Here is a 72,089-nt window from a genome sequence, read left to right as displayed (position 1 = left end):
TTTGTATGTTTTTTCACAAGTTTGTGTCCCATCTATACCAACCGTGAATCAACCTCATCACCTGACATATTTATTGTTCTGCAGGTAATAAAAGATTGGTAAGTCATCCTACTATTGCTTTGCCACTTGGGTGCATCTGAAGCGTGTCATTTGAGGTCACAGACCCATTATCCCTGCACAATAGCATGAAGCATATCACCCTGGTGTAGATGTGTTATTAAGGCAGGAAGAAATTTCAGCAAGGGCCAATACCATACAAGTTACAGTGAGAGATGCTGCTTTTTGTTGTTCCTCTTCTATTTTTTTTGTTGTTGTTGTTGAAGGGTGGAAGCTGCAGAAAAGGTTTCAGAGAACTCATCAGCATGAGAAAGGTTTGATAAGATGCTTGACATCTTTCAATCTTAAAAAAAAAAAGGCTTGAGTCTCTATATCTGTGCAAAATTTCCAAAAAAATTAAAATAGCAGCTGTAAAAGAGAACATAATTTCAACAAAACCAACATCATTTGTGGAAATTAAGTGCCTAACCTGACATACTAAAATGGGTGTATTAGTCTAGATCAGGAGCAAAATTTTCCCAAGAATTTACCAAGGTCTGTAAGTTGTGGCACTTCCTGCCCTCGCAGTTTGCAAGGCGGAACATGGTATGGAGGATCTGGCTGGTCTAAATGAGAAAGTTAAACAAACATCAGTGTGGTTCAACAGATCTCAGTAAAATAGTTAAGTAACTCTGACATGGCTTGTATCATTTAGCAACACACTGTTATACACTGAATAACATAAATATAAAGGAAGAATATACTCTTCCTTTGCCTGTCACTAAACCCTCAGATATCCACATGTAAGGATAACAAAACCACAAAGAAACTGCATGGAATATTTATTGCAACTGTAAATCTCCTATTGTAATCTCCTAGAATGATCATAGTATCTAGGAAAAAGTAGGGAAAGGTTCCTTCCACTCGTTCTTCTCTCTCCTGGTTTCCCTAAACCAAAAAAATCTCTAATAAAAGACATTGCTTTTCAGATAAATGAAATACAGACATTTCTTCTAAAATATTTAAATTTTTAGTTCAATAGGGAGCTTTATCCCAGATATCTAATTCTTTCAAAACTCTGGGGAAAGCTGTACTGTCTATTAAAACCCACTAAATTAATTTAAATGTAAAACTCCTGTAAATGAATTGCATGTGCCCTTTTGAGAAGTTTCCTGCTCTGCCACGCTGAGGGCCTGGAGATGTGTGACTTCTACCATCTCAGACTTGAACCTCCTGCAAAAACTCCTGTAAAAGTGGCAGCTGGTAGTGAAAGGGCTGACATCCAGGAGGAGGAAATCAGCATCACCCAAACTGAATTAGCCTAACGAAACATGAGGTCACAATCGCTGGAACTTCTTTTCTGAGATGGACATAGTAATGCCCTGAGCTCCTCCACGTTCCCTCACCCCTAATTGGGGGCGGGCAGTGAATGTTCAAGTTAACCAGCTCCATTCTTCCTTTGGGTTTGGTGGCAGCCCTGCACCCACCATTGTTCGAGGGAAGGGTGCAGGATACAGGCTGCAAGATTGTTACCAGATGTTTCAAGCCACCCACAGAAAGGCTTCAATGGGCTATAAATTTGTGAGGGGAGAGAAAGATTTGCAAAAGAATTGAAGGCAACCATAGGGAGAACCTGGAATAAAAGGAGCTCTGCTGGTGGTAGGGTACCGGTAGATGGACAGGCTGGGGCCTTTCCTGTTGCAATCTGCTCCCTGCTAGCCATGAATTTTAACCACTTGTACACAGAGTGATTGCTTTCCTTGTTTAGACTTCTATTGACACACAGCCACGTAGTCAAACAAAGGTCAGAATTACCGAAATACCATAAACTGCCTACTCACAACCTTTGAAAAAAGGAAGCATCTGGCTTACCAACATGGGTTTTTTTCAAATCCTTGTGCAACGACATTGGGGATTTTCTTTTCTTTCTTCTTTAAATTCCATGCAGTGTTACCTTTCATGAGCGATTATATTTTTCCTTTTATGTAAAGAATATGTTCCACATTTTCTTGTATTTGCTTTAAGTACGAATTACAAAGAACAAGACAATTGTAATCCTAGACAATTTAGGAAAAAAAGACTAAGTCCTGATTTCACCTTTTTTTTTTTTTTTTTTTGACTACTGAATAATAACATTTTTCTACTAAAATTAAACCTGTAGGTTCACAAATGCAAGAAAGGATGAATATTTTTATTTTGTCTCAAACACACCATAGTAATGTTGTACCAGCAAGAGAGCCATGTGTATGTGTGGGCCAGCACAGTTTGCACCAGCAGGACTTGGATGTCTTCCTTCTCCCAAGCCTCAGTTCCTCATGCTACCTAAATTGCCTCCCACTGCAGCCCAGTTTCTCAACTGGTTTATGCTATACACAGCCACTAATTATCCTGTGGTTTCCTATCACATTTATTGGCAGAGAAGATCACTGCTGTCCTTTCCATTGGAGCTGCTTGAAAAGATTGAGGTGTGTTCCTGAGGTTATAGCCAAAGCAGGAATAGCCACACTCGAGTCCAATTTTCCTTAGATTTTCCTTAGGTGATTTATTAAATAAGGACAGAGGCTCCCTGGCTTTTACTCTGATCCATCACTTTTCTGCATATCATATTGTAGAAAATTATTGCAAAGGAATTTGCCACCAGGGTTATCATTCAGTGGTTTTTCATGCAAGAGATGAACCCTAGGTTTTAACCTTTAACTCAAGAATCTTAAAAATTATCTGCAACTAAACTCAAGAAAAATCAGCATGATAGTAAAGCTTAAGAAAGTTCCATTATCTGAACTAAAATTTTAAATATAGTATGATATATATTAAAGGAAATTACACCAAGAGAAAAAGCCCTCCTGGTATAATATTTTCCAGGCGATCAATAAGAGCCATGTATTGTATCACAGAAGTTTGACCAGCATAGTTGCAGAGAAGACCTATGCAGTTCATTATAAAAGCCCTTTGGGGACAGACAGCCTTGTTTCTAAATAGTTACTTATCACCAGAAAAGCAAAAACCTATTATCATGGTATCTGACATTAGGGCCTAAGCAAATGCATTACTGAATATACCTTAAAACACCTGACTTTTAACTAAGGAAGTGCAAATTAGAGATATTTGTTTAATATAGAGCAAAGAACACAGATTGTTCACTTCATATGAGGTCTCACCCTGAAGCTGCCACACAAGATGACATGATTGCACGACAGACCACAAATGTCACGCAAACAAGCAGCGCCCTTTGGCCATAACACATATAATATGATCAGAAGGTTCATAGCCAAGATGAACATAACCAGAGATCCCAGTTGTATCAGATAAATATAGGCTCTTTGAATTTCATGGAGCATCAAGTTAGCTGATATTTTCAGTTAGAAAAGCACAGTCAGCACTGGACATGTAAGGTTTACTTCCCTTTTTCAGGGCTAAAAAACCTTTCAGATGTCACTAATCATAAACAGACAAACACACAAACCACTAGACAGGATGTTGAGGACAAGTAATTTATAGTACTTTTAATCTTCAAGCCCAGGGTGTTAAGATTGTGCTTGATGTTCCCTATCCCATTATGTCCCTTCTACAAGCAAACCCAGTGGCTGGCATTGAGTTTTCAAGTTATTTTTAAAACCTGCATTATGTATTTAGGGTAAGATTTTTAAGGACAAGACATTTTGAAGTACATTACATCTGACTCAAGCTAACAATGAATTTCTCCGTGGTCTTACTGGATGAAAAGGAAGTCTTGGGTGAACCTGTTCTCTTTAATCACAGTGAAATAATACTCTCTGATTTTCAGTGCATGTCATTCACAGTTATTTATAGGACAATGCTGGAAGTCAAAACAGTCATCAAGGGTTAGTAGATATTAGACTTAACATCATACGTTTTCATTAATGGGCTTAAATGAACAAGTAAAGAAATACTCCAGTGATTAAGGCTATTAGAAAACTAGTCACTCATATCAGCCACCAAACATGAGTCTCAAATTTCCATTAAAAAAGTATTTTCTGTCTTAATGAATGATTATTTGGTCACAATATGATTTTCTGAAAACAGCTAAATTATGATGCATCACTAAGTACTGATGGCTCAAAAATTTAATTGCCTGTGTCAGATTCTCTTCTTAAAAATCAGGCACTAGGATCCAAGCAGCTAAAACTATTATTTCTACAAATATAGCTAGTTTTAAGCAATATTACAGTCTTTTAAAACCCCATTGCCATCTGCTCTGTCAAAGTAATAAATGAAGAAGTTGGATTTACATGTGGCACTCTGTTAAATGAGGTAAAGTTCAGAACAGACTTTTGCTTCCCAGCAGATGGAGATCTCCCAGCAGGGATGGAAGTCAACAAAGAGGGTAGCAGGGGGTTTCCATAAATTCATGTGATCCCTGGGCAGAACTAAATGGATTAAATAACAAGGACTCTAGGAGTTAAGCTGTATCTTGTTATACTAAGATGTCTCTGCATATTAGGTACACAACAGTTATTCATCCTTTCTTGATAAAGTAGAAAAAACATACTATGCATTTTCTTTGAATTTTGAGCTTGTTTTGCCATGTGTCTTCTTGTGGAACTGCAAAGTGTGAGAGAAACTGTAAATCTCTTCCACACAAGAAGAAGGTATTCAAAAGTCTATATTATCATAGAGAAAGGCAAAAAGTGTGTGTGGATACCATTCAAGGGTTTCACTCTAGTATCCTAAAACTGCTACCATTCATTGTTCATTAACATTTACATCACAGTGTTTATTGTTAGAGGTTGTTTAAAAGGATTTTTAATGTTATTTATCTTCTGTGACTGCAAAAGTGGACAAAATTGCTAAATTTTCCCTTGTTTTGCAGACTTGTATGTATCACCCATATTCATCACATTTGAGGAGTTTAGCAAACAAACAGTAGTGTTTAAAGAATGAAAATGGACATGGGAAAATGATTGTCTGAGTACAATATGTATCTTTAAAGTTATTTTTATGTTTGTGGGCAAAGAAATCGGCACTGAGTTTAAGTTTTTATTTTAGGGTGATGCCTTTTCCTGGTCTTAAAATCAAGAGTTTACCATGGATAAAAGGGAAAAAGGGATTTTACCTTGGTATTTATTTTAAGGGTCCTTAGGTGCACACGTCCAGGTCAAATGCACTGAAATTCACACCACAATGCCCACTCCCAAAAGATCTGGTATAACATTATAGGTCTTACTAATTAGCATATCTATCAAAAATGCCCCAATAAGAGGCTTGAATGAGCCCCCCTCCCCAAGGAGCCTTCCCCTGGATGGTTCTTTCTTAGTTTATAGAATGTGTTCTAGAGAGGGTCTTGGTGTCTGGGGCTTCTAAGATGTTTAGTCTCCTAGCTTAACAAAATAAGTCTAAGAATGTAGGCTAAAAAATATTAAGACTACAAAAAACTATAAGAAGGTATATAAAAGGGGTATAAAAGAAAAGGCAAAAAATCATCATGGCATCAAGGGCCATTGAGCTTGAACAAGAAATTGAATAGCCAGTATTATAATGCATCAAAGTGAACAGATGTGTTTGCCTTTGAATAGTCTTTCATATTTGCTTTTGACAGCATGTTCCAAAATTAGTCTCCTGAATTTTTTATGCTTTGTCTGACATGATTTCTGACATTCCTTGAATGAGCACCTGATCTGGAGAGAGGATTTTGAACTTGAGCTGCTTATTTGTTTTCTTAAATTTACCTTGCCTGAAATCATGCGTTATTTGTATCAGTGATCAAGATGACTGCTTCCTGTATTGTGGAATGGTAAGGCTGTTCCTTTTTCAGTGTTTCATGGCATTGGATTTTCAGTAGATGAAAACCAAAATTTGCCTGCTTATGGTTTCCACAGGTTGTATGAACTGGCTACTTGCAGTGCAGGCTATTCGAGGTGCTGTATTTCACTTAATTCCAACTCAGACAAACACAAGGAAAGAAAGTGTTTGCTCCTGTAGCAGAAGTAGCAGACATTTGTTTAGTCCAAATGTTATTTTAATTAAGCAAAATTATTTGAAATTATACTTGGTATTTATAGAGAGAGGTGTTTAATTTTAGATACAATACAGATATATGCCCATCTACAACAATATATTCACACACGAACTTTGGATGGTTTTAATTAGAGAAATGACTACAGGGGCTGGGTCACCTGGTTGTCTGATTGCTTAAAAACTTTCTTCACTTAGGAATGATGATTGATTTAGAAACATAAAATAATTAATATGACTATTGCAAATCTTAAAATATTATTGTTTACGGACTTTTCTGTTTAACTCTCTTTTGTACTTTATCTGACACTAAACCTCATGAAGGATAATCCCTTTCCCAAGGAGTCAATACGTTTCCAAAAGTCCTTTGTTAAGGTGACAGGCTAGTAATTCTACCCCCATCAGCTCTCTTTTTCCCATATTGCCAACTCTTAGCATGTGAAATAAGTTTAGGGGGAGGATCTCTTTGTCAAAATGAGTTCATTGCAATCTCAACCAAAATTCTGGCACACATTTATTTTCACATCTCCTCTGAAAAGCATATAGCAATTCCAACAGCTGTTAACTTTGAGCTGACTGGCTTTGTGTCTTTTGAGAAGAAAAAAGGAAAGTCCAACAGAAGAGTGTAATGTGATAGAAATAGTCTGCCCAGTCTCTTCAGCAGCAGTAGGACTAATTTCCTGCTGCAGAAACTTTGTAAGAAATTCAGTTCCCAAACAAATTGCTGGTTGATTTACCAGTGAGCACCTACAAACAAGATAATGGTGAGATGGTGGGAGCATCAGGCTGTGAGCTTCAAACCTCTTGCACCTTTTTTTTTCACACTCAGCTGAGCTGTCTTTTATATCTGTCTGCCAGTATTTTAGTGTTACCCTGGTTATGAGTGGATGGGATAGTTTGGGCATAGAAATATGTCTTTCTGCTCCTCTTTTGTTTGCAGTATGTGTATTTCAAAGAATATTTTTGAAAGCATAAACTTTTTTTTAAGAAAACTGCAACAATAGAGATGAGTCTTTCATTTGCTTTCCCTGAATTAAGCATCCATCTTCTATTGTTTTCAAAAATGAAGGATCATGTTCATGACATGTTTACGAGACAATACAAAGGGAAAAGAGAAAATATAACCAAAGTATAAATATCTCTATGCACCTATCTATATATAAAAGTAGAAACTTTTAAAGCAGTCTGTTCCTATTTAAAGAAATACACAAATGGTTCTGTTAACATTTGAATATACTATATCACATTGACTGAAAGGGAAGGAAAAGAAAAGCAACAGAAACTTAGACAACACTTGAGAACTATGATACAGGATTGTGTTGTGCTAGAGGAGGGAATATTGAAGGCAGGCTTGAATCCTGAAGCAATTTTGTGGAAGGTTCCTTGTGAGGACTTCTTCAGAGGGCACAGGGCTGTCTCAGGGCATCTCTATGACTTCAGAGAGAATCTGAGCTGCAAATCTCCACAGGAACCACAGGTGCAAGCTCACATAGCACCGTAATCTCTGCATGCACTTAAGGGAACTCATGTACTGAGGTCTATCCAGTTACTTCTTGGAATGACTTCCTAGTCTGATTGTATTTTGTAGCAATGCCCTGTTTTAATTAGTCTCAGAAGCCCATGCTCAGGTATCACGTGATATTGGTCAGTGACATGAACTAGACTAAAGCATCCACCAATTTGTCAAGTCTTCGGGAGTGCCTGTGGCTGCCAAAAGTGCTAGGAAGCTTAGTTCATGTCTGAGTGTCATAGCATGCACCTCTTCAGTCACCCTTCTGTCTTTTGTAGTTTCTTGGCCCCCACTGCATATCTTCCAAAAGTGCACTACAGCTGGTAAAAAGGGCTGCCATGGGTTACAGCTGATAGTCCTGCTATTTTTATTCTGCAATGTAAAAAAACTTTTACCCTGTCATTTTCCCATCGGAATAACCATTGATATCATAAGTAAGGGTATTTCCAGAACTTCTGCAGTAATTTATTCTCATTTCTTCACTGAAAAACCCCTGATATTTAGCCTTAAAATGATTGAATATCAATAATACAATCTATGTAATTTTCTTCAGAAAATAAGGCATTTAAATTTTAGCACTTCTTTCTCTGGAAAAGGGAGGGTCCCATCTTCAGGAAAAGAAAGTTTTGTTTAAATTTCCACCAAGTTATTTCAAAGTGCATTGGGTTAGACTCACACACGGACTCAGGCAATGGTGAGAAATGCAGATCACACCTCTTAAACATCTTTCCTCTTATTAAGCCCCACTGCCCTGAGTCAAATTAAATTAGATATCTTATACAGAACACATGAACAACACACATTTTCAAAGGAGCCTCGAGATAAAGCTTAGTCATGAGTCTATAGGTTACTCTGAGGTGACAGAGTTTGGGCATTAAGCTAGTGGTTTATATGTTAGGCATCATCAAAGCTTAGGTAAATACATACACAGACAGAGGCAGAGCTTTAAGAAACATAGCAGACAGATACCTGTTCAGACCCTCAATAACCAAGACATAGTGTTAGACCTCTAAATTGGTTGTTGAGTTCTAAAATCTGTCCCAGTCTTTTGACTGAATTAACCTTAAATTGCTTCAAATGTCAAGTGTTGCTTGAAGTGAGGTGAGCTGTTCAAAATTATCTAAATATTTCCATTCTAAGGAGGAAGTGTGCTGTTTCAATAGTATTGCCAGGAGAAAGACTGAAACAGGAAAAAAAAAAAAAAAAGGCAACCCTACATTTTAAAGAAGCAGCTACTCAACCATTTCTTTGGTAGTTTAATTATGATTTCCCTAGGGCCAGGTTTCCCTTTGCATAGTACATATGCAACTAAAACTATTTTGCTTACAAATGCTGTGTGCAATGTGCCAAAGCTACAAAACAAAGGAGTGAATGTGATTGTGAATGAGATCTTCATAAAAGACTTTTTACATTTTAGTTGGCAGATTCCATTCTCAGTACAAATCTGTAAAACAAATTTCAGATGTAACCTACATTATGGTGTCAGGTTAGAAGAAAAATATCTCATCCAAAAGTGTGCAAAGAATTAAAACAACATTTTCCCTTAGCTGGCTACTTATGAAAAAGATGCTGAAATGTAGAATTATCACTTCTTGGGAGAGGCTATTTTTAAATTAGTTTTTAAATCCGTGGTGAAATAAAAGCTAGTTTTACTGTTCCAAAAGACAAATTTCATTTAGAAAAATAAAAACCAGATTTCTCTTTTATTTTGAAGTGTTCCTAAAGTTACTTTCTGAACCATAAAGTACATATTTTAAACTTTAACTTTTTTGCACAGGATTTATCAGTAAAATTTATTTCACTCCATACATTGCAGATCAAGGACAGAATTGATTCAACTGTCCTATATGTATTCATTAATTTTCATCCAGATATTGTTATTTATAGTTAATCTGAATTTTCACACGCATGATAAAGCAGAAGAAAAGCATATAAATATTTTCTTTAACTGAGGTAAACCTTTCATCATGAACTTTCCACTCAGCATGGGTGACCAGAACCTAGGAAATGTGATTGTTTCATCAACATTGACCAAAAATACCCATTTACACAGATGCAAGTTCAGAACAAATCTAGTGAAGGCCATGAACATATTCTGGATTTTCAGCAGCCTAAATGACAGTAGAAGTGTATCCCTGGCTGCCTCTGACAGTGTTTCACTTAAGCGTTATTTAAAACAAATTTCCAGTGCAATAAAGCCTCTCCCCTCTGCAAACGTAAATTATATTTAATATGCCTGGGAACAAGCGAGGCTGCCAAAGTCTGAGGCAAGCCAGCCTTTATGACTTCAGTCCGTTCTCAGCCCTTGATTACAATTTGATTTCCTTTGGCATCAAAAGACAAACTATTTTAGTGAACAATGTTCTTCCTTTACCAAGAGTGAGCTCTAGTTTCTTGGCAGAGGGCCTATTTACTGGCAGACAACATGTCCAACCTCCCAGCAATAGCAGACCTGCGGACTTTGATTTAAAGCAGCACGAAGTAAGAAAAACAGAACAGAATGTATATTGCTCACTTGAGAGGCTTATTGTTTAACCGGCCTACTTATCATTAGCCTGTGCTCCAATCCTCAACACTTTCTTTTGTGTACTTTATGTCAGACATATGGCCACGTTGGGAGGCTGACAGCAGTTTTAGCACTGCTGCACTATACATACTACTTGTAATTTGTTCTATCTTATAGTTGGGGCTTTCTTCAAAGAAGAAAGTGAATTTTAAATGCTGCTGTTAATAACTGTAACCCTCTGACAAGATATAAAAGTGATGTGCTTGGAGGGATGGCAGCGTTCATTCATCTACATTGAGAGCCTTGTAGATGTTAAAGCTTTTAAAAAGGAGCATCTATTATGTGAAGAAATTAAACCAACAAAGGCTGCTGAATTCAGTAACACAAAATAAAGCATTCCCATGCTATAAACTCCCTGGCCCCCCATGTCAAAAGGAAAAAAAAAAAAAGGAAGAAACACATTTCAAAGAGAGACAAATTTCACTCAGGCTTTTTGTTTACCTCCACCTTTGGGTAACCACATATCTCCCTCAGGATCATGATAACATGCTTTTCCCCTTCTCTTCACTGAGCTCCAAAAATGCCCTTTTACCTCTTCTTCTGTTTGTTTGTTTCTTTTACTTAAGTACCTTAAACCTGATATAGTGATCAGGAGGGAAGAGAGGGTGGGATAGCACTTGGGTCCAGGCAGGAGCCTTCCTGCCTGCAGAGGAGCACCAGGGTTTCCTTGCTCTTGCCCCCCAGTCTTCCCTGGGGCCAAGGTTCTTCCTGAATGGATTAGGATCCTCTTTGATTTCAGCTGAATTCTACACCTTATAAGACTTACCAGGTCTGTTGTAGAGTAAGAAGCTTCCAATAATTATGTTCTTACATTAGAAAACGTTGTTTTCTATGGGGAAAAAAACTGAGGAAATGCCCTGGTGAAGAGACTGTTTTGTTTTAAAAATTCTGATAGAAAATATTGATAATCCCAGAACTACATTTAATTTCCAAAATTTTTTAGTCAAATGTGGAATAAAAAAATTACAGGTCTGAATCAGAGCACAATATTACAATGATCTCTAGGTATAGCATATCCATCAGTCTCCAATTATTTGGTAAAAACTTCAGTCGATTTTGGAATTATTAATAAAATTAAATTAAATCTCAGCATTTGCCAAGGAATAGACATTAGACGTTCAATCATCTTTGCTCAAGACCAAAATCCAGCTGAACATAAGAATGGGAGATAGCTATAGATACAAATATATAACATAACGTCCTTAACTACAATAGCAGAGGCACTAGAGTGAAACAGAAATTAACAGCACATCATTATAATAACAAGTAAAACAATCAAAATCATTACCTTTTTACATATCTTATTGAAAAACTCAAAATCACCTTAGTGAGGGAAGGGTAGAAGGGGGAGATAATGTGTCTGAACTATTATTGATAGCAAAAATGAAATTACATAAGATTATTAAGGTCTTGAGCATTCTTTCATTGTCATGACAAATGAAGAATAGGGTCTAGCTAAAAAAAAAGTCTCCTGCGCACTCTGAAGATTGTCATAAGTAATAAAAGGAAAGTGCAGCTGGGTGTGCATTCTGAGAACAAGCTCATTGTGAGACTGCTGGAGTAGAACAAGAAGGTAGAAAGGAAGAAAATAATGTTATTATATCTCAGCTGGAAAATTCCTGTAAATATTTAAGGGGAAATATTAGGGGGGAAAAAACCACCAAACCCTGCAGGGATTTTTAAACCATTAAAAAGGTGTATTGAGAAAAAAAGGAGCAATGTAGGGTAATTAAAAAACAGTGAAGAATTATTACTGTGCAGGTTTTAGGATAAATTTCACAGAAGTGTAATTTATTTTATATGGAATCTTACTGAGCTCACCCCAGAGCTAGATTTGATTTACTAGCATAACTCGTAGAAATCTCTGGATTGCCTCTTGGTTCTAGCAAACAGGAATAATCAGAGAATTGCTTCACTTCAGCCATATTCTCTTTACCCTTAAACATGCAGATAGTCAGGTACCTCAAAAACTAGCTAAGCAGGACTATGCACAGTTTTACAGAGTAATAATGAAAATCAGTGCTGATGCTCCTGTCACACTGACATGATCCATGTGAATCACAGGGCTGATGTTTCTCTGCAGTGAGACAGATTGTCAGCCATGAATTTACTCTAAGGGCATTTTTGTCTAGTTTTCTGTGTCAGTGAGAAGCCACTGAAAGACAGAGAAGCCATCAAGTAGATCCTTCCTCGGGTCATTCACCTGTACTTTAAGAGACTTGAATCTAATCTCTCTTGTAACTTCACAGAGGCAGTAATCTGAACTCACTTTATAATAGAGATTACCTTTAGCAGTTTGTCACTGAATATTATGTTACTGGTCCACGTCATTCTTCCAGTTAGAGGAATTTGTTTTTGCTCATTAGACCACAGATGGAAGGAGCTGCTGCCCCCCAGCTCTTAAGACACATACTCAAGATACTGGTGCAAGTCTCAGCTCCAACAACTGCTCCAACAATTGCCTCATCAATTACATGAAATAAAAATCCAACATCTTAATGGCTGGAACTCTCACAACATTCAGTTTGAAGTCCTGCCATCAAACAAAGGACTTGGACACAGCTTGTTACTGCTGAACATGCCACTGTCAAGGACAAAAGCCAGGAATCAACAGAGGAAGAGTATGCTGTGTGTATTTTATGCACCACATTCACAGGAGATATAAGTAGATGAATGCTGCATTTGAGAACCCATATTTTTGAGGATGTGATATTTTTGTTTCAGTTAGGAAACTTACTCTGGAATGGTCAGCAGTCACAGTGGCTACCTGAGACACCATCCAAGCTGTGTGCATCTTAGACACCCAAATGGTGGCAAGGCATTAAAGCTCAATTAAGATCAAGGAAGCTGAGGATGACTTTGAAGGTGTCTGTCATGGCTAAAGGTGAACCTCAGCACTATTTAGAGAGAGGTAGGTGCCTTACATCTTTAAGACTCTGGATTTCAGATGGCAACAGTTCCTTGGCATACGGAAGTGCAAAGCTCAAAACTTTAAATAATTATTTGGACAAGGACAATGAGAGCTAAAAATTAAGCAGCTCGATATTCTACTTTGCATCCTCCCTATCTCACTGGTCTCCCTCACCCTTAAAAATACTCTTTTTTCTGAAGCTTACAATGCTCAGTCACATTCTAAGCAGAGAAGAAAATTATGATACCACCACCATTTTCAAGTACAAGAGCCAAATTTACTGCTGATTTGATCTCATTAGCTTAATGAGATTACACCAGGGATGTATTTGTCCCAAGGATTATATTAAATGAACAGTAATATATGTTTTTTGTAAAATCCTGTAATATACTTTCATTAACTTTGTTCCCCATACCACATATTTAACCTCTCTTCCTCCCTCTCCGCTCATTGTCAGTGCAAATGCACCTCATCACCTAGGTAAGATGGAGCACATTAACTATATGAAGGAGTCAGTATGCTGAATTTATCGATTAATCTTTTCTCCCACCCTCTTAATGGACTGATTTCAACTCCATGAAGCAAAAAGAAAATATTGCTTTTCCCCTTAATGAAAACTTTTAAAAAAATTAGGCACCAGGTGCTTTTTTTTTTTTTTTTTTACATTCTCTCTTCCTCTCCATCTCCTTCAAACTGGCAAAAATCCAGTGACTGTTTTGCTGCATCATGTATGAAATGTTTCACTTCATTGTAATACCAATGCTGCAATCCTTCTTTCAAACTGTGACTATTAATATGTATTTCATCCTCTGGCTTTCCTGAGCCAAAGCAAATGAACTGTGGCCTCATTGAAATGATACGGTCTCTTGACCCTTTGTGCAGTTTAAAATGATGTAACCTGAACCATTTTAATCTGAAGGCTGGAACAAGTCAAAAGCTGTAATGAGTTCAGGACACTTCAAGACATTAGAAGAGCCATCTTGCCATAAAAGATGCATCCTTTGCATATAGAAGCTGTAATATCATAAATCTGAGTGACACAGACATAAAAAATCTGCCCACTATTAGATTTTTTTCTACCTCTTCCCAGTGATGACTTCAGAGACCAGATCTTACACAAGGGATGTAATAATTGATAGTAAAAGCCACACCAGAGTTAAATGCCTCTGTCAACGTTTCCAACAGAATGCACATGATGGGGAGGGTTTAAACCCGTGCAATTTCTAAAGTGGAAGACTATTAAAAGCTTGGGGGAAATGCTGCCTTTCAGTGAACTGAGTTTGTTACAGATTTTGAGAATATTATGTTTGTCCCTCCAGCACACTCTGAGATGCCACTTCTGAAAATAAGCTTCAGATCTGTGGTGAGTTCCTTCCATTTCTATTGTGATCACCTCCAGATATCTCAGAGACAAACTTTGACTCCACTGAGATCAGTGAAAAATTAACATAATGAAACTTCATATGTTAGTTCAGGGTTTTTAAAACCTCTAAATACTTTATAAAATGGGAGGGGTTCAGTCTTACAAGTGGGAAATCTTAAGGATAATGATCCCAGTCTGGAAAGCAATTAAAAAGGCACAAAAATTCTGTCCCAAGTGTCAAATCCAAAGGATCATCCTATCTTTTTTAACAGTTTCAGAAACAGCTTCTGTTCATGTTATGCAGTGGTGATTTAGTTCTCTATTCTCATCTTGAGAGCTAGCAATCTAATGGCAAAGGAAAAAAGGCAAATTAAACAAGGCAGAATGAATTCAGACTGCAAAGAATCCAGCAGAGCTGAACCTAACAAGCTTGAATTAAATAATTAGAATACCAAGGAAAAAAAACAAACCTTCAGAGAGCAAAGGGTGTTCTTGGTCACTGATTGCTATTTAAATTGCTTTGGCCTCTAACAATTTAGAGATGGTCAAAATGCATAAATTTCCCCAAGCTTTATGTGCTTGGCTGTGATGACTGAAAAGGGAAGAAGTCCAATTTACATAGTAAATTTTTATAGACAGTTAAGCCTTTAAGTGGATTAATAAAGTTTGGTACTTTTAAAGGCATAGATTTTTATTAAATGACAGCATTCAAGTTAAAAATAAAATGGAAACAACATAAGCACACACTGATTAGAAACATACAATACCTATTTACTTAGGTTAAGGTCAAAGAGTTATTATAGTCAGATAACCAAAACATCTGCACAGGAAAAGCTTTCAAATTTCACCAAATTATGTATCAAATAATTTTGAGAGTCTCATGGTACTGTTGAAATCCTTGAAGACTGGTGTATGCTGAAATACAAACTTTGCAGCTTGGAACTCCAGCTAAAATCCTTCTGATTATTTGCTCATTTTCCAAGTCCAATGCCATTCAAACTCCTCACTTTAACTCTCCACCCCGATATCTTTACATTAAATGATGGAAAAAAGTTTTGTGATATGGTTTGACATCATAATGAGAGAGATAGAAAAACATGACCTGCCTTCAAACCCGCAAAATTAAATCCTATCATGCAAATTCAAAGCTTTTGCCCATAGAGAAAGTGTGTATTAACAAACAAATTATGACTGGACTGGAGAGAGTAGGTTTGTAGGGTGTTTTTTGTTATATCTGGTTAAATCAGAAAGAACATTTATGACCTACTTATAATTCATTTTTATATGCTTGTGATGAAATGAAAAATAGAATAAGTTGTAGCTGTATTTGTTTTATTTTACATGAAACATAGTGATTTCACTTCAAAAATCTCAAAAAAACCTTTTTACCAAAATATAATTTGAAATTTAAACCATAAATATTTCAATTGCATGACATTAAAGTGAAAGCTATTTTATCGTGTAAAAAATTATTTTATTTTAGCAAAAAGCAACTTAACTAATGAGACAAAAATTTACAAGATGTGACCCAAAGCAACATTTTGCAACATTTTTCAACTTTAAAAATGAAATGAAAGTTCTTGCGCTGCACTGGTAAATATTACATTGGGTTACCCCTGTCACAAGATCAAAATTGACATGGCATTCTTTTGGATACAAACTGCTGTGTAAATGCAAATTACACTGAAAAAAATTTCATCAATAATTGAATGTGAATCTTCAAAACATAGGGAAAGAAAAAGAAGCCATTCAAGAAAAAAGCAGACCCCAAGGTGTAGAAGGGGCAAAGCCTTCCCCAGACCCCAGAATTTGACTTAAGGAACTTGCTTAGGGCACATACCATGTCCTACTCCTTTTAAACAATTAAACATCACATCTACATAGAAAAGACAATATTATAGAGTTGGAATAAGTGATCAGTTTAGCTAGTAATACCTCCATTGGGCCCTTGAAATACAGTCATGTAACTAAATTATTAATCAAAATAATAAATAGGTGTACAAAGTCAGTGACTAAGTATTTTAGATGATCTAGTAGAAGGAATTTCAGTCTTAGTGTAGGTGCTTGTCTAGCAAAATTAAAATCAGGCCTAGGTCACTGTTGCATGCAGAGCACAGCTGGTAATGGCCTTCAGGAAATCAGTGAAGCGGATTTGCCTTGGTACCTCTGTACCAGCATCCATGCTGCAGCTGTTTCCAGTTGTGCTCAATGTGCACGCAGTCAGGCTCTAACTTAGGACACCAAGCTCTGCTTCTTAGCTTGCATTTGGAAGGAGTTTGCAAAGGGTTAGCCAAATGCTAGTCAGGTGGTGTCAGCTCTGGTTGCATAAGTTGCTGTGAAAATCTGGGAATCCCTGAAAAAGTCCGGAAACTGCTTTGTGGGTGTTGCTTCAAAGGGCTGGGATGGACAGTGTCCTAGATTCTTTTTCCCAACAGCATCTAAATTTATCTCCATTGTTCTTTTTTTTTTTTTTTTTTTTCAGCTTAGTACTAAACCTGGATTCCAGCCAGCGAGGAACAACAATATCTTGACAGGGAACCTCATGCATCCCACACGGGTCATCTACATTGTCCGGGATCCATGTGCATCAGAGATTACAACAGTGGAAAACAAAAGAATTACGCAACACAAAGGTCTTGATGAGAGTAAACAAGAGAAACGTGACTTACTGCTGAAGCACTTTCCTGCCTGTAGTTGAAGCAGAGGGATAAGAGGAGGTCCACCCTTCAAATCTTCCCAGACAGTAACATACAAATGCAACAAATAAGCAAATGGAGTCTCATGTACTGTTGTCCGGTGTTTCTGTTTAGTCAGTACTTTCCTTAGAACAGAGATAAAGGACTAAATTGTATGCAGTTTCATACAAAAACATGCATTAGTTTGAAGCTGATAACATTGACAAAGTCTTAGGTAAATAAAAAATATGTGACTGAATTCAAACCTGGTTTATTCCAAAGGAAAATCAACCATACACATGAAAGAGTTTGACTGAGAGCGAGACTGTGGAACTGGTAAAATCCTGGTCCATTCTGAACGACGTTGTTTGACCTCAGATTAAATGGCACAGTGGTGTGGCCAGCCTAAGTAGCTCAGAGCCCTTGGCACAACTGGCCCTCTAAGCATCTGTTCTGTGAATGGTTCAGCTTGCCAAGGCTCAGCAGGTTCCCCAGCCACAGCAACACGTGCCCAAGGCACCACTGCCATCACTTTTAACCCTGCCTTGGGCTCTGCATGTATCAGCATAGGACCATCCCTGCTTTGAAGGAAGGGGATTGCAAAATTGGGAGTATTAAGATGGAGGTTAGATCAATTTTTTTCTCCTGCAACTCACTGGCAACCGCACATTGCTTCAGTAGGCACGAGTACATCTGCTCCATGTGGAAAGGAGAGACCCAGTCAGAAATAGGCTGAGGGGAGGGCTCAATATATTAAAAAAATTGATGGTGAGCTTAATATCAAGAAGCGCTTGGAAAGATGCTGTCTAGTGACCTAAGATGTTGGGAAGCCTTAAGGCACATCAAATACTGTATTTCTCATACTTGTCCTTTTGCATGTATTGACTATTTCATAGAGTCAGTCTTCAGACTCTTGCCCTGTTTGGGGGGAAGCTTGTGTGTGTGTATGAGCTGTGTTTTGAGATATCCCTGAGGGCAGTGCAAGATGAAAGCAACCAGAGGTAGCTCAAGGAAAAGATTTAAGCAGAATTTCGGCATACATGACAAAGACATATTATTCTGAAAATATTTTTAAGATCCCGCCCAGTCCTGGAGCCACTTAGACTCCTTTGGTAAATCCACGGACTTTTGTAGTAGTCCGGAATGCACAGAGGTATCTCTGCTTTTGCTGTACTAAGCCAAAAAATACATTTCCTTTACCTAAACCAGATCAGTAGAAATATAACAGATGCTTTTCCACCTATTTTGACATCATGACACAAGAAGAATTCTCGGAGCATACCTAGCATCCACAGTCATCATCAGGAACGACACCAAGTGTACTGCTACCCTTTAATATAAAACCTAATGATTGTAATGTTCAGTCAGGATGTAGAAAAGAGCTTCAGATGACTTCCTTATTGAATCAATGCAAACCCACAACTATCATGTCCCCCAGAGAATGCTATAACCACCAGGATACAGATTATTCAAAATAAGTATAGTTTCAAATCAATGCTGTTGAAGCAGTGCCACTGTGCACAATAGTTAATTGTAGCCAGCAGATCAAAAGTGGTTATTCCACTTTATTTGGCACTTGTGAGGCTGCATTTGCACTTTCCAGCTGGAGGCATCCCTCTGCAAGAAAGACTTTGAAAGACTGGAGCAAGTCCAGAGGATAGCTGGCAAGATGAGTATGTGGCATATGAGGAGAAGCCAAAAGAACTGGGTTTGTTCAGCCTTAAGAGGAGAAGGTGAAGGGGAAAATTTACTGCTCTCTGCAGCTGCCAGATATAAAGATGCAGAGATAACAGAACCATGCTCTTGCCAGAGGAAGAGTACTGAAGATCTCATGCAGTGATGGCATGAGAAATGATGGTCACACTTCAGAAAAGAGGAAATTCTCTTTAGACATAGAGGGGGAAAGTGTACCATGGACATGACTGGGCACCTGAGCAGGCTGCCCAGAAAGGCTGTTGAACCACCATCTTTGGAGATACTAAAAAGTTTACTGGCCAAGTCTCCCAGCAACCTGACCTAACACAGCCTGATTTGTGAAGGGCATGGGAGAGGATGACCTCAGGGAGTCTCTTGGTTTGCATGAGAAGATCTGAACTGTGGTCTCTGGAACCAAATGCCAAATTATATGTGTGTATATACACACATGCATATAGGGAGATATTAAGGCTCTCTTAAAAACAATAGTGCCAAATGAGCCACTCCTTTTTAAGATGCCATGTGTTCCTCTCTCCCAGACAGAGCTCAAATTCTGGGCTGCAAACTGCAGATGAAGAGGAGCATCTCTAGAAACCGTAAGTGAGAAAAACAATGAGTGGGACTTGATACATATCCCCAGGCTTCCAACTGGTTAGACTTAGGCAGAATTAAACCCATTTTCTAACCCAGGTAGCTTCCTCCCTCTATGCCAAGATGACTAATTTTCTCCATTCTTTGATACAAGAAGCCTGTATACCTCTTTCCCACTCAAGTCTTTGAGTGCCTTAATTGAACTGTTCCTTATCACTCCTTAGATTTCCTGCATATACACCAACAGTCTTGAAAAGTTTCTGCATTCTGTGAACTAAATTCATTTCAGCTGTTATATGGCTGATTTCAAATACACTTTTACAAAAAGGTGTGTTTTAGCCCCTCGATCTTCAAGTTAGTAAATGCTACAGTGTTTAAATTATGAAAGTGGACAATGCCTCATTCAGAGACAGTCTGATCTCTGTACATATCTGCCTTATTTGATATCTCCTCTTGCAGTCCACCCATAAGTGTGTATTATCTGTTATCTCCTGCCTTACAATGTGTTGTCTTGAGAAACTATGAAAGGGAAAACTAATTTCTAGTTCTGTGCTTTCTTTTAAAGGCCTCATCACATGAGGTCTTTGTTACAGCCACGGACCCCATGTGCTATAGTTACATGATATTATTTAGTTTTAAACATTGAAATTATTATAGGCTTTGTAAGAAAGAGGAAGGTGTAATTACCAAATTAAGCAGGAAGATGGTATGGTCAGTGAGGTCAGAAGTGTAAGGAAATACTTCAAGAAAGGGAAAACTGTTTTTAAATTTTACTAAATACGGACATCAGCATTTCAATTTCTTATATGCTCATATAAATAAAATAGACTTCAACTATGCAAAAGCCTGAAATGATCTCATCATGAAAATAATATTTTTGTGAATGCAAATCTCTTGTAAATCACTTTTTAAACGATTTTCACCTTTGCTCCATGCAATTAATTATTGAAATAATGCTTCTCTTACTGTTCTTACCATTCTCACTGAGTGTGGAGGTTCTGAACTATATATTACTCATGAATGAGTACTGAATTGACACTAGTGATCTAAGGAGGCAGAGGTGGATGTCTAAGAGATTTCATGCAAGCAGAAAATGCTGATATGTTACAGAACAAAATAAATTTCCCACTGTGATAGGTAGGTTGGAGTTTATTTCCAAACTATAGCAGAAGTCTCCATCTTAATGTCGCTAATCATATTAGCTAAATATCACAGCAAGTAAAATGAGTTTTCAATAACACTGCTGAGTAATTTTCCAGCTAGTTTCATGCTTGGGATAATCTTATTTTTTTCTTTGTAAGTTTTGCATGGATATACTGGGGCAATTATCTTCAGGCATTTGGAAACTTAGCTAACACAGCAGCTTGCCAGTCTGCCTTAGTGTGACCTACTGTGGTGTTTATGTTCTGCATGCCAGTTGTTATTAGCTCACATGTGCATGGAATACCATTTTCCTCTTTATTGGTTTAACATAATAGTGTGCCATGGGGAGTGTTTTACAGAGGGGACAGGATCTGAATGTAAAGGTCTTTCTTCAAAGCAGGTATTCATTATCCATACACAGGAGAATACAGGAAATCCATACATACAGGAAATTTTACTCATTACTCCCATTTTTTATTTTTAATAGTGAACACCAAAATAGATAATATGGAGGAGCTTAAAGACTAATAGATAGTGGAGAAAATAATTGCAACTATCTTCTGAGCAATCACAGTTTGCTCACTTTTTATAAACATATTCCAAATCTGAGGCATTTGTACCAATAAAGGCCAGATTAAGATTGACCACCATAGGAGAAGATAAATTTCACAGTGAATTTCTCAGTAAATTCAACAAGTGTAGGCACACATTGCTCAGTGTCCTCCTCTAACACTGTGGCTACATCCCACCCAGAGGTAAGGTAGACTTAAATGTCTCTTTACTTCCCTACTGTAAAGCTGCCCCCAGCCTGTCCCTTCAGCTGGGAACACTGAGTCAGGTCAGAGAACCATGCAGGTTTAAAAAAACTAAAAGATAAAAGCAAAACCCTCAGAAAAAGTTGTTTTTCCTTCGTCCTAGTCTAGTGTATTGTCTCATAAATAATGTAGCAAAGCAACAGAGAGAACAATGTATGGAAGTAATAAAAAGGCAGGGACAGAAAGGTAAGGAATGCTTAAATGCACAAAACTGCAGAATAAGGTGTAGGGAAACAGGACTCAAAAACAGAGAAAAGAAATAGGTGCCTTGCCCACAGATTTGCCCAGAAATTGAAATTTTCATTAAAAAGAGAGAGAAAATCCTACTATGAGTGAGGAAATAGAAGCCAAACCTCAGATCATACAGCAAGGTTATATACTCAAATGGATGGAACCCCTTTGATTTTGAGCCACATTTACCTATTGATCTAATGTGACTCCAAACCCCAAAATCCTAATTTCCAGCATATGTAGTTCTTTTCTGTTTTAGCTGAATTAGAATAAATGAATTTTTATATATACACTTTTTGTATAGTGGGTAGTCCATGTAGCAAAAAGACATTTATACCTCCTAACTATGGGGAAAACTTGAGTCACTGTTTGTGCCTTTATTAGATGTCTTAGGATCATCCTGTCAGCTATAAGTAACATCATGTGTAAGTCTCTTGATCTCTAAAATAAGTTATAAACAATGACTAGGAAGATTTTGATTTGCCTTGCTTCCCCTCCCCCCCCCCCTCCAGTGACACCATTCATTACACACTTGTTCAAAGTTCTCTGATCTTTGTCTGAGTTCATGCACCATCACTTATCTTCATTAAGAGCAGTAAGTAGATTCTCTACTTGGCTGCTGTTTTCAAGAACCATGTGAGAAGTCTGTATCTTTCATACACCTACCTCTCTGTCTGATTTGGAAGTTGGCCAGTGGGTTCCAAAGTCATTAAGAAGAGAAAAATGAGAGTGAACGGAGTGGCGGGCTACACAGTGACAGCATCTTCACTTCTTTTGGAAACCAGACAAAAATAGATGCTTGCACATCCTAAGTGACAAACTTAAGTGGAAGGCAACTTTTGTGGTCTTCCGGTCTAAACAGAAACCAGATGTTCTAGTGTTATTTTCTCTGGTGCTTCAGAGAAGAGTTGTTTTGCCAATAAGTGGCTTCCTCCATCATGGCTTGAGACTTTTTCTGCTGATATTCAAGTGCACTAAAGGTTGGAGTAGGGGGAGCAACCAACAAATCTTTCTCCAGAATTTTGGAAACTCATTATATAAACACATGTTCAGCATAAATATATGTGAGCTCATATTTTCAAGATTTAAATATGTTTTCTTCTTACAGACAGGAACAGTCAAATCCTCAGCTTGTCTAAATCACCACAGAATCATTTAGAAGCCAACCAATTAAGAGTCTTTGTATGCAAAGCCAAATGATTTTCCACATACATCAGGTTTGATAGTTGTGCTGGTAGAAGTGTGGAAGCCACTTCTCCTTTGAATGATGATATTAAAATAAAGAAATTAGTCTTAGTTCTCCAGCCTACTGATTTGCTCCTACACACAATCAGGTGGCAATCCCCAAAGAGTGTTGAGAAGGTACTCCTGAAGGAAAGCTTGTGAAAGGCCTAACTGAAAAAAAAGTGCCAACTAAGTGATGTTTCAAAAGAAATATTATCTAGTTTTATTTTAAATAATTAAATAAATAGAACCTAGGACAATAGGTATCCCTTCAGACTCTGGTCTGAAGATAAGAAATAAAATTTTGTTGAGGAAGATAAACATCTATTAATTTAGCAGATTGCTATTATATGCTGAAGATGGCTAGCTCTAATTTGGGGTTAACACACTCCAGCTCAGAGAAGATCAATACAAGACCTTAATTTTACAATGCTGAAAATTATCAAAATACATTCTCACCATTAAGAAATCAGTCTCCAGAGGTTTATATATGCTTGTCACCAGCTATGTTACAGTCATGAGACAAATCTGAATGAGTAAAAGTTGAGCTAAAACCTCTGTTGCAGGAAGAGGACTCTAACTGTTAAACTGAGGACAAAAGTGCTCTTTGAATACAGGTCTTAATGTCAGTTCCAATGTCAACAGAAGAAATCATAATTCCTTACTCTAATGTGATAGGCCATATCAGTGGGTTTTTTTCTGACACTATCCCTTTATTTTTCTAGATCAAATGCCACTATTAATTACATATGAAGATTTGGGGGGTTAATGTAATGTCTTTGTTTTTGGGCGGCGTGTGTTTCTTCACTCATTAAAAATGTTTCCTTTATTAAGAAGCAACAGGAAAACTGAAAGGAGATAACAACATAAATTATATGAAGTATTAAACTGTAAACTAGTGTGAAATGTCTACCAGGCTATTCAGGGTACTGGTATGAGAGAACAAAATACATTTAGCAAGCTTTGACAATATTTAACAAGCAAGAGAGGAATTTACTCACACAGAGGTAATAACAGATGCAAAAAGAAATAATTACTTTTGAACTTACTAGTTTTCATTTATAAGGAAGTTCATTTCATGTTTTCCAACAGATTATTTACAAGGATCATTACAGATATCTATAAGCACTGTGAAAAACAAATACAAGATGAATCTATCCTACTTTAATAAACACAAGGTCCTGGCAGGAATGTATTCTCTTTTTTATTTATTCTCCAATGATAGCAGTCTTTTGACATACTTGCTATGTGTGAAGAATGTCACACTTGGATTTTTTGCTTCAGTACACAAGAGGCATTGATATCCTAATGATAAGTGCTCTAAAATGCCTTATTAATATGGTAGGTCTATTGGTTTCTCAAGTCTCAACACAGAAATGGAGACATTAATTTTCTTTTCATAAGGAAAGAATTTCATAATAGCCCCTACATAAAATCAACCCATCCAATTTTTAAGGATCCTTCCTATGACTCTATACTTCATGTAAACCTGGCACTTAGCTTGTTGACATGCTTATTTCTTGATTTAGGACTTAGCAACATAAACAAGCTTGTGGCCTATGTTTTTTTTTTTTTGCAACCTTCAGGTGAATCACGGGAAAAAACTGCATATGGAGGCTGCTTTCCATGACCATGTGTGTTCAGACTGAGTCAGCTGTGTTTGCTTTTAAAAAAATTGAGTCAACGCTATGCCCTATCTTGTAGTGACACTGTGCAGCTGCACACAAACTAAGCCCATATTACTGTTAAAATGTAGTTTGACAAGTGCTATGAACGGAGCATTAAATGGGGAAATGGCAATACTTACACTAAAGAAAGTACATTTCCTCTCCTTATGCTTTAGTGACCAAATTTAGCAGTCTGTAAAGTGTATTCCTATATATGTAGGAATGAATTATGAATTCTTCAAGTTCATTTTTAAGGTAAAATTAGCATTTCAGTAGCAAAAATGTCAAAATAATAGGAAACTGTATTGCACAGGGGTAATAAAAAGGTTTCAGTCTTCTAAAACTCCTACAAAATTTTGGACTATCACAGTTTCAGAAAGACCAGGAAAATGTTTCTGAAAAATGTTTTCTGGCAAGGACACTGTGCCAGTGTCCAAGAGCAGCCCTAGAAATAAGGGGTCTATTTAAAATTGAATGTGGAAAGCACAAACATGGTAGGAAGGTATACAAGGAGAAGTATCACTCTAAATTTGATTAAATGCATGCCTATTACATCATGTGTCTCCTACTAGCTGTCATTGGAGACACTACTCAGGGCAGAAAGCTTGTTCTGCCTCTGTTACATCAATATGGGTAAGTGCATCTGTCCCAGAGAGTGATTGCTCACTTCTGAGCAGGTGCAGCAGCTCCTTTCACATACGTTACTTGACTGTTCCCTTATAGAGGAAAATGGTTTCACCCACATTGCATGGCATTTTCTGTATGTCTCCCCTCTGCTCCATGCTGGTGGCCCTAGAGCACAATATTTTTTGTGTGTGTTGGATTTTTTTCCAGCTCAAGGAGTTCAAACTATTGTGAGATCAACACTTCCGTCCACCAGCACAGTAGTTATATGTCACTTACTGAGGAAGTTGTTACAGGTCCTAGGGCATGACGTGGGTGTTTCAGAACGAAAATCTTTCAAGGAACATCAAATAACCAAATTTGTTGAAATCTTTTCAAATAATATTTTTTCGAATAATGAGGGACCTACAAAGAGAACTATCCCCCAACTTATGGCAGATTTTTGTCTGATGGAGAGATACTAGCATACTTCAAAAGAAAGCCAGGGAGTCAATAAATACTTCCAATCTGTAAGACTTCAACCCATTTCACTGTGTTCATTTCCTTACATGTATGGACAAATCAATTATATTGAAGCTGTGAAAAGTAACAAGAGTATTTGGGACAGTGTCCCAATCACACATCTGCAATCAGAACTCTACCTCTGTTCCTTTACCTCCACCCACATGGCCTTTGTTTGGTTCATATCTGAATGAAAAACAAAGCAGCATCTAGATTAAAATGACTACTAAAGGATGTGAATGGGTGCCCTGTTCAAACATTCAAAACTTAGGCTATCAGATAGTGGCAATGAGAGAAATAACCTCATACCATTCCTTCAGAATCTTGTCAGAGCAAGTCATCGGGAAGGCATGGATATCTATACCTACAAACACAATACCTCTGCAAAGATTAGATATCACTATGCAGTGTGAATGGACTGAACATGAACAGCAATATTCCGTGTGAGATTGTACAAAGAAACACAAATGTAAATATTAAACTTTGCCCAGACAAGCACATCACTGGTACAGGCAAGTTATTACTGCCCCAAATACTATTTACAAATGTCTAACTACAGAAACCAAATGTTAGGTTTGAACATGTATTTTAAATGCTGCCTTAGCTCAGCTATTCCAGTAGACCTATCCTGAACAAAACAGCAGCCTAGACAAAACCTGCAGCTGGGAGTTTTTAGGGACGATTTCATGTATTTGTACAAAGCATTGAGGCTGAAGACCTGACTAGTTGTGCTGGTGCATGACTGCAATTTAAGTGATTCATACAGTTCTGTTAAATTGCACTGTTCGGGTATGGTTTAATTCTTTACTGGAAACCTCTGTTTACAACAATTTGTTAAGCATAAAATAATAACAGTTACTTTTCAGAAATATTTTTCCAAGGTGTGGACTGATGAAATTAGTGGAAAAAGATTGGAATTTAAAAAAAAACCCAACAAAACAACAACCCACAACAAAATGTGGGGAGGGGGAGGGAAAGTGTGTGTGATTGAAGTTTAGAAGTACATAAATCACTTCAGAAATATAATTTGCAAATTCATTGTATAAAGTAATTAATCAAAGCATGGCTAAGTTACAGAACTTGAGAGACTTTGATCTGACAACTGGAAGAAATATAAAGAAACTACTGCGTATCAAGCTACAGTGTTAGGATGTAAAATGTTTCTCCATGCTAGTCACAAGTTTAATTACTTCTTTTTTTCTGCTGACAGATCCAAATTAAAATAAATGGGCCACATCGAGACAAATTTCAGATGCATGGAGTGCTCAAGAATATGTTGTTCCCGTAATACAGAAACACCATGGAATTTATTAATAAAGCTGTTCATTTTTTTTTTATTTCACTGGGAATTGCTTTGGGAAAGTAAAATGGAATATAACAAGTGCTTAACATTTTCCATTTAACGTGCTTAATTTAGAGGTTTTAAGGGGTTATTTTTATATTTATAAAAGCATATGTGTCTACCCAGATTTACAGCTGCATATAACAAGAAAAATAGTGATGGTAAAAAAACAAAACCTGTAGTTACATATTAACTGAATGGACTTAATACAGTCATTCCTTACTCTCAATATAAATAATTTCACTTCAAGTGATACACAGTGATTACTCTGCTAATCTGTATTGCTGAAAGTGACTTGAGATGCTTCTAAAGTAACTAAATGCACTTTTAGAGTGACTAATTGCAAGAGCAAAAATGCAAATATAAAATATTTATTGGAAAAATATATGTATACCTTTGTTTCAAATTTAAAGGGTTTAGGAAGTGGATGGCACTCTTGCAAAAGGAAAATATTAAATCAGTATGTTCTGCTACCATGAAACCTGTGAAACACGGATGGGGCTGGTCCATCCTACTGGAACTCATATCAATAAACATGCATTCAGAAACTAGAGTCAGTATCAACACACCCAAGGTCAAGTTTTCTAGTCATTTCCCTCAAATTAAAAACCACAAAGCTGAAAAGAGCTGTCATTGCTACACCACCTGTGTTATGGCTTTTAAAACCATAAAAGTTTATTTCTGATATTTTATCAAATATTACAGATGATTATTAAGTATCCAAAAGAAGCAGACAACATGTAGGAGCATTCCCTCTCCTATCCTAGTCCTGGCTGATAGGAAGAGGTCTTGAACGGCTCTTTAATCTGGAGGGTGATAATCTCACTTTTTCCCTTTTCACTTTCTCATCCTCCCAATGTTACTTTCCAGCATATTTCTCCTCCATCTTCACAGTCTCCTACTTTCTTCTCGCAGTTTTCTGCCCCAAGTTATCTGTAACCTGTACATAGCAATCAGCAGATAAAACACATAATGAAGCAGTAGGAAAAAATGAATGAAGCAGTAATGAAGCAGTAGGAAAAAATGAAGCAGTAGGAAAAAATCCTCCTTTCATCTATTTGAGTGGCCATCCAAATGTAGATTTTTCATTGGCTGCTGCTGCTGCTATTACATAGCCATAATTCCTCTGCATATGCTACATACAATGGCAGTGAAGCAGGTCCATTCTCCTGTTCCTGCTGACTAAATTGCGTGAGTGATTATGCAATCTTGCAGCAGAGGGTTCCAGAAACACTCCTTTTTGTGTATGAGCCAGCAGTGCTGGAGTTGTAGGGAAAAGGTGAACTATGTAAGAGAAGGAGAGTAGCATTTAATGTACTAGCACTTCCTCTGGGAAACATACCTAAAAGCCAGGCAATTCAGAAGATGTGAACACTAGTGTGATTCACTAGTGAAATTATCCTTAAATAAGGTGGTTTTAAAGCAAACCCTTCACTCTTAGGAGTCTGAGACTTTAAGGTTCCCCACACCTGGGATCCACTGACATCTTCAGATTTTATTGACTTCACAGCATTGAAGGAGCCAGAAATTCACATGGACTGTCAAGCCTGAAGTATCAGTCCTATAGCAAAAAGAGAATGAATAATCTTTTATTCTGCAGACAAAACCAAAACAATCTTAAGGCAATGAAATGTCTTAATTGCAGCTGTAGACACAATGTGCTTTGCAAGCCCCAGCCTCACTGTATCCTTCCTGAGGTCCTGCTTCCTTCCAGACATCAGTGCTGGTTCGCATGCACCCAGTCCCAGCTCTCAGACTACAACCTGCTGAGTTCTTGTGTCGCTAAACCTGTCTTGCAATTCACCTATTCCCACAGCTTTGCAAAGGCTGCCTTGATCTCTTGCCAGGCTGGGAAAGATTTTTCAGCAGAGGTGAACAGGAAAAGCAGTGCTGGTTTGGAAATTTGAAAATAAAAAAAACAAATACATAACTAAAAAAAAAAACCAAAACACCCCTTTTGACTATTTTTTTGCTCTGCATTAATCCATACAAGCAAGCAAGACTAAGTCCATTCCACAAATGGGATATGCTCTTGTTCACACAAGTTTCTTTAAAATGTATCTGTATGCCTAAAATCCTAAGACATAACTAACAATTATCTTTTTCAAGATTTCATTATGTTCCATAGAAGTTCACTGAGAAAAAAAGTCATGCAAGAAAAGGTTGTCTTGTTACTTAGGATGAGGAACTAATTCAGTATTTTTCTAGAAGAACTTCAGTAGGGTAAAAAGGGTTGCAAGGATGCTTGAATAACAACAGACAATCTATAACATATCACTAACCCTGGTTATATATCTTAGAAATTCATTCTTATATTCAGTTTCTTCAGTACCTAATGCAGAGAAGGAAGATTATGTGACTGTAGCCTCCTTCCTCCTGCCTCAATTCCATTTTCTTTCAATAAATGTGTTTACTGTGAGATTTGATTCGGAAAACAAACCTGGAGGGAGGATGCTGAGGAGCAGGAAAGCAGTGAAAAGCAAGCAGAATGGGGATCTTTGTGGATAAGAGTAAAAGGTAAAGGGACATAAGAAAGTAAGATATAAAAGGGAAGAAAGGAGAAATGATGAAATGTCATATCAAATGACAGAGAATTTTTTTTATAACAACCCAACTTTTAACTTTAAAAGACAATGTCTAAATGTTGTATTAACCATTCAGAGCTTTATCCTATCTATATAAATAAAACTGTCATAAGCACTCTGTACTTATTCACTCTAGTAGCTCTATAGCCACTATTTTTTTTAAAATTGCTGATGTTTCTTTTTGTCTGTCACTAAGAGATGCAATATTCTACTCCATGGGATTAAGCACTTTGGATTTTTGTAAATGCTTATGTTCTCTTACCACACGTAACGTGAGTGTTACATATGTCTGCAGATACTTAATCTTGATTTTTCTTCTATTGGCATTCGAACAGTGTAACCCTCACTTCTCACACAAAAGTGAACAATGTTCAACAAAAATGAGCATCTGTTCCTTTCATCAGCAGGTTATTTCCAGAATCTTCTGTTCACTCACCTCTTTTGCTTGAAGGAAATGAAAAAATTACTGATATGATTGCTACAAATTCTTCTCCTTTAGCAAGGTTTGAAGTACATTGAAGTTGATTTTCTGTGAGATATCCAGTGAAATCAAGTCATTATAGAAGATGCCCACCAAGACCCATTTTCTCCACTGAATTAAGAGCCTATATGGTATCAATATAAAGGCTTATGAAAAATGTTATTGTTCATTCTTCAAATAACATCAGCAAAGACCATCTTTGGTAGCTGTGGATATAATTAATTTGTTTCTTTTTTTCAGAATTGAACAGTTTTCCACAAAATATGTGTCATTCTATATCATTACCTTCATCTCAGAAGATATCATTCAGTTTCTATATTGTGGCTATGGTAACAACTGAAAATTTCCAACAGCATGGATTCTATCCTTTTTGGTGTCCTTTCCTTCATAGTCACAATTTGCTCCTCCTCTATATTCTGATTACTTTTCCATGGGATTCCATGGCTCTCCTTGAGTATGACTTGGGGAAATTTCTTAAATCTGATGGTCTAAGAAACAGTTTTTTGGGGTTTGTTTGATTGTTTGTTTGTTTGCATTGGGAGTTTTTTGTTTGGTTTTATTTGGGGGTTTTCTTCCATCTGAAAATTAATGAGAAATTTTAAAAATAAAATTGACTCCTTTATTTTGGTGAAATTCCCCACTGGAAAAAGTTTTGTAATTCTCATCTTACAGTTAGAAAACAGAAAAAGGAAAGTTAATGCCATAAACCCAAAATCAAGTATGGGAAAATTGTGGTTGTATGTGGACTAAATAGTAGCTGAAAGTTTGGGGAGCATCTTCTCCTCCTTCCCCTCGTAGGTGAGGTTACAACTTGTGCATGCAGAAACTTAACTGGCACTGAAAATTGTACTCTGCGCCGCCATGTCATACTGCCAGAAAAAAATGGAAGACGGCAGAAATGTGTGGGTTAGAGGTGCGAGATCTGCCAGCCCTTGAATGTAGAAGGAAACAGGAGGGGGAGCTCTCAGTACATCGGCCAGCGACCGAGGGACGCGCCAGCGTAGACGGGCAAGGAGGATTCGCTCTCCCACTGCCTTCAGAAAGGAAAGGGTACAATTTTCTCACCTGCAGAGTCTGACCTTCGGCATTTACTGGCCAAATAATTTTCTTTAAATTGCATCTTCCCCTTTCTTGATCATTGGTACCTTGTTTGTTGGATTACACAGAAAAAAAAAAAAAGACCTAATTCTCTTCTCATCTTTGCCTTTTGATAAAATACATCTAACTTGGTTCAGCAAGCAACTATAGCAAACAGCTACAGAAAGAGCTCAGACAGCACCAGTAACAAGTCAGAGATCCAAGAAATACTGCACAGCAAGAGAACCACACACAACTCCTTTTTGCCTCGTTTTCTGTCACCATTAGCTCTTTGTATGTTTGCAGAGCACCACAATCTTCTCCTGTCCTGCGGCCCTTTATGCCAAATGCAAACCATGCCTTGGTCTGCAATCTACCAACAGCAAAGTCACCACTAGAAATCACATTTCCTCTTTGCAGCTCTCCTCATTTATTGCAAGGTGATGCACTCACTAAACTTGAAATCAAGTAGAGACACTCAGGAGGCCTGAAAAGGAAACAGCTAATTACAGAGCAGCTACACATGCAAGTAACAGGGCAAAGAAGTTAATTTTATAAGCAAAACCAAAATACTATTGTAATCAGTCAGGAATAATTCATCCAGCCATTGCTGCCTAGCAATTTTATAGCAGGTAACATAAATATGCAGAAGGATTGAAACAAAGGTTTAATTGACATAGGACAGGCTAGACACAGAAGATAGACTGTATATATTTTGAATCATCACCCATCAAAAATTCATAATAAACCAGGATGATTTCTAGTGTAACAACCCTAGGTTCGACCCAGAAAAAAAAAAGGCTGTAAATGGTTCTAAAATTATCTAATTTTACTCATCTGTTAATTCAGCAAGTAGTATTCTCTTCAAAAGAGAAAACAATCGGACATTTTCTATCCTTTCATTATGAGTTGGATTCAGACCACTGAATACTGTAAAATCAATAGTTTTTAAGTAAGCTATAAGAAAGGCTTAGAGAAATATTATGAATAAAAACAATACTTGCTACAAATCAACAGTGACTGTTGATTATTAAGCACTTACCAGCTGTTCATGATTGGCTTCTGAAGTTAGAAAAAAAGAAAAAAACAGCTGAATTAAGTCAAACAATAATAAAAGTAAGAAATTTGACTAAATGGAAGAAAAGAGTTCCTAGGATGGTCCAGGGAATAGAAAGAAGATTTTGATAAATCTTGATTAATCTAACAAAACAGATGCTGAGAGTATACACTAGAGAAGTCAAAGAGCTGGTAAAGCTGAGAAACCAACATTCATCCAAGGATGATAAAAAAAAAAAAATATTCTTAGTTAATATTAGACTGGAAAATTAGAAGAAGGTTTCTAATTGCCAGAGAAGTAAAATAGCAGCTTAACTACTTCTAAGATCAAACTGGAAAAGAAATTATACAACATGGCTGCCAGCAACAGCAGAGAGCTGTTACCCCAAGAAGTTGTAGCTGCTCCCCATTACCCGGGATGTCCTTTCACATCTCATGTCCTACCAGACAGAGAGACCTCTTGGCACTGGTTGGTATTCCACAAACAGAAAAAGAGGCTAAATATGTCAACTGCGCTTTAGAAGTAAATTATCCACTGCAAATTATTCACAAGTTTTATTATTCTATAACTCATGCAGTGAATGAAGTTCATCTAATATTAATGAATTCTCTTAGTAGGACTAATTTAAAGATTTGTGGTTAAGCACTCAAATGACATGCATCAGACTCTCAAAGAATGCTGGCTACTATTTACTTCCCCAACATCACGATTTTTCAGGTTTTTTTCCCTTTCTTTTTCTGCAACACATATTTTCCATCCAGTATTTATGCAAAAATGTCTAAAGTTAAAATGTACTTTGAAAAGTAAAATGTACTTTGAAAGTAAGAACTCCTGGGTCCAAAACCCGTGCGTGTTGATACATCCTTAAGTCACTCCACGGAGGCAGCACCCAGCCTCTCTGCTGAAAGTTATCTATATATGACGAAGGATATGTATATATATATACATATAGTTATAGGAAAATATCTAAACTGTGATCCCAAGGTTGTAGATAAACAAGCACAATAGTCTTATTTATTAGTGGAGAGAGCATCCGTAATGGAAAACATAAAATGTGTTGCAAAAGCAGAGAACACACTAAATCAGCTTGGAAATGCCAGCACTCAGATAAAAATGAGAAAGAGAAACTCTATATTCTGACTTAAAGGAAGGATCCAGAAGGCTGCTTTGAAAAATCTTAAGCATCACTTTGAATGGAATTGATGGAAGAATGGAGAAGGATCAGAGAAAGATGCTAAAGCTTAATGAAGAGTCTCTTTATCACCACACCTGGGGATTTGTCAGCTTCCTGTAAATTTACTAAGCAGGGGACTGAGCTACAGGTTTGGCATGGAGACATTGAAGTTCAATGTTTAGTTGTATTTCATTTATAAAAGAGCTTTTAGGGGAAAGTTTATTTAATTTACTTGTAATTGTTCCTCATTTTCTTTCTGATTTGGATCTGGTTTACCCATTGTGGTTTCTAGATAAGAAATTATCGGTGTAGGCATGCTGTTGATGGGAAAGACATGGCTTCTTGTTTCATTTGCTCCTATCACCAGCAGCCTGCTTCCTGACAACAATATTCCTGTCTTTTGTTCAAGGATGGTACAAGGTACTAAAAAGATATTAACAGCCCTACGAGCTGGAGCAGAGGCCATGTATCAGGTACATGTCCCAAAGCTTCATTCAGTCTGCTCCTTCCTCTTTCCCAGCCAATGGTTGTTTCTATTTCTGCAAAGAAGCGGAAATTTGGAAGGCCTCTTACTGAAACATTTTACAGAACAGCCTTTGAGCAGTAGCTGGAGAGTTCTGTATTCCTGGAAGCTAGATCTCACATTACCTGGGTACCACACACACTATATGTGTTATCCAGGCTTTATGTGGTGTTCATGATCCAGAACAGTCTTCAGGCAGGCATGCAGGTGTGAATCACTGAAATGAGCCTGGGCATGCTATAGTTTGCCAGATTTTCCCCTTGTCCAAGTCTAAGTCTGCACTGTTCAAAACCAGACAAGTGGAGAAAGTGGAAGAGCCTACCCTTAGTCAGAGGTACTTAATTTACAGCCATGTACCTTCAAAATTAATTATCTGCTTGCAGATATAGGTCATTGTGCTCTACTGTTTACATCACTAAATTAAAAGAATTTTTTACCTAGCAAGTTTAAGTGATGCTACAGCTTTGAAAATTGAGTGTCACAATCAGAAAGACAGAGAAAATAATACCTAAAGGGTGAAATGAGCCCCTTCCTTTCCTGTGAGAGAAGAGAGAGGGAAGTGAAGGTGTGAGTCATTTCCAGATTTAGTTCTGGAGATCTCTGGGAGGTACTCAACTACAGCTAAAATCGTTGCCATTATAAAGTCCTGGATAGATGAGATGTATAGAAGATAAAGTGGTAACCAGAGTCTCCCTTGGAGCACTTTAACAACTTGGTTTGAATTTGTAAGCGGCCTGATTGTACATGTGCAAATACTTCCATATAAAGGTTAGGCACCCATTGTTATTGCGGCGTCTGTTAAAAAAAGATAGCCGTATTGGTTGCTAGGAGATGGCAGCCTTCTCCTGGAGAAAAATCACTCCTGATAAAAAAAAAAAAAAATTATTTTACATAAAGACCCTCTTAAATATAAATATCTTTGACAGCAGCTATTACTATTCACTGAGTTTCTTCACAAATGAATAAATGGCAGAAAAATATATTATTTGAATACCATTATATCCTAAAGTGTTAAATAGATTTTTCTGCCACTTCTCCCCTCCCTTTTTTTGTTACACAGAAGCGATATTTACTTCCAGCTAAAATTACTGCCTTCCGTTTTCTAAAGACCATTCAGTGAAAGAAACATTTGGAGAACTGAGCTCAAAAATTGAACTTGCTTGTCTTGCCTTCCACTGTAAACCCAGCTTTGATTAAAATGAACTGTACTGTAGGATAAACATTTTGTCGGGAAGGAACTTGATGCAAAAGGATGAAAAAAAGCTGCAGCAAGTCTTCACAAATGGATGGCTGGGAGAAAGCAGGTGGGAGGCTGTGTCACATGAAAGAAACTAACCATCCAATTTCATTTCAATAATGTTTGGAATTTTGCTCCTACTGAGATGGCTGGAAGTACAGCTGCCCTATAGTTGTGTCCATGTGCCCAGCTTTTGGTGAAAATGACCTTAACAAATAAAACATGAAACAAACTATATACTGGCTGTTTTAAACTTGTGTAGTCAATAAATGAAACAATAATCTTTCCTAATTTAGTGTGCTCAGATTGGCTATTGTGGACATGAGAACTCCCCAGCTGCAGAACACAAAGGCACACTGCCTGCACAATATGGGGATTCAGCAGCTGTGCCTTCCATTGACCAGAGCTGGGAGAAATGTAGATCAAATACCAACAATAAGAGATCGATGTTGTAAATATTAGCATGAGAAAGAGTGCACCAAACTCTGTGTCCTTTTTTTTTTTGTGCTTGTAATAAAGTTTCTCTTGAATTTTGCATGCAGTAGGGTGTGTGTGCATGTGCATGTGTGTGAAGTGCTTCCAAATCAGGGAGCAGCATGTTTCCTTATACAAATATTGACAGGAATCCTTCAGTTTATTTGGAATTTTCCTGAGAAAGCTGCAACAATATGGTAATACCTCTTCACTACTTTTCACACAGTTGTTTCAACTGTTGGCACCAGGAAATCCTTATTGTTTTAATCAATACCACTTGGAGTGATGACATGTTTCTTTTTTACTTTAAGTGACTGACACGGTGCATTTCCTTGCACAAAGTTCTCATGGGACACTTTTGCTCTGTGCTCAATATATCCAACAGAAACTATGTATTTGCCAGAAGGCTGAAAGAAGGGACTGCTATTTCTTCCTCTCACATTTTTCATCCTGATACTTTATGCTTCATTGCTGTACTTTCAAACTCACAAATGACCCCGAGAAAAGCAATGGGACTTCTGTCAATGGTTATAATGAAACATCTGAGTAATATCTGGAAGATCAGGATTTGTTCATTTAATGAAGCTTTGACTTTAACCTTGATGGCACCCTCCTCCTCCATCTCCTTTCTACTGCTTAGACTTGAACAAAAAAACCTATACAATAATGCTTCAAATGCATTCTTTAATGCTTTATATTAATTTCAAAGTGATTACAGTTATTAAAACAATTTGAATATAATATGCATATATCCAAGTAATAGACTATGATGCATGAAAACAGCCCAGTAGCCTCTGTCCCTGTGCTAGTAACAGCAAGAAATACTCCATTTTGAGTACTCAGAGAACAGGCAGGACCCTCACTCCCTGTTCCCAAAGACTCTGAGCAGTGAAGGAATTCAACACCTGCAGTACTCATGTCAATGTTTGGGATAAACAGAGAAAATGCACTTGTTTGCATAGTGCTATATATGTTCATTGCCCAGCACAATGAACAAGTGTGCAAAATAAACATTTCTGACTTCAAACTTTTACAACTTAACACATGCCCCTTAAAGAGCTTAATTGCAGCAGCTGCACATCTACTGATCTGCTGAAGCTTATGGCTATGACATCCTCTCCATTCCTTTTTTCCTGTCTTGATCAAGTAAATTTATAGCTTCCAAGCTCCATTCAGTTAAGTATTGCAAAGAAAACAGCATTTTGTGCTTTCTGAGTTTGTTTGTTTGGGTTCTTTTTTCCCATTTCTCCTCTTTTTCCATAATTGGGACTTTCTGTTTACCTCTCAAGGACATTCAAATCATCCTTCAGTCACAAACTTCCTCTTTCTGCAGCGTCCTGTACCACTCCAGACAGCAAAAAATTAGACATCTGCTTTAATGAAGGTGAGATTAAAGCCCAAATTTTAGCTGTATCACAAGGCCCAAGCTTCTGAGATGTTGAATGCATTTTCCTCTCATGGATTCTTTCATGTATGTGACTGCATGATGGTCCATATTTCTATAGTTAAGACACAAAAAGTGACAACCATCTCATTCTGTTTATCTGGTGCAAAACTGATGTGGGTAACCAAAGGAAGTGGCAATAAAGCATATTCTGCTTTCTGAAAAGATGCAGGTTTGAGATGGAGAATACAAATGGTTGGATTGCCATTTCTTTAAACTCTGAACTAATTTCTTTGTTTCAAACAGAGCCAGTCTTACAAGAAGATCTATACCAGCCTGTTCAAGGAGTTAAAAAGTAATTATCAACATTTAGACCTTGCAGTAATACAACAAACCAGTATAATTTTTCCATTCTGCTAAGTTATAAATCAGTCACTAGGTAAATTCCTGAAAATAGTTATGTTTTAGAACACTCATAATTAACTACCTTATTTGGGGCAAATGCAGGGTCTTATTCCTTAAAACAAAGTTCAAGAACAAATACAAATCATAGCTACTTTCCTGGGAATCCTTCTGAAAAAGAGAACTATGTGAGTCTAAAGTTATTATTGCTACATTGTAAGATTAAACAGAACATTCTGAAAAAAGTTTACACACTGAAAAAAAAAGTATGCATAGCACTTTTTATATTTGTAAGACTTAAATTCAACAACAGAAAGTGCACAATAAAGGGGGAAAAATTAAATATATCAGGAAACATGTCTACAGCCCTAAAGATTACCTTCATTTTTTTTTTCCTAATGCACAAAAATTAATTGCTGTTTCATATGCAGAAGCAACTTTGGACAATGGCATTCTGACTGTAAAATGATCTTGAAAGAGAACTTGGTGAGACTTGCCCTTGTTAAGCTTGAACTTTTTTTTTCTGAAACTCCTTGAAAAATAAAGGAAAGAAAAAACAACTCTAGACATGCAGGAAATACCTGGTTTTGTGTTTTGTACTCAGTCATGAGAATTAGGAAATATATTTGGAACTGTACTGAACTACAGACCATTTGGCTATGCTAGACATTTGGCTCTTATGTCACTGGTGTTTAATGCTGATTCTATGACTAATAAATGCACAAAGTTGGGTAGGACACAGCTGGGTGCATGGCTGAGTACAGCATAAAATTTTCAAAGTGTTAGGGGTGGTAAAATTACCTTTGACTTCAGCGTAGTAGGGCATACTTCACTTTAACAACTGACTTGCAACACTTTTGACATTTATTCCATCCATCTCGTTAAAAACACATCTAATTAGCTTAACTTGATCCAGACAACTTTTAAAAATTACAACAAAAACAAATAAATCCCCCGATATCCCCATTTTACTAGCAATAAGCAGAGAAAAGTCTGAGTTTAAATGCTAGCTTTGACCCCATCTCCTCACAGAAAGTTAATGTGCAAAGAAAAAGGGAGAGAATCCAGTATGTCTTTTATCAAAAGTCAATTCAAATCTCAATATAAAGTTCAAACCTTCTGCAGCATACATTATCATTAAGATGAAATATTTAGTGGCTCTGTATTCCGGTCATCTTTTGACAATAACCTACAACGTCTCAGAGGTGGCAGGTGCTGGAGAATTCGGTGAATTTTTAAAGAATATCTCATTTTTCAGGAAAGAGGGTTGAAAACCGCTAATTTGTATTAGCATGCCGTTGATTAAATTGCACCTTCCATTTTAAACGTCCTGAACAACTCCTATAAGCATTAAAAATTTTAGCTGCTTTGAATCTTTTACAGGCAGTTTATAAAACTTTGAAACATTGCTATTTAATAGCCATCTCCATCTGTTGCCCCAGTGAATGGGTATAAGTCTTTGTCCTGTGGAAAATAGGAAGTCACATTTTTGGAGTTCATGTAATGTTCTTTAGAGATAAGCTTTTCACAAATCATAGCTACTAATAATGTTTCGGGCTTCCGTGTGTGATAGGTGCAAGGTGAACACAAGGTTGGAGGAAAATTAAAGTAGAACTGCTTTTACAATTTTTTTTCAGATTAAAACCTCACTAACATTTAATATTTGAATTCAAGCAAGTGGCAAATGCTAAAAAGTAAAGCTTTTGTGATTATTAAATGAGCATTAAAGCAAAATGGAAATTGCATTGCTAAACATCCCATTGCATTCACATGGATATGCACACAGAAGATATTTCACATTTTGGAAAGCATCTTCCAAGTAAAAAAGCTTTCAAATACTTATTTTTGTGTGGAACTCTACTCACAGAGTTAATTCATACCACACACAGGGCAGAGGAAAAAGTATTTCTCTCTGGGGTTTCAGAACAGCACTACAAGCAACCAGCTCTCTGAGACTTCCAATATCTTCATTGTAGATTGCATGACATTTCCATGAGTCTTTACTAATCAAAGGCAGTTAGGCTGACCTGGTACCAAGGGATAAGACCTTTGGGGGCTGGTACCACACTTCATGTCCACTGTTACCAGCCATGCTTACAAAGAGTATCTTCTCCATTAGTAGTCCCACTCCATCAGCAGGCTCACCTGTGAGAGCCAGACGTAACTGGAGCGTGTGACATTGCAGTCATGCAATCATACAATCATACAATCATACAATCACACAATCATACAATCATACAATCATCAATGCTGGAAGAGACCTTTCAAATTGTCAAGTCCAGCTGTCAACCCAGCACTACCCCTGTGAACCCTAAACCATCACCCAGTGCCAGACCCAGGCACCTCTTGAACACCTCCAGGGATGGTGACTCCACCACATGCGTGGGCAACTTATTCCAATGCCTGACCACCCCAACAGTGAAAAAGATTTTTCCAATATCTAATCTGAATCTCCCCTGTCTCAGCTTAAGGCCATTTCCTCTAGTCCTCTCACTGCAGGTGTGGTAGAAGAGACCAGCACCCACCTCACTACAACCTCCTTTCAGGGAGCTGCAGAGTTGTGCCATTGCAGGACAGAGCAACGGGGGAGATGTACTCTGCCTCCAAGATGTACAGCCCAGGTGTCCCTGGCAGGGAAGGAGAAGGTAACCTTGGACAGCTTTGCGAGGTCTGCTGAGCAGTAAGGGCTTGGGGCTGAGCATGACTCCATTTTCTTGTTCACTCCCTTCATCTTTCTTTTCTTTGATGACACAGAGAACAAAAGAGCAGCTATTTTGCACTTGCCTGAATGAAAAGTTCTGGATAATACTTACACATGCCATACTTGAGAGGATAACTGTACATTTTAAGAAAAGATCATTTCTATAAACATTTCCACCTCAATATACTCAAAGCAAAACTTTAACTGAAAAGGGTGGGAATGAAGCAGAAGTAAGCTTACAAAACCAGCTATATTAACAATGGAAAGCTTCTTTTTCTTTTCATTTTCTCTCCTCTAGCAATAAGATTCAAGAGAAACCAGATTCATAGAAAATGAGCAAGTGAACAAGTGCCTTCCCAGATGTAATCTAATACCATTTTGAGACTGACTTCACAGAGGAAATGAACCCTTCAATTAATATTTGACTGACTGTTTCCTTGTCTTCAGTGATATTTTTTTAGTCTGAGAGAGTAAAATCCAGATTGTTGTGACAATTGTGAGAACAAATTAGAATTTATAAATCAGTTGGAAGAAAAATTGGTATTGCTGATAATTATGAAATTGGATGAAATAAGCAAAACATGTTGCATTGAAAACCAGTTGTTTTCTGCTTTTTTCATCTCAAAGTTAGAAAGATAGAACTGCAGCAATCTATTGGTGGTGTGGTGATGAAGGCTCCAGTACTCCAGTTAGGGCTGTTTGGCTTCATACTCCTATCTCCATATTCCTATCTCCATACTCCTATATTGACATAATTTTGCCTTTCCAGTTTTGTAGGAATGTGAAGACAATTGACTCATTTGCACAAAACATCAAAAGTCTGAAAACTTTGAAAAGTTTTCCTTTAGCTTACAACCACCTAAACTGTGCAAGAAATAACTGTGATTTGATCAGGTGTACAAGTAGAGCAGATGACTCCCAGATTCTTAAAAGTATAATTCACACCTCAGTAAACCCATATCTCCTAGGAAATACTGGCACTTGAATGTGTAGAATTGAAGGCAGAAAATTATTGGGGAAGGTAAACCTCAGGGATCTGCTTCCCCTGGAGCCAGGCAGCCACACCTGCACACATACATGTACACACATACAACCCATGCTTCTCACAGCATAGTTGGGTTTTGTTTGTGTTTTGTTTATATTTTATTTTATTATCTTACTTTCTTTTACAGTTAACCCGAGGCTTGCATGAAGAAAATTACAATAGTTCTTTCTCAGCTGCATGATGAATAAAGGCCACTGTTTGTTCTTGAATTACAAAACATTGGTACTAAAATATGTAAGAATAAACACTGGAAAGAAGGGATAAGTTTTTTGGTTTTAAACATCTGTTTTAAAGTGATATGAGGGAGTGAAATTAAATTTAATAATCTCTCTTCCTTCCTCTGCTTTTGAAATCATAAGACAATGTGGTAGGACATGTGTTTCAGATCTAGTGTGGTATTTTCAGATGTAGACAATTCATTATCCGTGGTTCTCCTTTTCTGCATAAACCATGATTTTTCTAAGTACAAAATTGTCTTCTAAATTGTCCCCAGGTTACACAACATAAAACAGCATTTATGTATAATAAGGCATTACCTCCACCTGCTATAGACAGTGTTTATTCTGCACATTTTGTTTTCTCTGTTGGATTGCAGCCAGTGAACTCAATAGTTTGTTGGAAAGCAACGGATCTTACATGTCAAATTGTCTGATTTATTTTACATAAGTTTAATCATCTGTCAGCCTTTTTTCAAAGGAATAGAAGGGAAGTTCTTCCATGCTTTTTAAGAGATATTTCTCCAGTGAGGTTTTTCCATGCTTTTTCATGGCTGTTTCTCTAGAGAAAAACTCGTTTTTAACATGTCATATTCTAACTCACATATGTGTGTGCTTAAATCAGGCCACAGGGTGTGAGCTGATTTAAGAACTGAGCTACAGGACTTCTGCACTGGCATTAATCACACACATGAAAATGATCATCAGTTGTGCCAACCACCTGCTCATTCTCATTTATACAATGTCTTCCGGACAACTTGGATTATACCTATGCCCATCTTTATGCCTACAGTTGTATGCCTCAGGGCATCACACCTCCTTGGACCAGTGGATCAGCCTAATCAAGAGAACTTTATCACACAGAAGCTAAATCTTTTGACTGACTGCCCGTTTGGATCAGTCAGTTGAGAACAAAGCAAAAAGTGACATAATATTTTTCTCTCCTGTGCAGGACAGCATAGGCTTAATTAGGCATTTAAGAGTGACTTAACTTCTACAGTTCTCACCACACGTTATTTTCAAGCAGCTCAATGATCTGAAACACCAATTAGTTTCAATTCACACCTATTATCCTCCTTTAGTGCACTGTTAATTCAAAGTCCAAATTCCCATCCTTGTCAAAAAGTGGTAATTTTCTCTTTTTGTAAGTGTTTCCTCTGAAGATCTGAAACATATAGTGCCAAATGCCATTACTTAAAACTTCATATGGAGGCCCTACACCACGTGCCAAGTTTCCAGTTTTCATGTTTTTAGGCCCAGCATAGTCTCTTGCTTTCTCTCCATTGATAAACATATTGTTTCAACTCCCTAGAAACATTCTCTCTCAACATTTTTCTTTCTAAATCAGGTGTAGATTTTTACGAGACACCAGTGGTATCACCAGAGATGACTAAGATGACTGCAGACTCATAAAGCACTGCAAACAAACATGCAATATATGTTAGAAAGGTTGAAACATAAGGTCTTCACCTTTTTCACATATCACAGTCCATTCTGCAGTAACATCAGAAGAAACATTCAAGGCTTAATATGAAAAAAACCAAAATAATGTAAGTATGCCTAAAAAAAAAATCTCAATTATTTATCAGTTAATTTTCAGATCACTCATTTTCACCAGGCCATAGTCCAAAGAGGGAGAAAAATTCTTAGCCATATTTTTACCATATATGATTACAAGCCTGTAAAATCAGTGATACCTACAGCTCTGTGGGCATAGCTGATAGTAGCCCCTTATTTGTTCCAAATATTACTGTTAACGTAACAGATGAAAGAAATGGGGGCAATAACTTGTGGCTTAAACACAGCTTTTGTTTGAATGTCTTTAATGCAACCTAAATCAGATAATGCTTAGAAGAAGAGTCAGAAAAAAATGACCAAGTATCAAAATAAGCACTTTAAAAATGCACTTGTTACTTTACCTTTTCCTTTAGAAAACTAATGCTCATAAATGCTGATGCCTGATTCTATTAATTGCCCTTTTTAACATTTTTAATAGTTTATTATACATAATCATAAAATTGTTCAGCTGTTCGTTAGTTTGTGAATGCTTGTTTTGAATTTTGGGGAAAATATAAGAGGTGGGAAAACATTTCAAATCTCCTGCTTATGAGTTGATGGTACAGGATTACCCACCACAACACAATAACTTTCCTGCAATATACAGAGTTACTTACCTGTGCACCTGCTGATGTTCTTTCATGCATGCTGTCTATACAAATTAGCATGTTTCACAAACTGCTTCCAGCTACTGCAAACCAAAATATCAGTTACACATTAATCTTTTCAGTTAAGCTCACAATGCTGCTCATAATCTGTTGGAGTGCTTTGTCAGTCCAGCTTACCATCAAATATCCATACATTTCACATCTATCTGACTAGTTTTACATGTGATCTTTTTAATTATGGTGACAGATTGCATAAAAATGCATTGTGTTTGTAGGTAAAAAAAAATTGAAAAAAAACCAAACAAACAAAAACACAAACAAAAAAAACCCAAACCTTTTTTCCCCCAAAAAACTGGAGAAACAGATCTATACTTGTTGATTGGATTTTCAGAAAAATATGATGCAAATCCTTTGGTTTGGATAGAACTCTGGAACTACCTGTGATATGAACTATGGGCATGTCTTATTTCAGCACAAATGTAAATCTCAGTTTATATATATGCATGGTATATGCTACTGCCAAACAAAATATCTCCAAGCTCAATTTTGTATGCCTCCTGCATACTTCCAGTCAAATACACACATCAAAACCACTCAAAGGAAAAATTTAATTTTCCCTCATATCAGCAGCTAAGAGACCTAGCATATCTACAAGGGTCAAAACTTGCAGCTAACTGTATTAGAGACACAAGTAACCTCAATGCCAGAAAAAATGTAAAAGCCAGACTAGAATGTATCCAAGGTGGACTATCCACTTGAGACCATTTTTATTTAGATTCATAGAACTACCTTCTCATGCTCATGTTCCAAAATGAAAAGGCTGGACAGCACAGAGCACCAGCAAAGCATTCAAGTCCCAAAAAACTGTTAAACACAAAGGTCTTTTCTGTATGTAAATTTGCACAGACCCTCCACATCATTTGAAGACATCATAACAAAGCAAGGACAAATCTTATCTACAAGTGTAATTAATAAACTTCCTCGTTGTATAAAGGCGGTGAACAAGGATTAACAAAAAAGCAAGCAAAGTACAGCTATAAATCATAATTACTTCTCCAAACCAACAAGGAATATAACTGCACTTTCTTTGCCAAGGGTTAATTCTGGATAGCTAAACAGCACATTTTCTAGAGATTTTTGTTCCAGATTGCAGTTAAATCTGGCCAGGGATTCAGACTCTCAAAATTGAGGATGTTCAACCTCTAAACAGTCACAAATGCTCAGCTTTTCATCTACAGTTCCTATCAAATATAGAAACATCTTTCATATGTTTAGTTTTTACACAGATTTCAGTACTCTTCAAACTTATTTTAAACCATTTTGTAGCTATCCTTCCTGCCTGTTAAACACATCAAGTGCTTCAGTGCCAGCTGGTGTCAGAAAAGAAAGTCTAAAAACAAAAAATGTACTGCTGGCTGTCTTCTATCCTTGCTGGCACCCAGTGCTTGAAGACAGATTATAACACTACTTGTAGCTCTTCCAGCTTTCCACAGACACCAGAATTTTATAGTGGGAGAGGCAATTAACAGTACTGCTCTCCAGAAAGGGGCATTTTCTGAATTCCTTTCCTCAGTTCGATTATGACCTTCACTTTTGATCCCCTTTTGTTTGCAAAACAGCTTTCCACGCAACAAACTAAAAGGAAAAAAAATAAAAGGCAACTGAGAGAAATACAAGGTGACTCTAAATCGTTAAATTCTGTTCTGGTGTGACCAGTGAACAGAGGAAAAAAAAATGTCTTTTTATGGTGTGTATTCAAAACTTTCAGGAGATTTATGCATTCAATCCAGTACTGTCTCCACCTTCCCTTTCAGCTCCCCCACACTGTTCCTTACCAAAGAAGAAGCTCCAACCACCTTATTTCCCTCTGTGCTAGCCATAAGCATTGGAAGAGATGATAAACTGCACCACCACATCAGATGAGACAGAGCCATACAGCTCCATGTGTTCAAAAGTACAATAACACTGGAAAAAAAATGGAGATGATATAAATCTTTTCAAACTAACATGCTTGAGTTAAGCCTTACTTTGGCATTTAGCTAAAAAGATAACTAGGAGATGTCTCATTTACTCCATATATTGATCCTGTGTTTTTTGTCAAAACCATAATTTTTTAGAGTCAGTGTGACAATTTTCCTACAAGCAGGAAAGTTTTGTACATACAAACATTTTGAAATCACTCGGATTGGCAGTTCCATTGGCTTTAATTGGATCCATTTTGTGGAGCACCTTTAAGTGAAAACTATGCATTTTTAAATAAATTCCTACAGGACTGAACCATTATGCAGTAATTGTAGGAAGACTTTAATAAAGCAATTGCTTAATATATTCAGTTATTATTTCCACGAGACAACTTATTATTTAAAACCATATAAAAATTAGATGGCAAGTGCATATCAGCTCTCTCACCATTAGAAATTTTAAAAATAGCTGCAATGCTAATCTGATTAGAAGAACAAAGTCTAATTTAGTCAATGTTAATCAAGTTTGCGGAAAAATGTCATCATATTAGAAATTATAGTATGTGAGTCTCCTTATTTTACCTCCTAGCAGGAAAATTGAAAGATATACATCTAATGTAGCCTTTTTTTAATATAAGTAATGTCCACTTTTTTTCCAATAACATGTTTTCTATCATGATTAAAATATTTTTATCGCTATTGCTGTTACTTGTCATAGACTCATAGAATCATTAAGATTGGAAAAGATCTCCCAGATAATCTGGTCCAACCTTTGACTGAACACCCCATGACAACGAAACCATAGCACTAACTGCCATGTCCTGCTGCTTCTTGTAAAACAATACCTTACATTTTTTACCAAATGCACTGAAAATAAGTGTATAAATAAACTGGTAAAAGTAGCTGCAACTGAATAGAAACATCACTTCATATAACTTTGGTTTTCACAACTACTACTTTATGAGACACAAAAGCCTTTTTTACCTATAAATAGATGTTTCAAATGAAGCATTCAACCCAAAGCATTATTAAAAGTTTAAATCCAATGTCTTTGGTTATTATTCATTGCTGGAACAAAAAGAAACAATAGTAAAAACTTTCATTGGCTATGCCCATTCTGGCAGACAGTTTATGAAACAAATTAATAACTACTTTGCAAGCATAACTTTTGAACTTGCAAAATAATAGACATTTTGGCACTGGTCTAGTTGTTCTGATAGAATTTCACTTGCTTCCAATCTCCAAATTTCTAGATAGAGCAGAATAAACTTTATGGCTCAGTTCCATTTAAAGACAGCTAATTCTAAATAAACTATTCACATCAGGAGAGAAAGTATATTTGTGTCATGGACGTACTTCAGCCAGAATAACTTACCTCTGAGAGAAACCTGTTCCAGTATTTCTAGGGTAGAACTTACTGCACTTTGTAGACAAGACTAAGAGTGAGGACCATGGGAGGATGCAGACATCTAAGGCAAAATATAGGCCAATGCAAAGGCCTGCATCCAAAATACCAATTTCATATTGGATGTGTTTACCAACAGCCCAGCAACAGGCAGTAGAGAATAAAGGTTTTTAGATATATCACTGTACTCACTGTTTTCCAATTCACAGCTCTGTAAACCCACTGCAAAGCCATGCATTCTCTCAATGGCTATGTTTGAACAACCAAACTCAGAATTCCCAAGCACCAAAGTCCACTTACATTCTCCAAAGTGGTCTTTCATGTAGATGACGATTCTCCCTCTTCCATCCTTTTCCTTCTTCTCATTGCCAGTGATGGAGACCCTACTGCACAAGCACAGTTATCTTCCTAAGGAACTTGAATCTCCCTGCAGATTGTATCGGAATACTAGGTGTCCAATTCTGGACCACATATATGGGCACCCGAAAAGGGAAGAGTTTCAGAGCCTCAGTAGTGGACCTATATCTGCAAGTGGTTATATTATATACATAGTTATATATATAGTTGCAGCCAACTCCACAATCTTATTGCATCTGAAAGAAACACTATAAATGCGCCACACTCTATAAAAATAATCAGCCTGCATGCCAATCTCAATCTGGTCTTGTAAGCAAAGATTAGAGTGCCTATTTCTGAGCCAGTTAAAATAAAGTAAAGGGGCACTCTACAGTTACAGAATAAGATAACACCAGTCCTGCAAATACAATTCAGAAGTTTAAACTCAAATTGTTCGGATTTAGGTTCCAAAAATCATTATTAGTAAGTGTTAGAATTTAAAAATAAATATTTCTAATTTAAAAATCAAGAATGCTCAAGTACATCTTGATGAGAGTGACACTGTCAGATTTTGTGTGGTCTCAAAGTACAAAGCAAAGACATTCCAAACCAAGAACGATACACTGATTCCCACTCCCTCCTCCCCCTTTTCATGTAACCCTTTCAACACTTAAAAAGTGAAAACACATCTTATTGCAATAGTTGCTGAAAGTTACTCATATTTGTTGTTTCTAAAAATACCCAACTTTGACAGAATAACTTGGACAGAATGTCAGATGCTGATGTATTTTGAACTAATCTTAAGGAAAACAAAGATATTTCATCCCAAAATATTCAAGCAATTTACATATATGATTCATAGGTGATTAATTATGGCCTTGATATTACTTGCTATACCAATAAAAACAGTAACTCAAGACTTCAAACCTTTTTGAGACTGGTCCAAAAACGCTTATGAAACTTTTCGAAAGTGATGTCCAAAACCAAAAGCATTAATCTTCAAAAGCATTTTATAGATTTTATACAAAATCGAATATATGTACTCAAATTCAGGTTGATACTTAGCAAAATCACTTTTATAACAGTAAATACTTCTAATAGTTCCAAATTGACTCTTTCTTATGACTGTCACTTAGAAGTCTTATTATTCTGGGATTTGCAATTGCTGTTTTGTGAGGACTGAGAAAATTTCTCTCTTCTATACGGTTAGTTTTTCACTGGTTTTAAATGTTAAGATTCCTCTTTTGCAAAGGATTTTAGGTAAGGTTCTAGAAAATTATATTTAATTTTATGGTTAACTGTAAAGTTCCAGCTTTTCAGAGACCGTTCATGTATAGATTATATGTAAAAATAGCATAACCCAGAGAGATTTAAAAACAAAACAAAGCCACTCAACTTCTGTGAACCAGACTAATGACATAGATCTGTGATGTTTTTGTCCCTGTTTCTAGGCCCTCTGTGGTGCCAAAAAGAATACAGCTCATGCCAGTCTTAATCTAACCATGGGAAAGAAACCGCCAAAGATATATAGACAGAACTGTTTACGAGATAAACAAAAAGTTTACTGCTTCCCACACATGAGGGAAACAGTTGGATTACACATCAGCATCTGGTTGTTCCAGACAATACTACCAGGAAGTTAATGAAATTGGAACAAGGAAATTACTATGACTCGGCACTCCATAAAAAAGTGTAATTTATCATCAGTAAAAAAACAATGGGAGCTTTGCTGATAAATTAACAAAAGAAAATAAAAAGGCAGTATTGCTGTAAAACAATAAATCAATTTTTTTTTTTTTCTGGATAAGTTAGTTCTGTTCCAAAAGCTGATGTCACCTAATATTAGAAAAATGGCAACCTCATTCTGATGAGAATTGGTTACCTTTTTGTGTTACAAGTAAGAAGTTTATCTTAAGTTTCAAGATACTTATGGCATGGTATTCACATGAAAACTCTCTTAGTTCTATTCTAAAGGGGTTTGATTCCAGCAAGACAAGGAAACCAGAATACATTCAGCATTTCGGAAAGTTTCTTCCTCTCACTAAAGGCAGAATAAGTTTTTCTCTTAAAAGACTCATTTCCCAGGAATAAAACTTGAACTGGGAGTTTGGTGACCTGACAGGAAAAATATTCTGAAATTCTGGAATTTCCTTGTCTGAAACTTCTTAATGTTAGTTTTTTAACTAAAGTTTTTTCAACTTTACTCAATCCACATTATCTGTGGAGTACTACAAAATGTGTTGTATGACAGTTCCTAAGAAATAATTTCCTTCAAAGCCAGAAAATTTCTCTTTCAGGAATGTACTTTTCATTCTCTTTGGCTGTTTCCACAGCAGATTTATTCCTGAATAAGATCTCAGTTATGGCACTACAATGGAGTAGACTATTTCCAATTCAAGTTCTCAAAAGTGTTTTCCGACCACTGTGGGCAGAGCACACCTAGGTCAGTACACCCTGAGGCACAGCACTTATCCACTAGCCCTGGCCCAGCAAGACTTTCTCAGGCTGGGCCCCCTCCTCTCTGGCATCTGTGTGCCAGCAACCTGGCATACCCACGACCTACACAAAATTCCGTGTCTGACTTATATCAGCAACTGGCAGCACTTCTCAACAAAAGGAGGAAACTTTGGTCCTGGTCTGGGTGTTCCTTACTCATATGCTCATAAGGCATATTTGTCCATGTGCCAACACAGGAGCAGGCAGCAAGAAGTCACCCCACAGGCTCAGTCTTCTCCCATTTGCAAATTCTTCTTGTCTAAAGACAGCTTGAAGAGGATGGTGTGCCTTCTCTATTAATTTCTCGTGCATGGGCCTAAGAATACATGTGCCCCATACCAAGTCAAAACCCTCCTCTGGATCAGTATGAATGGGTAACAGCAGCAGGCAGAAACACAGCTCTTTAGTCTGGAGGGAATAAGGGATGGCACCATATGTATGCATTCTGGGGGCAGAAAATTGACTTAACGGTGGAGAATCCCAGTTCTCTAGGAGTTTCTATTATAAGACAAGTATAAAATGAAATGTTACTCCCTTCAACTTAATAATAGTAATTAAAAATCCCATTGTGGTTTTTGGGGGTTTTTTTTGGAGCAAATACATTGCTTTCTTTGTTCTTGTCATCACTGAGGAACAAATATTCACTGTCAGCCCCCAAACTACATCTTCAATGTCCTTAATCATCTTGAAAACATGTAGCAGTAGACAGGATAGTCTCTTCCTCTAATCGACCTCTACTCTAAAATAAAGCCCACCTAGAGTCAGGCCTGTGTTCTTTTGCACTACACCAGATTAGGAAAGTCTGGCAATGTTATCAAAAAGGGTCTTCTTAAAAGACCCTCCAAAGATATTCCATAAATTAAAGGTGTTGTTGCACCTACAGTCCTGGGTTCCAAGCAGTACAAAACTGCACTAAAGACTCAACACGTGTCCCTTGGGGTTGACCTTCAAATCAAGACAAATGAGACCTCTTTCTCTGATTATCTAACTGCCCAAAGTAAGTGATTTCACTCCACAAGGGAAATTCCAGTGGGAAAATGGCACTCTCAAAGCTGCAGCCTTGTGGTTGGTCCCTACTTACCTCCAGCATGTGTTCTCCAAAACTGAGCCCAAGGGCTCTTGGGAGAAGGTCAGCTGTGGGGAAGCTTGCTTCAGAGATGGCGTAGTTTGTCAGAGCTCTTTTCTCAGACAGTTGTCAGTATGGAAAGTAAGCTGTCATCAGATCCTTTTGCAAGCCAATGCATTTTACGAATCTGGCAGAAAAATACAGCAGAAGAAAACCTGACTAGGTTCCTGCCAGACTAGTAAGACAAATTTGTCTTACTGCAAAAGCTGACACAGGGGAAGGGGTGGAACCATATGGCTAGAAATCGGAGTAGGGGTACAAAAGAATATGGAGAAAAGATTGGGACTTCCAGTTTTCTTGGCAACAACTACATTGGCCACTTACCCACAGTCTGGGTACTCACCTGGTTCACAGCACAAGATGGTAAGAACTTTAGAGAACATGCAGTTCATAAATGGCAAAGGGCAGGAAGATGCAGCAGCATTTTAATGAGCCACTAAGGTTCAGGGACTTGGTCCTGGCCCCTCTCAAGTCAGCGGCACAACTACAGTCTTATCCATCTAGCTAGGCTTACTATCTGTCTGTCTCCTCAAAAACCCACTGCAGTGTTTCCAAAACAATAGCCACTCAGAGGAGTACTCATATATTGGATAAAATACATGCAACTGCAGATAAATGAAAAAAAACACAGTAGGATAGAAGTGCCTCTAGCATTTGAAGCTACAGTGCTCAAGAAATATATTGCCTTATTATGAAAAATACTGCTTATTGGCAAACTTTTACCAACATTTTGTCACTCCATTAAATTAGTACCCTATGACTGTTCCCACTGAAACTGCAAGAATTTCCACTGTATAAAAGGCATGTATAAGTCATTACACGACTTAAGCCAAAGATATGAAACTCTACAGCCTGGAAAATACAAACAGTAGCATTGTAACAACCCAGGAACTGTACTAAAAGTTAAACAATGCCTTTGGACATTAAAGATAAGACATAGAATAGGCTAACAAACTACACAGCTGATGAAAACAGTAGTGAATTGAAGACTAGAACAAAAAGCATGAAAAGGAAGAACATCTGCAATACTTCACTACTGGAGGAAACAAAAGACAAATATTCTTGTTTCTTTAGCTGCAATCTATATCCCCACAACAGTTAAGCTAAAATTGAATGTATCTAGGAGGTAGTGCAGCCCAGCAGGGGCAGTGTAGGATAATTGTATGCAATTTTATAACCCCATAGGCAAAACACTAATTCTATAGCTATGTGAAAGAAAGCAGACAAGTTGGAGATTCATAATTTTTCAGAGAGAAATACAAAGTATCCTTATTATTGAGAATGCTTTGCTGACAACTCAGTCATTATACATATGCATACACACACTCTAAGTAGGAAGGACCACATAATTTATTTGACTGATTTCATGCACAAATTATGAAAGTTTCTTAACAGCTATATTTTCAACAAATTCCTAATTTCAGGAAACCTTCAAGAAGGTCATCCATCATATTGTAAATCCTTGAAGGGATGGAAGTGTACTGCCAAATAAAAGTGAGCTAGGAGGGAGGACAGGCGTTAGACTTGACTTGCTGCTTAACTGTTATTCCAGTGTCTGGCTTTGTTTTGGGCCGCTCCAACTAATCATGTCCAGTACCATACCCCAAAAGCCATAAATAATGCCAGTTTATTGCAGTGAGCACTCCTAAAAGCAAAATAGGGGCAGAAAATATGAGAAAAGCATGTCAGAATTCAAGTAAATTCTTTTTGCCATCAAAAAGAAAGAAATATTAATACAGCAAACATTATTTCAAAATGACAATTTCGTACAGTACTGTTTAGTCCAATTTGAAGAACCTGACTCAAAATAACATGAGGAGGAAAATCTGATTTGAAGGCAATTTGACAATGGGCAATTAGGTACTTTATGTAGGTAGGAAGACAGTAGGTACAGATGAGTTTCTAAAGGAAGTGCTGCTGAATGTTGCATACCACATAAAATCATTTTGAATCCTGATGAAAACCACAGGATGTATATTCTCCCAACTAAAGCAAAAGAAACAGACTAAAATGAAAAGAATAACCAAGCCTCATAATGATACTATTAATATATTTTTGTGAGACATTTAAAAAGGACATGTTATAGAGAAATGTAAAGCTGGGACCAAATGAATTATTAATGGTGGGCAGAGCCAAAATACCAGAGAGATTGAAACAAATATTAGAGCAATCGGTCTAATAAAGCAGACCTTCTCCTGTATTGCTAGCTGAGAAAGGCTCCACAATTTATATTTATATCCAGATTATGTTAAAGTAATGTGAAACTTAGAGAAGGATGTTGCAAGTCCAACATCTCAATTTTGCATATTGCACACTCTAAAGCCTAAGATAAGGGTTGGAAAGTCTAAGACTCCAATTCCCCAGTTAGTTCATTTGGCTAATACAGGATTAATACAGGGCACTGTTTGCTGATCACCATAATGAAATTGCTCCACATGGGATGCTGAGCCAAGGTAATTAATAAACTTAGGAATTTCTGGACCATGAAAGCTAGTGAGACATTTGACTCATGAGCACTTTTTTCTAAAAAGGTTCCAGAGGAATGTAGATTTAAATGAATCTACATACTTTATAAAAGACCAGTGCACTCAGGTGGATAATTAATCTGTAATTAGATCAATAAGGCTAAACAGCAGATAAACCAGGAATGCTGTTATGTGTCCGGTATTACTTAACCAAGCTATTTCATTTTTATCTTTATTAAATTAAAGGATTACTGCTATAGAAGGCATACAAATATTGGAACAGATATTGAAAGATTGCTTTCCCTGATAATGATGTGAAAGTCTTTGTTAAGGATTTGTAAAAGGTCTGGCTATGTTTCTGAAGGCTTAAGGAATTGTTCAGGATTGTAGTAGTACAACATGAAGTATGCTAAATCTGAAATAACAAAAAAAGACAAGCAGCAGCCTAATTTTTCCAGTGCCATTAGAATGGAATGAAATAAAGAAAAAAAAATCAAACAAAAAAACACTTAGAGATTTGTCGTTCTCATTCTATCACTCTATTAATGTTGAACTTTTGACCAGTAAAATATTTTGTGATCTGATAAAAAAATATTCAGTCTCATATAAAAATGTGAGCTGTTTTAGGTAGACATAGGAGGGTTTCATGTGAGGGTGAAAAAAAATGTTTACATCTATTTACCAAATTTCACTCAGACTTTTGCATATCTGAACATGCATAGACTTACAAGTGTTTCAAATGACACATCACTGTAAAATATTTCACATTAGGAAAAGGATGCAAAAAATTGCAGCATCACCAAATCTAGTTTAGATGGAGAAAACAAAAAAAAGCTTAATCGGTCTAGATTCATAATATTTTACAGCTTGCTATCTCTCCCACTCTGTGCACAACAAGAAGTTCTTGTGAAACCTCTGATAATATTCTCACATATTTATCATGGAAATTGAATCTTTTTCCACAGTCTGCAACCACTCCATAAACTCTGCAATTAATTGGGAAGCATTTTCCCTCAATGGGAAAAGACAATTAATTGAGAACTTTCCCTCCAAATTTAGGACCTTAGAGGCAGAGTAGGTTTCCCATTTACTTGTACAGAGTGGAAAAATGACCTGACAACACTTCTCCCCAAGAAAACAAGACTGTAACTAAAATTTGGGAGAACAAAATGTCACACCACATAATTATTCTTTGTTGTCAATTGCACAAAAACATTTTATTTGTAATGTGGCCTATAAGAAAAGTGAGAAGTGGTATCTCTGAAATCCAGAATATATGCCAGTGATGAGAACTGCATCTCCTCGGTGCAGGTAACAGTAATCTGCTTGGCACAAAAGGCACAGAAGGCTATAAGGAGTCACAAATTACATATTATTACATATCAAAATGTAAATGAATTACATAATTACTTCTACATTTTTAGTAAGCTAGATCTCATCTTCAGAACTTAATGTGTTTGGTAATGTAACAAACCTCAAAGTTCTCTGCAGTAAATGCTTTTATGTACAGCAAGAAAGAAATATGAGATACTTCAAATGACAGCCTGAATGCTGCTTTAGTACAAAGGATAATTTAGTGGTCTCCTTCTGATTCAGTTGCTGTTTAGGTCAGCGGAAGTTGTGAATCGCTTAAATGAGAACTGCGTGATCAAATGAAATATAATTCTCTAATAAAACCTAAGTTGTTGCAAACCTATATTTTATACACTAATTCCACCCCGCAGTTAAAACTCAGGTCCCTGAACAATAAAAAGCATTTTGCTGAGCACAGTCCTTCCAGCACCTAAGCTGCTCCTTCCCCCACTGTCTTCTATGTAACCAGGCGAATACAAAAGAGACCAATCAAACAAGATTTTTGTTTACCTTTCACTGGGAGATAGAAAGTGGCGAGCCTGCATATACTCCTTTGTCCACAGAGGATATACACTAGATTTTGTTTGATACACATTTTTAAAGTTCCTTTTAAGTTTTCACTTCTTAGAGAATGGTTGTGTTGCTATAGCTTTTGGCCCCTTGCTAACAGCAGCTTTTTTCCCCCTCACCAGAATTTGAAGCTTTTGATCTCTTTTATCTTCTGCTTGCTCATAGCCTAAGAATTGCATCTGTGGCAAAGCTTGTCCTCTTAAGAGTCCATTGACTTATTGCTAGAAAACAAGGAAATAGCTTTCTTTTCACTCAAGTCCCTGTTGAGATAATACATTCTGAAGGAAAACAGCCTGTGTGGAGTAATCAGAGCTATTGTTCATCACTGTTTGAAATGTTACAAGGGAGATGTGAGGGAAAGATGGAAATCCAAGAGGGCTTCTACCTAAGAAAAGTATACAGCTGGCAACCCAAAGTAGGCTTTTCTTTAATATCACACATCAGGCTATGCTACAACTTAAATAGCACATACTGAACATAAACAAACAGAGAAAAAAGCTAATAAATATATATCTATTTTTTTTTTTTTATTTCATTTCAGTGCCACAGGGGAGGCAAGGCATTAGTAGCACTCATCTTTCCAATTCAGAACAACACAGCACAGTCCAGCAGACCATCTCATGATAAGACTGGACCATGTTTTCAGGCTGATTTTCTAAACACTGGTGACACTCCATAGCTTCCTTACCAAAGAAAGTAAAAGCAGTGCTGGCCTCCACTGTACTACTATGCCCAGAGTTCACTAGCAGCTTGGCCAGAGGACTGTCATTTCCCAGCCTCAGCTGGAAAAGGAGTTCTTCACTTCCATCTTGCATTTCTGTACACTGCAACCCAAGCAGCTGGATGGCTGTCACCAGTGAAGCAACGACAGTATTCCAAATGGTCGAGACCGAACACCTTCTTACAAAAATCCAGGTGCAAAGTTGCTCTAAATGTGACCTGCTGGCTCCCAATCAGGTCCTCACTGCACAAGATCTGTGGTGGTATGAAATGCTTCTGACGCTGCCAGCCTATTGCACCACAATAGTGTTGGAACTATGGTCATGCAGCTCCTTATTCTGCAGCTTTCTCCTAAGGAATGGGTTTTCCCAGAAAAATTTCTTTATTTCCACTCAATAAGAGAGAAAAAGTGGGTTGAAATTATTTTTATGCAGCTTCTCAGCTGTGATGTTTGTTCCTTGCAACTGCAAATTTTATTTTTAAAAATCTTTGAGTAGAATTGTACTCTACGAAAGCAGGCTATCATTATCTTAAAAACGTTTTTTTTTTTTAACTTCCTTTTCACTTCTTTATAATGCTGTAGAGACTGCACAAACACCTAATGGGAAGACATTATTTATATATCACAGCCAAATTCTTAATTTAATCCATTACTGTGTAAAGGAGCGCACACACTCATGTCTTAATTATTAAGAGTGGAAATTGTGTGTGTGTATTTATATTTAACATCCCCTTCTTTTTTATTTTCTGCAAATAATTCCATTTTCATTCAGGGGAATAGCAACTTTCAACCCTGGAAGTAGAGAAACCCTCTGCAAAATTCTGACAATGCAATGTCTACATTCTAGAAAATGAAATATTAAAGGGTAAAAATGATTAATTTTATTTGTTTCTGAGTTTGGCAAAAAGAGGATATGAAAGTATATTAAGCAATGAATTTCATGTTCTACATACAGTGCCATAAGGGAATAAAGATTTAAAGGTTAGCAGAGCAAGAAAGACAACCACAGCAGTAGTAAAAAAGAAAAACAGCAATCTTACTGTCTCCAGAAATAAGCAAAAATTAGTATAGCATGACCACTACCAAATGAGTTCTTCACACTTTACATAAAGAATTGTACTAAATGATATCAAAAGGCCCTTCTGGTCTTCTATTCCCTCCCAATTAATAAATACTTCTTTGTGAAAGCTACTTTTCTGCCTAAGGAAAGGGAAACTACAAATAGTCATTTGGCCCAGTTTTTATGTCTTTTTTACAGACACATAATGTTATTTGACTTTATTTCACTTGCCAACTTTCTTTTCATAGTTCAAGTCATTGGTGAAAAAGTTTAAGAAAAAATGGCAGAGATACACAACATTTGGACTCAGATTGTCCTTTCCCCTTGTAATAGTTTCTTAGGTTCTGCGTGAATATTTTTTTACAAAGATTTGCCTCTGGAGATATGTAATTTTGAGGAAAATTCCTCAGAGCAGTCCCATACCTGCTCTAACTTCGGTGGCTTCCTCAAGTGAAGTCGCACCACATGCATTCCCACCCCGGAGGGTTGTGACTCCAGTATGCACCATCCACCAAAGAAATCAATGACAAATTCAGTGTCATTTGAAGCTGCATAGATCCAGAACAAGGACACTAAACATTTCCTCTACCAGCTCCCACCATAAATGAGAGTCAAAACTGACACAGCCGAGTGGCTTATGTCAGTTTTTCCACAAGAATAGAGGAAATGAGGAAGAGCCATTACGGTAAAGAGGTTGAGATAAAGCTCTATGCCCTGCAGGTCATTTCCTATGAGTAGAAGTTAACCTAGACTAGACCCTCAGCTCCAGTGACAACACTGAATGAGAATTTTACTGCTTTTTCTTTTTCTTTTTTTTTTTTTTTTGTTTGTTTGTTTGTAAAGAATTAGCTTTTCTAACATATACACTTAAAATAATGTCATAAATTATAAATTAAGTCTGTCAAATATAGTTCAGCAACAGTGATATAAATTCTCAGCAGCAGTAGTGAATATCTCCTCACAATACTTTTGAAGTCCAAAAACATCTTCGGAGATGTTTCAGGAATCTTTTCAGCCAGGCTTTCAGGCTGCATATCAGTTGGTTTAACTGTTTTGCATACTACATTGAGAATGCATTTAATGCACTTATTTGTTGCCTAATTCCCTTTAGATTCTGTTCTGTATGGACAATATTTTTTATACAGCAATTCTGACAAAAGCTTTAAATAAAGTTAATTTGCAACATTACGGCTCTACTAAGCTTTTCAAGGTTGCAAAACAAATCGTTTCCAGCCTTAACACAAGGCTTAATCAAGAAAAAGAAAATATCCCAAATCAACCAAGAAACAAATAAAAATCTTATCACATAAAAGGCATTTTTGTTTTCACAAGAGATCTTTTTTTGCATAGTCAGTCACAAAAAAAAAGAAGTCCAGCTGCCCCTGAACTTAGTAAGGTCTGCCATGATGCGTTACTACTAGCAGTGAGAACACCACTGGTATCGGTAAGAATGACAGCAATGAGGAAAAAAATAACAGGTCACAGTTACATGGTCAATCAAAAAGCTGTCTCTGCCTACCAGTATGGACAGTCTTCACAACTTCATCATGGCTCATGGGATATTTAATACCTTTTTCTTGAAAATATAGTCCCAAGGTTTGTGATGATACTGCATCCCTCAAGTTTAATTTTTAAAAGATTCTATCCCAGGAAATTTCTAAGAAATATTTAAAACTAAACTCCATGCATTCAGAGGAAAACAAAAAACCAAACCAAACCAAAAAAAAAAAAAACCAAAAAAACAAACCAAACCAAACAAGCAAACAAAAAAACGAAACCAAAATCTCCACCCCAAACAACTAAAAAAACCCCAAAAAACATAGAGATAATATTTCTTAATATTTTTAAAATCTGCGCCTTTTGAATTTGTCCCCAGATTCTGTACATTTGGAAAGGGATTCAAACCTCAGCTTAAGAAGCTGCTCAAAGCAGTTGTGTAGACACCAGTTCTGCACAATAGCCCTTGCAGGCAAAAGAAAGGCAGCTGCCAGGGATAAGGGTTCCCATTCACACTGCCACACATTTCCTGAAATAGGAGTTGAGCAGGTCTCCTTCTCTTCTCATCAACTATTCAGGGGACTTGGTTGACCCCTAAAGCTGGATGAGAATTCTTCCACTCCAAGTTCCAAACTAAGAATAAAGTAACAGTTAAATTTCCTAAGCTATGCATCGACTAATTAATATTAAGAAAAAATAAAAAAGTTCAGGAATATTTGAATCTAAGGGACATTTTTAGCTCTATTAATGCATTACTCATGTAGGATACAAGCACTACAATATATCCTGATAAAACAAAACCAATTAATTAATCTGTGACACTAAACTGGGGCTGAGTAATCAATTTAATTTTCTATTGCTACAAAACCAAGATGATTTCGGGAAAAATGCTACATCATGTTTTCACCACCAGTGGTCCAATAGTAGCTACAACAGCCAAACCACAGAAAGGTTTAATTTCTCGTGAAGATTATCATATGACAGTAAACATCTCTGAAATGGCAGCCTCAGAAACAACAAATTCCCTAAACTGAGATGACTGCCAAGAACCAAGTTCTGTGTAATGAACTTGCCCACTTTCTGATGTTTCATATGTTCCTGTTTTTACATGATATCATGAGAAGTCAGCATGACTCTAATACCGAATTTAAGAAAAATTACATGCTTTATGTTATGATTGTTATTACAGGAAATCATTACATAAAATATTTAATATTTCCAGTCACATTGTAGGATTCTAACTTTTGTTTTTACAAACGAGGGAGTCGTTACACTGGAATAATTCTTTTCCACCAGGGTTTGCCAGTTCAGAGATAACTACTGTAAGGTTACCCAAGAAGTTCTTAAATCCCTGTGGCTTGACACAAGTAACACACTGCCAGAAAGTCTCACCCCTCACAGAGCTCCATTATTATACATATTTGTAGTCCAGCAGGGAAGGATGACAGTGAGTCAGCCACAGTCACTGCCCCAGGGAGATGATCCCTTCTTGATGTCAATCACAGTGAAGATTCTCTCACTCTTTCACTTGCAGAAAGGCTGCAATGGCCAAGGGAGGGTTCAGGAATGCAGGTAGCACTGAGCAATAAGAGGTCCTGCTTAAACGTGCTTATTTAGGGCTTAAATGCTATTATAATGATGCTACTGAAACAATCTATTACAAACCCAAAGGTTTCACTTAAAGGAAAATTTTACCAAACTTTATAAAATATCAAGTTCTGGGATACTAGGACAAGTAGTTTCCCCTTCTGCTGTGACACAAAATATATTCTTTGGGTCTAAACTAGTGAAAACAGCCTCTGCCTTTCATAAACCCAAGACAGCTTCATATTCTAGTATGGCAGCTTAACCTAATTACATATACAAGAAAAAAAGGGTGGTTGAAGGAGCATAAGAGGAAACATTGATGCCTTCAGCCATGGAATAAGACAGATATTCATCTGCAACATCTTCCCTGGAACTGTACTGAGGATAACTCAGTCTGAGGCCTGATTTTGAATTCTTTGTAATGATGATGATCCTAACAGTAATAATATGTTTGGAACAGGCAAATGCATCTTAAACAGTAATACTGGACTCATCATTAAACTTATTATGTGTTTCTGACATTAGACCACAGCAGGATCACCATGGATTGCTGGTACACTTTGATTTCTACAAGAATCTGCTCAGTAGGGGCATTCAAAATGCTGCTCCCATAGGTATTTGTACCTGTAGAGCCTATTAACATCAGCTATAAAGACAGGCACACAGCCAACCATCTCACCTGCCTTCTTCAGACCCATCCTTTGTTGAAGTTCCTCAATTTCAAAAGGATTCAGGTGTATTTAAAACACGTGTGATACAAAACAGAGTATCAGACTGCATTTTTTCACTGAATACACTTGCTTTCCAAAGTTTTTGTGAAGCAAGACGTATTTTTATTAAGATCCATTATTATTTTCATTATCATTGCTGCAAACATTATCACTCATTATCAGAATGAAGCACAGAAACTGAATGGGCAAAGAAAACACTCTGATCAGGGGAAAAGTGTAAAATTTAAATATGCTGTTGCATCTACAGACTTACTTGGCATTACAAATACACTTTGTTTCTATAAATTGAAAACTACTTTAAACCAGTGATGAAGTTATTTCTTCATCAAGGAAGTTAATATGCTTTTCATAGAATTGTGGATTATAATGTGTGGACAATGAAAGGAAAAGTACTTATTTCTGTGAATTGTTAACTTGCTGGTGGTTCTGCTCTAACATTAATGCACTGCAGGTGTTGCTTACAAGGGGGTTTATGGTACAAAGAATATATATTCAAATATATAATAGATATTGAATACTTTGCTTTTAACGCAAAACTTCTTTTTAACTAATTCCTGCACTGTTACAGGAATATAGTAAGATACCTGAAGCCATAAAAACATTTAAGATATCAATAAAACTTAATAATGGACAAACTGGTTTGTCTCAAAATACACAAAAATAATTGGACTGAGACGTTACATGCCAGGTTTCCACTTGGAAAAAAAAAAATAGTGATTCCTACTACTACAAAATACTGAAAATGAAGGTTCATAATGGAAATGCTGACCAACTATTTACTTCACCCATGCTAGCTAGACATATAAATGCTCTCAGACACTGTAAAAATCTGAAGCTTTCTTTGATAAACTCTGCTTCCATAACCAAAAATGAATGACCACCTTTCCCAGCTTTTAAGATCAGTACCGATATAGGCACAGAAATTCCTATCTTGTAAATTTCCTGATTTCCCACAATAGTCTGGAAGCAGGAATTATTGTAAGTCATCAGTGAAGCTGTATTATAAGAAGTGCTAAACAAGCATGAATTACACTACTTACATTTTCTTTTTTTTTGGTTAAGAGACCATCCTTTGAAGAGGTCACCAAAGTCAAAATATAATTACAAAGTTAATATTCTCTTTTCAGGGCAAATTGAAGGCATTTGTTTCAGATTATCTATCCAATACAAGCTGGGGAAATAGCTATCTAATCAAATCAAGCATGGTTTATATTACAGTTTAGCAAAAGCCACTGTATCTGACACTTTCAGAAATGATTCAGATATATAGGTACAGTAATTTCTGTACAGCAGTAGGCCAAGGCCAAACATGAAATGAAACTCATCATTAATATAAAATCCTTTAGCCTATGCTGCTCTTGAGACTTTTGCAGTAGATTCTTTCAACAGGGAATCAAATAGCTTATTTGTGATTCATGTTTTTGCCTTTTCTGGGAGTGGTTCCCAGTACAACAATCTTTGCCAAAGGGACCAAATCACAGTCTTCAGGAGCATGTTCCAGATTTAGCCCAATGATTCAAGCTCCCACCTGCTTTTAAAGGGGAAAACCCTTCTCTGTGGAACTATTAACCTGACATGTCTCCAGTCTAGACTAATAATTATGTTAAGAACTGAGTGAGTCCATTATCCACATGGAATGGGTGGAGGCTTTGATAAACCAGTAATAATAGGCGTCAGACTAGTCACCAAGGATTGTTCTTACTTGCTTTCTTATAAAAGGGAACTTTAGGCTCATTCAAGAATTCTGCTTCCATTGGGACTGACAAACAGTGTGTTTATTTCCATCAAAGGCAAAGGACTGCCCTGTAGTGCATATAAAATGGGAAATGGAATATTGTTCAACGAAGGTTGACCTCCTCCTGTAGATTTTTGTCAACACTGCTTTTGTTCAAAATAGGAAGCAGTGTTCCTCTAATTGTACCATACCAATTCTTCTCATTGAAGTATTCTAATGGATGCATTCATTTAATATATTCTATGCTTTGGAAAAAAAAAAAAAACAAACCAAAATGCACAAGCGAAACAAGTGTTGAGAACTGGAAAGAAGCTGATGACCCTCAGTAAAAAAAAGTAATGTACAATTCCCAAGGCGACAGTTTTGAAACGCAAGTTGCCCAGACCCCATCTCAGCAGCGGGCCTGGCAGAGGCTTAGTTTTCACTAGGGAAGGAGCTTGAGTTCAGGCAGGAATCTGCCGCTCCATCCTCACACCGCAGCCGCGGGAGTGGGGGATGTGCTCTCGGGTGCCGTCTACTGGCACCGGGAGCACGCACTGTTGATACAATCCGGTGGGCAGTCATCTCTAACGCGTGCAGTTAGCCCAATATCCCCAAGCATGAGTGCAAATCCTTTTGCTAACCTCCCTGGGTCTATCCAGAGCTATTAAAATGTTGGGGTTTTTTTCAATTCAAGAGTGTTAACCAAAGTATGTAGCTATACAGAAAACTCTTTATCCCATTTTGAAATAGGCAAGAAGAAAATAGACTTTCAAGCATTCTTCAGACAGAGAAAAATAAATCACATAGAGCACTATTATAAAATATTTGAATTATTCACTTGCATTTTCCTCTCAAATATCTCAAAGAATTGCAAGGAGATTGAGATGCATTGTTATCACTGTTTGTCACAGAGGGAAACCAAACGAGGAAACTAAAATACAGCTGTTTTATTTCTTACAAGCAAGGCTGTTACTGAAAAGGGAAATAAAATATTTCAGGAATTCTCATTTCTACATGCCGTTTTTCATATCACTCTTAAAAACAGCATATTTGAACTGATTGCTTTCATATTAATTCATGAGTTTGATATTTTTAAATAGCTGCACACAAATGTCTAATGAAAGATAAATGTATGACCTCTTTGAAAAAATATTGCTGATATCTAACTTTGCAGAGTTATGTCAGAAGTAAGAAAAGTTACCTTCTCTTATAGCAAAAATTTCTGTCATAAATGAACACTACAGAGTGAAGCACAGTCAGTTTCATACACAGCTATATGCAAAGGTCCCAGCACAATGACCACTGAACAACTATCAGTCTTCAGCTATCAGTGTATTTTCAGGTTCAGTTTTCTTTCAATAACAAAAATATATTTAACATTACCTCAAAAGCTCCAAGTCTGCGTAATATATATATATATATATATATATATACATATATATTAGAAACAGCAATTTGCATGGTATGTTTCACTCCTATGCAGCAAGTACTAAAAGATGACTATGCTTAAAATTACTATGCAATTTATAATGTTTTCGTAATAAAAAAGTTTGACAATTTAAAGTGATGCTTTTCTTTCTCTTTAGTTCTCTGAAGTAACTATTCTAACAGGAAGCAGCAATCCTAAGAGACTGAACCCTTTTAGGGAACAGAGATGCCAAACACAGATACAAAGAAGATGGAAGAAAAACTCTTAAGATTCAGTTAAAAAAAGCAAAGATGACCCTGAAGCTCTTGTAGACACCCTAATGTAGTAACATAAGACATGGACATCACTGAAACAAACAACGAAAAAACAATCAGGAAAGAAGATCTAGCCACAGGGCTTTGTTTTCCTACAGATGAGAAGCAGTGTGCTACAGTCCCTATAGAAGCGCAGTAATTGGTGTGGAACATCCAACACCCATCCATTCTACAGCCCAGAGGACCGCGTTTATGTTACACAATCTAACCCTTCCCAGCAGCATCAGCCTGGACTCTTTCCGGAGTACTGCCTCTCAGTCACTTTCCGCGTTGCACTCAGGTTTGAGAAAGCGACACTTGCCACAGCACGCTTTTTTTATGTAACCCCCTGTGATCGAGGAACAAACCTTCCCACAAATCACTACACGCTGCTAGTAAAGATAAGATCCCTGAGAATGCAGAACAACTGCTTGCAGCATGACAAAGCTAAACTAGATGGTGCCATTCAGTGAGGTTACCTCTGAGGAAGGACAGCGGCTGTGGCCACACTGTCAGCAGGCGGGAAACATGACCAGAGCACTGCACAGCCTCCTTTTGTCAAGCTAATCACACACCTCTGTTCATAAATAACAATGGCTGTTAAAATTTGGCCTTAACAGGCTTTGCCAGCTTGAACTTAAAATGAAATTGCACTCATTTTAAATAGGGTCTTGCTGCAACACAGATATTTCATTATTAGTGTATTTTTCAAGGCTATATGGATCTCCTATTGAAATTCCTGAAGTTATGATTCAAGCACTTCTTCAATTTTCTTTTTCAATAGCAAGCTTTGTTCAGTTACTTCCTGGTAGGTAAATCGACTGTTCAAGAAAAACCATTACGCTTGCCCTACCAGTACCAATATTCTACTACTGATTCTGTCACCTCAGAAAGTGAGCAAAGAAAGCTACTGGCCTGTGATTTGCAAAGTCCCTTGCCTGCCATAAGCTGTGCAGCTGTAAGCACTGCTCTCCTGCAGGCTCTGCCCCTCATTTGTGAAGCAGAGATAATAGCTACTCCTTACTTGCTGCACAATAGCTATGAGAAGTCAAACACAATAAACCCTCGGGAACACTGTGGTCATAAGAAGAGTAAAGCAGCAAAGGTGAAAAGTCAGGACATATTTATTTTCCTGGCAGAGCACTGCTCTCAGAACAGTAAGGCAAACAACAGGCAAAGAACCCTGGTATAACAACAGGTAGGGTTGGTCGAAAGTAAGATGCATTCGGCCTGTTGCTGTTGACTGGTGGTGTTTCTGTTGCTAGCTTTGTGGGACACTGCGATCAAATAATTATTGTTTCCTTGGTTGCCAACTATATTTCTTTTATTAGTAATACTGGCCTTTGTTTATTCTTCCTCTTCCCATGGGAAATTTCAACACATCTCCAGAAGGAATGTCGTATGACTCTCATTTATAATGGGATCCCTCCCTTTCTTCCCAGGCAAGGCTCTGTCTTTCCTTTTTTTCCCCCTCTATATTTGTAGAGAGGAACACCAAGTCAAATCTCTGCTGTGTTCGCATTCATGTGATCTGAACAAGATGAACAGATCAGCAGTTCTCACACATTTGCCTAGGAGACCTACAGCTGAGGAGAATTCATCTCAGACACCACTCCATTTGAACTGTTTAACATTCATTCTGACATTAGCAACAGTCTATAAAGAAAAGTAGTGCACATATATGTATGTAGTATATATACATTTCCGTGGGGTGTTTTTCTTCCCTTAATGCAGTGAGTGTTTTCTGGGATTTTGCATCCTTCATTTCTTGGCTCTTTTGCTCTTAATTTCGTACTAGTTCTCCCACCATGCTCTTTTCTTTCTCACCAATGCATGCATTTTACTATCTGTCCCCAATAATGCTCACTCACAGCCTATTTCTTGATGTGGTTTTGTCTGCTTTTGTTACCCCCACCCCCACCACACACCTGATCATCCTTTACATAGTTTATTTTGCCTTCTTATCATGAACTACTACCCTTTGTCCTAGAAAATAATTTTCTTTCACTAGGTCATCATGTACTTCTGTCATTCTCATTTGTAGCCCCCAGCTCCACTACTGGCAGCTCCTGCTGATGACAGATGTCTCACAATCAGCTGCAAGCCTGCTCTTGGCTCCAAGCCTGAGGGAAGCTCCAGACTTTTGTTCACATTTTCTCTTTGCAGCAGCACTTTTATACAGATGCAGCAAAGTCACCTTTTCCTGAAGTATAGCTTCTTGGAGAATTCCAGGTCTCTCTGCACCACCAAGACTGAATACCTGTAGAAACAGCCTGAGAAAAATTGCAGACAATGCTATCCAGCAGGGTGAGTAAGTATGGATGGCATTTTGCCCTGGAAGTCCTGTTTTGAGCAGTCAGAGCATGTCAGTGCATTATTTCATTGCCTAATATACACAGCAGGAGCTCCAGAATTGAGTGTGCAGATGAACCTTCATCATACCAACCCTAGGCTGCATACATCCTCCCCCACCATCTAGTGCAATACTTTCATCTCTTCCCATGACTCCTGTGCCATTCAACCTCAGTATTATCTTCCCCTACTCATTTCGTCTACTTACCTTTGGCAAGCCATAAAGAATACATAATTGTCCAACATGGAGCTAAATGAAGAGAGTCTGGGGTGTGCTAAGTCATCAAACAACTAGCAGGAAAGTCTACAAATTCAGATTAACTAGATATTCCAATGCCATGCACATTTAGATTGGACTGGTGCCTATCTATCAGGTGCTGGCAGTCAAATACCACAGTCTTGTAGCCTGCAAAAAAAATGTCTCAAGGGGCTATGTCTGTACAGATTCAATATACAAAGTAATTGTATCAACTTTTGGCCTTTTTGCCCTATGTGCTCCAGAGCAAAGAAACCAACACCAAAGGACTTGCTAACTCAGCTCTACGTGATGTTACCGCATTGGCAAGTAGCCCTTTGCAATAAAAGGTCTGTGAACTAAGAGAGTGGCTGCTGAGAACTGGATGCCCACATGACCTGCTTTTGGCAAGAGCTTTACTTTTCACTAGCTCTAGACTAGTCCTGCAGGCTGAAGCCCCAATAGTAGAGAGAGTTCTAGAACACGCCATCTGATTTCACAGAAACACAGAACAGTCCAGGCTGAAAGGGACCTTTGGAGGTCAGCTTGTCCAACCTGCCCTGTTCAAGCAGGACCACCTAGAGCCGATTGCCCAGGACCATGACCAGAATATGTCCAATTATGAATACTCTAAAACCTTCCCAGACAACCTTCTTTTTACTCTCACAGTAAAAGAAGTGTTTATGTTCAAACAGAATGCACCATATTTCAGTTTTTATTTTACACTTAAAAAGTTATTATTATCCAAAAATAACCCAGTTCACCCAGTTTGAGACTACTCCAAATGCAATCAAATTGATGTTTGAGAGATTTGCTTCAACATCAAAAACATAAGTTATCATTCTAGCTGAAATGTTATTTTAGATTTATTCATTGTTTCATCTGTACAACAGTTGTGCCACTGTTATTCACAATCACCAGTGCCTGCCTTTAAAAAGTGGTGTTTAACATAGTATTTCTTCAAATGTTTTAACATTGTACGGGCAACTTTTTCTTCTTCCCTTAGCTGCTTCCCCATCTCCAAAAACGGGACAGAAAGCAAAGTACAGAGTTGTCCAAATGCAAATATACCACCACAGTACACATCACAATGATTTAAACAATAGAAGCATATATTTCATCCATTCAAAGGTTGGTAATAATGTAGGTAAGAGATAAAGAAGAAATGTGCTTTCCATTCCACATTTACTTTGTTTCCCACATTACCAAGATTATATCCCGAGACTTCTTAAAGCCACAATTAGCATCTGTGATAGAAACGTGAAAACAACTTTACCAAACTTTTATGCCAACACAAAACACTGTCAGTGACCAGAAACCACATAGACATCGATGCCAGGTATACCTCTGGATTAGTATATCTAGGCAGTAGATACTAGATGCATTTAGAAGCTGGTTTTGTTCTAACTCAGTGTCATCTTAGACCCAAATGAACCAAACCCATTGTGAAATCAGTGCCCAGCTGGGCTGACGGCCGATGAAAGAGACGGTGCAGAGACACTACGGAGCGTGTAGCTGTGTGCAGCGTGGCACGACGCTACGTAAGCGGTGGGCTGGATGCTGCATCTGCTGAGGGTGCCCAGTGTTCAGAGCTTTTGCGATTCACCAACACAGCCCTGTTCCAGTACAGCTGAGGTCATGGTTTTTGTTACAGTTCTGTGGCAGATCATCAGCTGGGACAACTCAGCCAGATCCCTCATGAAAATATTATTCCTTTTGACCTGCAGAATTGCTATAATTCAATTTAAAAATTATCAAATAATCTGCAGACAAGTAGTACTGATTTAATTCAGGAATAAAAGACATAAGGAACAATAATAGAGGAAAATAACATATCCCGCAATATTTTTGGTCTTCCAAAAAGAGTGAAGAGACAGTCAAAAGAAAACCCCCAGAATAATGAACTTCAAAATGTCTATTTCCTCCTCAGTATTTTATTACTCTTCAGATCATTAAGAAAGATGCCTATAAGTACAGGGTCTCAGTTTCTGCCATTCTAGTGAGATTTTTCTCAAAAAGTTTCAAAAGTAAAACTTCTGTTAAAACAGAACTGTAAAATAAAATTGCATCATGCCCAAAAACTTTATTCCTTCAACCTTTAACCTAACAAGTCAAGGAAATTAATTAACAAATCAACTTGCAAAACAAAGCATGACTTTTGTGAATACAGGAGGCAGAAACTGGCACTCAGAAGACTTCCTGCTAAACTGGCTTGCTCATGTCTTATATTTTTTAACTAAACTGCTATTTTCTGCCCACTCTAATATGTACAAGTTTTAAAGTTCATCAATTTGCATGGTGATTAGAAAAAAAAAGAAGAAGGTTTCGTCTGACCCTTTTTGGATAAAATTTTAACAGAATAGCTGTTAACGTTAAATAATGCTTCGGGGTCAATTCCCACTAATTGTAGTAGCATTGATTTAATTTTTAAGTGTGGGTAGGATGCTTTTCCCATAACTGCAATCCTATTTTTATCATAAACAAGTTGCTTCTTGACTACTTAAAAAAAAAAAAAAAAAGTAATCACTCCCAGTCATTTTCATACAGAAAAAGTGGTACTACTAGAGATATGTGTTTAAAGAAATAAGCAGAAAAAAACCCAGGAAAAATCATGATTGCAGATAAAATATGCAAAACATTCTGGATATAAAATTTCCACAGCCAGTATTAAATCCAAATACTTTTTTCAAAATTAAACATAATTTAGGAACTCATCAAATACACATGCTAACTAGGACTCAACAAGCCAAGAGGAAATGCTGTACAAGGAGGCGTGGCCGTCGCCTTGTTAAAGCCGAGGTGTCTGAGTCAGCACCACAAAGGTGGCATCTTCATCTATTCAGGAGCCAAAAACTGGGAGTACTCTCCTGAGGGCAGTGCCTACAGTAGCCTTTGAAGAACAGAACACAGCTCACTCCTTTTGAAATGCAGCTGCCTTGGGAGGGGAAATGTTATACAACACTCAAGCAGTTACAGCACCTGCCAAGTTTTGTGCTCCAGCTCTCAGGCTTAGCCCTGTCTCTTGTCTTATGATTATGTAACAAAATTCAGAACTGGTCTGTTGAATAGAGTTAAATCCAGAGTAACTTGCTCCCCTGCTTCCAGAGTACCACTGACATTAGGTTACAACATGTTGCTGCCTGCCTCTGAACATTCATTTTCTATTTTGTGAAATCTGTGAGGACACAGAGGGAAACTTTGCCCCCAGCTCCCTTCTCACCTTCCTCCAGCCTAGACATTGGCCTGGTGATTAACATATGGTCATGGGAAGGAAGAGATGTTGATATGAATGAGGACACACCTGAATCCCATTTTCCTGCTTGCCCAACTAGTCTAACCACTGTTAACCACTGAATCATCAGCAACCTGGTTTTGAATAACAGTGTTCCTTGCTACTCTGGTTTGTTTTGTTTGTGGTTTTGGGGGTTTTTTTAAAGGTATTATCCCAGTGTTCACATTGGATCAGTCCCTCATGAGGCTTAGATGACACCTCAACTCATTTCTGATTGGCTTAAATCCCTAGTCACACATACCAACACTATAATTGCTATGAAGTCCTTCAGAAAAATGAGAGCATGCCTACTGAGTTAAAGTAGCTCTATGATTATGCAGCTGCTCAGGAAGCTTGGCTGGACTTTTATTATTGCCAGTCTTTGACGGACCAAGGCATAGATCCATATATAAATACTTACATGTGATCTTAAATGTGCATACTTACCATGGTATCAATTATACTGAAAAAAAAATACTGAGAAAAAGGTGCATTACTATGAACCACTATGGTTTGCAGATCAGTGTCTCAAGTTGTGATCAAAACTTATATTCACCACTTCTAACAGCATTCAAGAGCTTTTGTTTAGGACCTAAATAGACTAGGCACTGCAAACAAAGCATACAGATGAACATTTCTTTCCCCCCTACCATGTAGACAGAAAAACGTAGTCCAAATGTTAAAAAAAAAGTGGCTAGAGGGCTTACATAAAACAAAAATCACAAAGTGTCCTCTGGCATTGACAATGCAATTTTTAAATTCCCACATTGATTGAAATTTGGCAATTTTCTTTATTTTCTAAAACTAAATCCACATGGGGAAGAAACCAGATATTGTTTTAAATTAATTTGATTATCATATATCCACACACTAGTCCTGATTACTCAAGTTGTGCCTTTTTGCATATCCAAATTACAAAACACTTTCAATAGCATTCTGTACAGTATTGCTCATTTCCAAGGACATGATTATCATCTGAACATGGAAAAGAGGAAAATAGTTATTTTACCTAATAACTATACTTATGTATACAATCTACTCAACTTTTCTTTATAAGTACAATGTGAAAACTCTTTGCATTTATTTAATTTCTCATTTTACAGCATTTCCTCTACATTCTTTCAATTAAACTGTTTTTCTTCTTTTTAGTAGTCCTTTGAAGCAGAGTTTTTGTCACTTATTCTCTCAAGTTTTAGAAAGGATATTTCTCTTTCTGCCAGCTGTTCCATGATCCTGCCATGCCTTCCTCACAGCTGTTCTGCCCATCTCCCTACCTCTGCAGCTTAGCAGCTCAGAACTCCACAGAGCTGCTCAAAGAGAAACAAAGCACCTGACAAAAAACACATAAGCACAACAAGCAACTCCAGCATTAGGCATTAAAAAAATCATTAAAAAGTGACTAAATGATACAACTTCTACTTCTGTACAGCTTCTGTGATCTACGTGACATGAATCCCAGTGCTGCCTCATACTTAGAATAAAAAATAACTGAACCCCCCACCTGTATTCATAGTTTCTGAACTCTGGCTGAAACAGCTACTTTGGAAGAACCAATACACATTTAAACCACCTTTTTCTTCTTAGCTCTTCTGTGCTACTTCTGCCCTCTTACTATTGTGAGGCAGACTATACCAGATGACAGCAAATTACATACCAAACACCTTATCCTATTATGCTCTTGCTTTCTTCCCCTGCTTGCCCTCCAGAGTTCTTCTGTTTTAGACCTATTGCAAAGATGTCACATCCAGCTGTGCCACACTAGCACAACCCAAAATAATCCACCTTTAATCTCCCAAGATCCCTCTTGACCCAGCTAATGACAGAAGTGGTAGTGTAAGCAAGAGCAGGTACAATCTGGAGATTATAAGAACACAGCATCTCCATGGAGCTATCCCCAAATGCCTGTGGGTTGAGAGATTTCATGTGATGACAGTAGCCAAGGTAAAGAAGGGTGAGGTGCTTTAATTACGCCACCATTTGGCTGTCAAATAAGGTATTTTCCAACTCCAAGGCAACCGTTTTAAGAAGCGAATTATGCATTTTAATATACGGAGATACATTAAATGGAAAAAAAAATGCAAAAACACAAGGGTGCAT

The sequence above is a fragment of the Coloeus monedula genome, assembly GCF_965178545.1.
Source record: "Coloeus monedula genome assembly, chromosome: 3".
Lineage (NCBI taxonomy): Eukaryota > Metazoa > Chordata > Aves > Passeriformes > Corvidae > Coloeus > Coloeus monedula.
Note: the sequence above shows the minus strand (reverse complement) of the source record.